Source organism: Eufriesea mexicana, unplaced genomic scaffold (genome assembly GCF_001483705.2).
Source record: "Eufriesea mexicana isolate 0111107269 unplaced genomic scaffold, ASM148370v2 scaffold2888, whole genome shotgun sequence".
Taxonomy (NCBI): domain Eukaryota; kingdom Metazoa; phylum Arthropoda; class Insecta; order Hymenoptera; family Apidae; genus Eufriesea; species Eufriesea mexicana.
In genome coordinates, this window is record NW_016910972.1 from 71,914 (window position 1) to 141,969 (window position 70,056).

Consider the following 70,056-nt stretch of genomic DNA (forward strand, 5'->3'; position numbering starts at 1 on the left):
CTCTTGGCTATAATTGAAAACGATGATAAATCCAATATACAAAATAATATAACATAATATATAAACTAATGTAACAAAATATAAAATAATATAACATAATATATAAACTAATGTAACAAAATATAAAATAATATAACATAATATATAAACTAATGTAACAAAATATAAAATAATATAACATAATATATAAACTAATGTAACAAAATATAAAATAATATAACATAATATATAAACTAATGTAACAAAATATAAAATAATATAACATAATATATAAACTAATGTAACAAAATATAAAATAATATAACATAATATATAAACTAATGTAACAAAATATAAAATAATATAACATAATATATAAACTAATGTAACAAAATATAAAATAATATAACATAATATATAAACTAATGTAACAAAATATAAAATAATATAACATAATATATAAACTAATGTAACAAAATATTCTTACCCCCCTGCGGGGAATCGAACTGCGATTTCTCGCTCGGTTGGGGGATGCTCGCTAACTGATTCTGGGATGGGCTTAGGTTAACATTGTTTAAATTGGTTATCTATATAAGACTATATATGGTGGCTTATACTTATTCGAGCCACCAGTATTTTTTTATGTTGTCTTTGGGGTTGTCTCTTATATCTAGGTGGGTTAATTTGTATGTATATTTTAATTGGTGGTCGTTAGGTGCGATGTTTGGGCTGTATTCTATTTTGTTGTCAGTCGCTTTTCTATTGAAATGGTATATTAGTGGGATATTGTTTCCATTTTGAATAAAACCCTCTTTATCCAGGTAGGTAAACGACTCGGGTGGTGTGTAGCCTGTGTGTCTGGTGGAGTCGAAGTAGAGCAGATTGGGATATATGGAGTGAGCCACTAGTGGGTTTGTTGTACTTCTGTCAAGTTTGTGCCAATGGTTTCTGATTAGTTTAAGTATGAAGAGGTCTATTCTGGTTATTTGCGCTTCTCTGTATAGGTTGTGGTTGCTGATGAATTTGGTGAAGTTTGGCAATTCTCGACCATCCCCATTACGCCAAGACGCCACTTGTGAACTGATGGAAATAAATCTGTAATTAAATAAGTAATAAAACTTTAATCGTAAATATCTCACAAATTATTGAATAGTTTCCGCTATAGTGGTATATATTCTTAAAGTGCATGACGATATCTACAAACCTTCAAAGTTTCAACTAAATCGGTGTCCCGAGGCACTCGCACTCTCCTTGCAAGACGATGACGTAGCACACGGAATTTTCAACCAGAGTTTTACGGTGATTTAGGCCTTAACTTTAACAAACAGTAAATGATCTTTCAGACAATAGGAAATCACGAGTTCGATAACAAGGTCGAAGGTGTGGTACCGTTTTTGAAGATGGTCAAGGCGCCGGTGGTAGTGACGAACATCGACTCCAGCGAGGAGCCCACGATGCAGGTCGGTACGCTAATTTTCCACGCTATTATCGGGGCTTTCATTATCCCGTCGATGTCCAGGGTCTCTACAAGAACAGCACGGTACTGGAGAGGAATGGCACGAAGATCGGAGTGATAGGCGTTATTCTATCAACCACGAATGTTCGTATCCATCGTAGAATTTTAACACTAGATTTACGGAACCTATCAATTTGACGGAAGGGTTGCTTCAATTATACGATGGTAACAGATTCAGTCAACTTATATTAACCCTTTGCACTCGACGAATTTTTCGTTACAGAAAAATAGTAATTCGAAGACTTTCTGTCATAGAGTCGATGATATTTTTAAAATGGTAAATGAGGAATCACATGCAAATTAAGACGTAAAATTATTTTTCTTCGACATTCCACACATCGTTAGGTAATTTTAAATTTGATATATTAATTAACGTCGATCTTTAGAATCTGATTAAATGGTGACTGAGAGTCACCTCTCGAGTGCAAAGGGTTAAGACTGTTAATATAATATATAATTGTTTTTAAATTAAACTAATCGTTAAAGAAAAAGCATGTGGATTCCTTTACCTGTCAATTTGACAGGTGTTCTCAGAAATAGGTATGCAGATAGCGTCCGTAAACCTAGTGTTAAATTCCACTTTCTAAACCTTCGTTGACGCAATCGATAGAATCCCATACTCTCATCCTCTGCTAATATCAATTAGTCAGGTCAAGGTACCCGGCTTCTGGTTCTCGTCTCGTTCTCTCCTCCAAGAGCAGACGAAAGCAGTGGTAAAGGTCGCGATTAAATTATATTTTAATCGTCGATACGATTAAACCGATTCGAAGAATCCGCAAGAAGAATAATCGAAAGAGGCAGACAATGGGAGACGATCATCGCGACGAAGGTTTAACCGGAAGAGCGATTCGACGTTGCTCTGGTGCTTGATTGAAATTTACAAATTGCCAGAGAATTTCCATTACCGGGAAATTAAAGTTCCTGGACGAGGTGGAATCGGTGAATGACGAGGCACGGAGATTGAAGTCCCAGGGGATCGACGTTATTATCGTTTTAAGCCATTGCGGACTGCACGTGGACAGAATAATGGCAGCCAAGTGTCCCTTAGTCGACGTGATTGTCGGTGGACACTCTCACACGTTCCTTTACTCGGGTATTTGCAAACTCCTATCAATTTGCTACACGTCTGTTCCTTGGAAGAAGGGAAAAATTAGAGATGGCAGGGGAAGAAACGAGCTCAACGCTGAACCTACCACGAACGATAGATGGAGAAATGAAAGAAGGGAGAGTTCAAAGAAAATAGAACAAACCGAGATATCGGGAAATTTATGATACAGGTAACCCTCCTATAACACGGTAGATAGGTTCCTAAAAAATTCCGTGTTTTGTAAAACCATGTATGAGACCCAGAGCCAGTACAAAAAGGAGGGTTACGTTCCGAAAACTTACTAAAAACAAATTTCTTTTCTAATTCTACACAGACAACTTAATTTTTATTAAAAATATAAATGTATGTGCAACACGAAACAAATAAGAAACAGAAATATTATTTTAATTTAACGCAACTTTAATTTAATAAATTTCTTCATCGTCACTGCTTATGTAGAAGTACAGTGTTGTACAAAGGTTTTTGCAATTTTCTTATCGTATTTTCTTAGAGCGAAACCTTGTTGTAGGAGGGTTCTCACAATTTACGAATCGTGTTATAGTGAAACCGTGTTATAGGATGCCGCGTTGAAGAAGGGCTACCTGTACTTATATTCGAGGAAAAATCGAGAATTCGAATGACGAAAGTCATAATGTTAAGAATTTTTAATCAAATTAATTATGTGGGCTGTGGTAGGTTTTGTGTTAAGGGGATGTTCCGGTCTAGAGGATTAAAAGAATCCACCCTATTTTTTATTTTTTTAACACTTAGGTGAATTAATTTCACGAAATTCGGAAAATTGGAATAGAAGTCATATAGCTGCTGTTTTGTTATCAGGTTTCTAGATTTACCGCGATCTTTGTGCTTATGGTGGTCTATAAAGGAAGGACTGATCTATTAGAAGTTGGTTGTTCACCCTACACACGAAACATGAATCAATCAGAGCTCGAATATTTAATCAGAAAACTATAATCGCGTCTTTTTCGAAACTGTACTTTTGAAAAGTGTTCACGCGATAACTCGATTTTTAATTAATCAATCGACTTGAAATTAGGAAGGTACCTTCAGAGGATGTCCCTTCATCGTCGAGACCAAAATAATTAAAATCCAACGTGACTTGCTATTTTTTTTAAAGATTCAAGTGACAAGGAACGATAGAAAATCGGTCTTCCAAATTTAAAATACCGCCATTTCTTAAAATCAGGAGATTTTTTATATTCCTTAATTCCAACCATAACTGCTACCTTACTAAACAGTATGCTTCCAAATTTGTTTGTTTCGAATGAATAGGAGAGCCGCAATCGTGTCAAAATGCTAGACGTGTTTTCTCAATTATCCTGTACATATGTTTCAATAACTTTTACAACAGTGGTTATTTCTCGTTAGAAAATATTTGGAATGCTCTCGAAACACGTATCAATGGATGCCAAAGAAACTGTATTAATAGCTCTCGTGGATTCTTCTGGGAAAATTAGCGAAGAAGTGCTTTCTTTAGAAGCCTCCAGACCGGAAGATCCCCTTAAAAAGGGAAACTTGGAAAGATTGACTCGTGAATTCCTTAAACACGATGACACAGTGGTCGTCAAGTAATCGATTTCCAGGGCCACCTCCTTTCATCGACCAACCAGAAGATGAATACCCTGTGGTGGTGGTCCAAGAGAAGACGAACAGAACGGTGCTGATCGTTCAAGCGGCGGCTTTCACAAAGTTTGTAATTTGTTCCCGATAAGAAACTGCTTGTTTCGTCTGTTTTCCTTCGCGAGAATGAAGAAGTGGTTCCCTGTTTGCGTCAGGTATCTGGGCAACTTGACGGTGTGGTTCGACCAGCAGGGCGAGGTGGTTGATTGGGACGGAAATCCGATTCTCCTCGATTACTCCGTCGAGGAAGGTAGGAGTTACACAAATCTCTTCCATTATTATGCTCCTCCTCGAACCGGTCGATTCTTCAGCTTTCGCGATTCTTCCTCGACTCGAGGAAATCGGGTATACACGGTGAAATCACACGGTAACGAAAAATCGCACATTAATTTCAATAGAGCTCTCGAAAATTGAAGACTCGAGTGGTTCGATTGGTGTTAATTCAGACGTCGAAGAAAATTCTTTAATTCTTAAGAGAAGCACGAACGAGTGAATTTTTGCAATTTACGAGTTTCTTCGAGAGAAAACCAGTCTCTGTTTTTCACCGTAAAATCATCCGAGTAAAAATTCAATCCAGAAATATGAAAGTACAGGCTTTGTCGTTTATATCGACTCCATAAATGCTATCGTACGATCTGTCCTCGCGAAATTACAGCTGTTTGTAGTATAGATTGAGCTTGGCTCTTGGGTGAAATTGAAAAAATCAGCGAGCTGTAATGTAATTCGAAAAATCTTCCAGATCCCGAGATGCTGAAGGCGTTGGAGCCATGGAAGGCGAGCGTGGACGAGTTCGCTGGGACCAAGATCGCTCGATCGAGGGTTTATCTGGACGATCGATGTCACCAAAAGGAGTGCAACTTGGGCAATTTGATCACAGACGCGATGGTCGACGCTGTAAGCGAAGTCTATTACCGAATTATTTCGAGATGAATTGAATTACCGATTCGTTAACGATCTTCGCTGTTATTTGGTCGCAGTACGTAGAGAAAGCGGAGGACAAAACCGCATGGACGTATGCTGCAGTTGGCGTCCTGAATCCCGGAGGAGTACGGGCTTCCATCGACTCCATGACTGAAGACATCACTCTAGCCGATTTGATGATGGCTCAACCTTTCGAGAACACGTGGGACGTACTCGAATTAAATGGCAGCTGCATCCTACAGGTCTCCTCGCTGCTGTACACTGAAAAAAAATTCGAAAAAAACTCGATACAGATCTCGTAGAGAGATAGGGAATTAAGGAAGGACGTGAATTTACTTGCCGAGAAAAATGAAATCGGTTTTTGTCCAGACTATATACCACTCGGCCCCTGTCAACGGGAGTCGTTATTACCGGCGTGTAACAGGTGTTGCCATGCGTCAGGCGCCCATCTTTTTCCCTTCTCGTTCTACCTGCCTGTTCAAAAATTAACAGCTTATGGACATATTTGTACACTGTTTTCACAGTTTGGTTATTTCAGATCTTGCAAATGGAGGATGTATTGCTGTGGTCGGGATTGAAGGTGATTTACAAACTCGATGGGGCTTCCAGGAAGGTAGTCGACGTTAAAATAAGGTGACGCGATTTTTGTGATTTTCTAGATCACGAATAGATTATAAATGAAACATAATTCATAGAAAAGTTTTAAACGTCTCTTTCTGATTATGCTATACGTTTAATTTAATTTAATCCAATTTTAATTTCATCGTACTTACTTAACGGAGATTCCACCGCGATTACGAGCAATTCCTTTTCCCCAGGTGTCGAGTCTGCGAGGTGCCAAGGTTCGAGGAATTGAAGTTAGACGAATGGTACAGAATCGTTGTGCCTACCTTCCTCGTCCACGCCGGGGACGGATTCACAGTCTTCGAAACCTGCGGCAGAAATCATCAGCTGGGAGTAATAGACTGGAAGCAATTAATCAAGTACATGAAGAAGATCAGCCCTATATTAGTCGGCGAGGATCGTCGAGTGATCTTCCTTAGCGATTCCCAACGATGATCTTCCCTCTGAAGCAACGCAGGAGGAACTAGTCCCGAGAGACTTTATGCAAAATCTTGTCAACAGTATATTCTACTATCCCAGTGCTCCTCTCGCGAACACCAAAGCTTGTACTCAGAAATTTTAATAAACGCGTGTTTTCCTAACTCTTTCTCTTCGTTTGATGTCAGGCCTATCGAGACAGATCGAATGAAAGAGAAAATCAAACCTCGATTCGCGTCGAGTTAGGCTCGTTAATATAGTGCAGAGGCTTACACGACTATTTCCAAAAATTTCATCTAAAATTCCACATTCGGTGTCATGTATTTGGTCACTCGTATAGGTGCAATCGATTTGTGAATATTTTATCTCTCGAGATTCTTCTGTTTTCCTTTCCTCGTCCATCGGTTAATTTGCCTGGTCGTGGTAGGTTCGGCGTTGATCCTCGATCACGTCGATCGAATCGCTCGCGTTCGCAAGGAGCGTGTGGCGAAAAGCTTGCTGCAAGGAGCCCCGAAGAGGACCCCGCGATATCGCGATATCGTCGTGAAAGCAGGAAACGTTTGCCGGCTTATCTCGCGGTATCTGGACATCGCGGCAGGTGGAGCATTTAAATAATATATCGAACAGGTGAAATAGCAGCTGTTCGTCTGCCCGTTGCCCTGCGCAGGACGCGTGAACAGCTTTGTAGTGCTGCGAGAGCACTCCTCTGGGAGCCCGAAATTTGCGGCATGCTCTCTGTCGTGACACAGTTTTGTCCTTGCCACGATACCTAGTCTCTCCCGATCCTGATCCTGGCTGGGCCTCGCACTGACCCCGCGACCTATAAATCGGCCTGGAACACCGAGAACTCGAAACCGCCTTGGGAGTCTTGAGGAATCTCTCTCTCTCTCTCATGCGATGCTTCGAAATCCGCGCTCGGATCCGCGAGGTTCGAGGTCTACGGGAAACTCCTAGATTCTGGAGAGCTTCGCCGGGATGAGAGAGAGAGAGAGTGAGAGAGGGGTTGTTCGCGGAGGAAGAAGAACAGGAATCGGATAGATATATGAATAGGAGGAGAGACGAAGGGAGAGACAGAACTGCATGTAAGTAGTGAGAGAAAAGATGGAGAAAGAGAGAGAGAGAGAGTGTGATATAGAGAGAAAAGCTAGGGAAAGGGAGAGAAGTACAGTAAGGGAAAAGACAAAAGGAGACAGGAGATTTACAAGGAGAGAGAGATACATAGATAGATATTCACAGAGAGATATACAGAGGGAGATTCATAGAGAGCGAAGACAGAGAATAAGAGAGAGATTCACAGAGAGCGAAGACGAAAAAGGAGGGAGAAATATACAGAGAGAGATTCACAGAGAGCGAAGACAGGAAAAGAAGGAGATACAGTGAGAGAGAGATTTACAGAGAAAGACAAGACGGTGAAAGAGAGCGAGATATATACTGGCAGAGGGCCCAGAGAGAGACAGAGACACGCGCGGATGGAAGAGAGAGAAAGGAAGCTAAGACGGAGAAAGAGGGATAGCAAAGGCAGAAGAGGGGAAGCGGTAGGAAAATGCAGGCCGCGGCAGGAGTGGGGAGGCCTCGGCTCTCCGCGGTTCCAGCGGAGTGGGGATCGACGCGGCGCGGTAGGGGAGGCTCGGCAGCTGCAAGCGGTAGTAGGTGCGAGGGAGAGAGCGCGCTTGGGTGGAGGGAGACGGACCCAGTGTCATGGAGGCAGGTCTGCTTGCTGGCTGTCCGTCGACCTGCTCCCTCGCGTTACCTGACAGCGCTCGCCAGTGTTTCCAAAGCCGCGTCCACCGATGGGTCGGCTCGCGATTCGCTCCTGAGCTCGTCAAGCTCGCCACGCTCGAATGCCATCGCGTAGTCGCCGTCGTCGTCGTCGCCGACCCCTCTCGATACCTGCTCTACGGGACCGTCTGTACGTCGGACCATCCTCCTCTTCGTTGTCCTCTTCGTCGTCCTCTTCGTCGTCCTCTTCGTCGTCCTCTTCGTCGTCCTCCTCGACATCGTCGGCAGGTCGGAAACGGAAGCTGCGTGTGTCGCGAGTACACGCTCGCGAAGGGAGACGGGTGAACGGCGGAGGATATAGAGGGCAATAGAGAGAGACGGGAGAGGGTACAGAGAGAGGTACCGAGCGGAGAGAGAGGGAGGAAAGTGACACGTTGCGATACGATCGATCCAACGACCAAGTTGTACGTGCGTTTTAAACGAACACGCTCCGAAAACACGGTCCGCGCAATGTGCTCGTGACAAGAGTAGCCTGTTCCTCGAATCGCTCGTTGCTCACCGATACGCCAGCCTTCAGCCGAACATTCATCCGTTGATCGGCCAAGGAAACCCGAAGAAGAAGAAGAACACGACCAAGAAGAAGAAGAAGAAGAAGAAGAAGAAGAAGAAGAAGAGGAAGAGGAAGAGGAAGGCGAGAGACAGTGAAACGTAGACCGGACTAGCGAGAGACCGAGGAGGAAACGGATAAAACGTGGGCGTTGAGTGATTGTTGTCGGTGCTAGTTTCCATTGGGAGTCATGAGAGATACCACGGATATGATGGAGGACTCCTTGTCCGAGGTACGTAATAGCTGATAAATCCGCCTCGTCTCGTGTCCCTCGACCAGGCTGCCGGTCTATCCGCACTCCATATTTTCTCGATTTTCCCTCATTTTTCTCGGATTTTTCGACCTATACTCCGGTCGAAAGCGTCGGGACCGACCCAGGGAATAAAACAGGGGACAAAATGATGCAAGATCGCGGACGCCGCGATTTAGAAACACCTTGTAGCGCTGCGTGCAGCGGCCCGTTTATGGGGTCCCGGAAAGGAAACGCGCTCCAGCCTCGGAATTTCGTTTGCACCGGTGCTTGTACTTTATCCGGGGTTTAATGCCGCGTCGTCGGAAACGTTCAGAAGGCTAATTTGCATTTTACACGAAAATTCGGGGCCCTTTTCAACGCCCTCCTCCTGCCCCGTTCTCGATCCTTCGCGCGAAGTTTCCTCGATAGCCCCGATATTTCGCGCTTCCAGCACGTTTCCTCGTTCGTTTTCGTTTCACGACGAATTCGTAATATATATATACAGAGAAAGGCTTTCTTCTCGGGAACAGGTACACCTGTCGGTCTTGACGAGTTACCGCGTTTCTACGCGATCTCGCTCAGCCAGATCGCGTTATTTTCGAATTCGATGCACTCTCGCGTGCTATAGGTATTAAATTCCGCGCGTAGCACGCGCCCGGGATCATGAATCCCGTGCCATTATCGGATATGTTCTCCCGTGTCTTCCTCACCGCGCGTATGTAAATTTGCATTCGTTTTACGTCCAGACACACTTGTCCCGGTTTTCTATAGCTTCCCTTATACGTGCATTTTATTGCGCTCCCTCTCGTCCCCGTCCTTTCGCTCAGGGGAATAGAATTTGCTCTCAATTTTCTCCACTCCGCTTTATCGACGATGGAACAAATTTTCCCTTGCCCAGATTCCCGTGATACCCGCGATCTCGTCGGGAATGCCGGATCAAAGGTGCTCCTTTCGCGAGAAAGGAAAGAAGAAAATGTATACGCGCTGTAATTAAAATTTCTCCCCGTGAGATCCCATTTAAGCGAAGAAAAAGTCGTCGAAACTTTAATCCTTCATTTTCACTCGATATCCACTCCGAGTGATTTTCTGCGCGTAACTCGTTATGCTTTGCGTACACGCGAACTTTCATTAACGAGTCTAGCTCATCGTCGGTTTTCATACCGATATATAGAACATGAAGATGAGTTACTTTCGTCGAGCGAGTAAAATTATTCTTAACAATCCTTGACACGAATGAAATTCGCAGAAATTCTGAACGTTTGCGTAATTTTGCGAAATTACATGCTTTCCCAATAGATCGATCCTCGGGATCATTGAATCATAGCGCGAGGGGTTGCAGAGGTTCCAGGGGCGTGGGAATAAAAATTGTGAACGTATACAGACCTCGCGAGATGTGACGTTCACTGATTTATAGTTAATTACAAGTAGAGTACTTGGGGAATATTTAAAGATTTCCTCGAAAACGCGGTCTCGTTCTATATATTTGACTTATATTTTAACGTAGATTCGCACTCTGGCCAATTGTACCATCCTTTACATACGGACTAGAAAGGAAAATCGGGTGTCGTTAATTCGCTTCAAGTTCTCACGTCGTACAGAAAAAAGTTCGAGGAGAGTTCGACTAATTAAAAAGTTCAACTCACTTCTCTCCGACGAAGCAGCGTCGCACTGAAAGCGCTGGATCAATTAAAAAACTTCTTACGTCGAGGTAAACAGCTTTCCTTTCCGAGAAAGATCCGCATCGCTGGAAAAAAGAAGAAAACGTGGGAAGAAAATTACGACACGATAACTTTCTTCACTTCCCTCTCTTCGCGAGGAACCACAATTTTTTTCAAACGGTTCGTGAAAAGCGTCCAAATCGAATTGTCCGCTTCTGGATCCCGGACGAAATCACAGGAAATCACTAGAGGCTGGTTAAAAAGCTGCGACGTGTCTGTCTAGCCGGCTGCAAAGTGAAACGTTGTTTCGCTCTCGTATCTCGTATGGCCGAAAGTGATTTGTCAATGCTCGAGTTGCTTGCTTCTCGACGACACGAGGAATAATTCCTTCCCTCCACCGTTTCGCGCGTGTCATTATTCACCAGCACTCCATTCCCCGCGAGTAATGCAGCGCCATGAGAGCAGAAAAAGTGCGAGTCGCTTTGGCCTAGACGGCAAGTATTCCGGTGAATAAGCTGCAGATCGAGGAATCGTCCACTTTGTAGTACTTCGTGTAATTCGCAGCATTTCGCGAAGTGGAGGAAATCGAGCGGTGGTCAAAAGAATTCCGATCTAGTAAAAAGGTGGTCGAAAAAATCGCGATCTAGGACCGAAGTGGTGTAAAGAATCACGGTTCAAGACTAAAGCGGTCAAAGAAATCGCGATCCAGGACCAAAGTGGTCAAAGAAATCGCGATCCGGGACCCACGTGGTCGAAAGAATCGCGATCGAGGACCGAGGTGGTCGAAGAAATCGCGATTCAGGACAGAATTGGTCGAAGAAATCTCGATCCAGGACGGAGGTGGTCGAAGAAATCGCGATCGAGGACCGCGTTGGTCAAAAGAATCGCGAACCAGAACCGAGGTGGTCGAAGAAATCGCAATCCAGGACAGAACTGTTCGAAAAAATCGCGAATGAATCCCAAAATTGGCCCACGTCCCTCAATTACACAAGGAGAGCCTGTATTTTTCGTGTAATTGGAGTCCCTAATCAAGTCAATTCGATGGTAATCTCCGAATATATTTTAACATCAGCAACGCTAAGCCAAAAATAAATATTCATGACTTTAAAAAGTATTGGTCTCTTCGCACCATTAAAATTGCATATGGAACATCTTATGTGTCCTTACAATTGTACGAGATGTTTACTCTGATAAGATATGCACCCTGTATATCGATCCTCTGTCGACACGTAAATTTATCACGCAACATCTATGTTAATTTTATTGAAAAATGTTAAAATAAAGTCATACCGTAATTGCTAACTCAAGTTTCGTCGCTATATACCCGGACTAAAAATGGCGGAAAATATATTGGTCCCTCCTGAACGACGAACACGCGAGGAGATTCTGGATCACGATTTTATTACTCTTGACAGATCGGAGATACCCGTGACAGCACGAAATCGTGTACCTACTTATTTCGAAAGCAATTTCCAACGCACAGGGGTGTACAAACGCAATCGTGTCACGGCTCGTAAAATCGGGGAACAATGAACGAGCAATATGCTCTCGAATTATGTGACACGTGTTCACTATGTTAATCCATTAATTGGAAACGCACTCTCATTCGACGCACGCAAATAAAGCTAAATAAGCGGAGGAAGGTTCGAAAGAAAAGTGATTCGGCGAATTTAAATTGGACAAAAATTGGCTTGCAAATATCCGTGACAATTTAATTACTATAGCAGCAAGGTATAACAATTTTGTACGCTCTTATTCGTCAACTCGTCATACCGGTGTTGATGTATCGTATCATCGAGATACGAAATTCGGCTCTGGTTTGACAATCTCGAATCCGTAGACAGTGATTCTTAGCTTCTACTGTAAACAGTTTATCGCCAACTTATTACCATAATCGCACGTAGGATCGAACGACCAAGAAGCTGATACGGCAAATACGCCTAAGTATTATACCTCGGATAATTATACCCTGCCATACCGATCTGCTACCTATCATCATCGATCTGTATAATTTACAATTACCCTTTCCCCATATATTTCTTTCGCAAGCTATACGCGTGACATTGAACACGCGTGGAGAAACCATAAGTTATCAATGCAGTTTTCTTGTCTTGCTATTGACACATATTTCCAGAGTATTCCAAATTTTCTCAATTTTTCGAAAATAATAACAGTCGTAAAAGGAGGGACACCACCCTGGTGGATTTTTTGGAATTTTGAAAAAATTTGTTTCTTTTTTTTTTAAGTTTGAAACTACGTTACGTTTACGTTTTAAACTTACGTCAAAGCGAACATTTAAAGTCAAAATCTTCGCAATTGTACGTCCAATTTACTTCAAATTTTACACAGATATTGTGCATAGAATATTCTACAATACAGCTAAAAATTTTTCTGATATATGGATTATTTAATTTTTTACTGACGTTCAAAGTGGCAGTAGTTTCTTGGGGGGCAAAAATGATTATTTTCTATTAAAGCTGCGACCATTTCTAGGATTATTAAAATTTTCAAAAACCCGTGGGTTACGTTTTAGATAATAGTTCCTAGTTCATGAATCAATAAAATTTTTTCATTTTGGACGTCTCGATTCCCGACAATTGCGACGACCAATATCCAATGTCCTGTCAATAGGGGTTTCGGGGAGCAGCGAATAACTTCGCCATTTTGTACGATTCTTACTCAGGAAAAACTGCGAAAGAGAGCTGAAACTTACATTTATATTCGTCGATGACAATTACATTTTTCATTTACAATAAATAGCTAGAAAAAAAATTTCAAATCTCATCGGGGTAGTGTCCCCCTGAAGAGGTTAATCGAATTTGGAGAGGCATATTTGCCACAGAACTCGCGTTAGGGGAGCAAAATGCGTCTGTTCGGCGAACAGAATGTTGACGTTTGAGCAGGTAATGGCGAAGGCATCGAAAGGAAATGTCGGTCGACGTGGATCGGGCTTGCTTGCCGCTAATTAAAACGTTAATGGTACTCGGCGCATACCAATTAAAGTCGATGCATTCGCGTCGACTGTATTAACGGTAATTTCGTGCGTTTAATAATCGCAACCGCGCACTCTCTCCGCGGAGAACTCGCAGTTTCCCTCGAGTCCGCGTTCGGTCCTCTGGCAAAACGTTCAACTTCCGGCCGAAACTCGCCCCGGTGCGAGTCGGAGCTCGTTACCCTGGCACGAAATTTTAATTAAAACCGATGGCAATCACGCGGAGCTGTTAGAGTACTTGCAGTTGCCGAATAATTCCCTGTCAGCTATTCGGATGATCTTGTTGTTACCGTGTTTCTCTTAGAAATATCCACCCTTACGCCAGATATCCGTGGGAAATATTTTATTTATCTATTTACCTGTTTGATAATCGGGCAAACCCTTATAACTGGCACGTGTGAGTTCGACTAAACGCTTTTTTTATTTAGTTATATATATAATTAACGGGTAGCCCCATTATCGTACATTTGTAGATTTAACAAGTTCTACTCGGAGGACATTACATACAAAGAACGTTGTGAATTTGATTTTATTAGTGCGAATGCGAGTGGGTGAAGTCGAATGATGGCACGAGTGTTGCGAGGAGAGTTAGTTTGTTATGAAAAGCGTGAGAGTGAACAATGACGAGATAATAATAGTATTAAGAGAAATTTCACCACACATACCTAATCGTAATCTTTTTGTGACGTGTGTATATTATAATTTGTAATAAATATATAATTATGAAACAGCAAATTCACAAACGTTACATATCAAATACGAATGAAGAAGTAACAGTATAAATTAGACATATTTAGATAATAGTTTATGGAAAGAATTGACGAATTCGGTTTGCAGGGTCGGTATTGGCGTATCTGGAAATATATTTGCAAGGCAAGAATGATCGCAATAACGTCGGTGATCTAGCAGGCAAATAAAAGTTGATAGATGAAAGTAATGCGAAACAGTTACTGAAGCTATTAATTAATTTCAATAAGAATAGTAGATCGAAAATCGTCCTACGAGCTTCAAGAGATTTCAGTTCTTTTTGCTTGTATAGTATATCACTCGACGAGAGATTAACTCCGCTTTTGAATTTTTCCAAATTTCAACATCGAGAAATTCAATCGTTATTTAATTCTCTATATTCGTAAAAGAAATTTCCTTTTAATTATCCGTAGTTAATCGATTTCGCGAGCAATTAAATACGTCGCTAGCAGAAGCAAGAAGAATCCTATTCTCGAGTCTACCTCGTTCCACTTTGCCTTCGATCATCGAATTCCTCGATCTCGCAGAAGAAAATCCCGATCCCGTGATCAGCCGCGTGAAAATTTCGAAGATTCCGCAGAACTGACCTTTCGATTTTCCCTCATTCCCGGGAAAATACGTGGCTTATACACACCCGGCAACTTGCCAGCCCTTGTTCGTGCAAGAGAAGACGTCTCCGCGGAATTAACGGCGGGATTATCCTATCTCGCTTAATGCTCGTTTTGCACGAAACAATTGCGCTCGGTTAAATTACACGGGACAAAATGGCGGGAGGAAATTTAAATCCCAGAGCGAGCGATGATATTCTTTTCTGCCTGCCTCTGGCTCACGATCTTTGGATTACCTCGAGCAACATCGCGATACCGGGTCGCGCTAATTAAAACCTCATTTCGCCTGGAAACATTCAGCGCTTCCAATCTCCTCGAAACCACCCCTCCGTCGAAGGGTGAAAAAAGGAGCGAGCACGGGGGGAGGGGGGACGAGAAAAATAAAGAGAAAAGAGCACAGACGACGCGTATTTCCTTCTCGATCCAACGTCCTCGACGTCGTAGTCGTCGCTTCTCCATTCTGCAATTTCCAGCGGGAACTTTTCATCCGCAATTTTTCTATACGAAGCCGCGAGCGGAGCGTCAAAGAGGGAAAAACATTTTCTTCTCCCGGCCGTTTGCAGCGTTCCAAAGGGCTGCTTCCGGGGCTGGCGCCGGAAGGGGAAAAGCGCGTTGCAATTACATAATTCACCGTCGCATCGGGATCTTGATAAGATATAAAGCGCGATTACACGCCGGCTGCCGCATAAGTTCCTCCTGGCAGATATTACTTTCCACCAGCGTATTCTCCGCTTTGAACTTCCCCCTTCCGGCCAGATATACGTATATACGCGACGTCGATCTCCGGTTAGATTGCGGTTTTCCACGTAGTTGAAAGTTTAACCGTAGTCACAATGCCTCTGCCCTCCGATCGATTCGAATTTTCCCGCCCTTCCCGCCGGTTCCTTTGTCAGTCACCAGCCACCCCCTACCGATATCGAAGCTCGAGATTGTCTAAATGGCACCAGACTCGGACCAATCGTCTTTCTTTGCGCGAATTTTCGTTTAATCCCACTGCGAACGCAATCCTTCTACGAATTTTCAACGTTGCTGGAAATTTAACCGTAGTCGATACGCCTTTGCTTTCGGATCGATTCGAATTTTCCCGCCGATTCTTCTGCCAGTCAGAAGTCAGCCTCTGTCGATATCGACGCTGAAAATTCTCTCAATGGCACGATTAGACCGATCTTTTTACGAATTCGTCTTCTCTCAGAACTCTTCGTGCGATTGTCATCGTATTCGAATTTTCCCGGGCTTCTTGCCGTTTCCTTTGCAGATTAGGAACCACCCTCTGCCGATATCGACGCTCGAAATTGGCTAAATAGCACCAGTCTCGGGCCAAGAATTTTCCTTTGGACCCAATGAATGTTTATTGGGTGCGTTCCTTACCTTTTTCGCATTTCAATTCTTCTTTTCCTATTCTTCAGTATTCGAAGGAGAAATCGGTACTCGTGGCGTGGCTTAAAGATTTATTAAGGTACACTTTTACCTATACGTAATGTCGGAACGTAGATAAATTCGTAGACAATTTTATTGGTTCCTGAAAAGTTCAATCCTTCCCACTACGATGATGCTTTTCCAGACAAATCTTATGGTTACGAGCTCACTGATCATGCGTCTCGACATGCACGAAATTCGGGGACTTTCACAAAATTTTACCCAATTTTATCACGGATGGATACACGTCCATGCGTAATTTTTGGTAATTAAGCACTAGGGCTCGAGACAAACGTCGACCAGGTCCGATTTTTCCTTAAATATCTGTCGTTCGACAGACGCGTGAACATCCTGTGCTATAACGCGTGAAAAATTCGTAAAACATCCGGCACTGTTATTAAATTACGCAAGGAAGTTGGTAGATTGCAGGTGACCCGGCTCGAAACAGTGCTCGTATTTAAAGAACGGCAAATGGAATTAAAAGTAGCGAAAGCCGGATTGAATTCACAGAACAATTCGTGACAGAGAGGAGCAAAGTTCAAAGGTCTCCGTATAAAAAGACGAAAAGTTTTCTCTGGGGACCTAAGATTTCATTTAAAATTTAGATTCCGCGCCGACGAATCGTGCAAATCGTTAACGATCCCGCAATTTCGCCGGAATTCTTCCAACTCTTACCAATTGCAACGAGCCTAACCATTCACCCTATAATATCTTCATTTCCGCCAACCATCGTCACGAATCGTTAATAAATATTCCAAAAGCACGAGCAACTATAATATCCTTGCAAATTTCCATTCGAAATTGAAACCTGTCGTCTTATTTCGATTTCCAACAAATATAAATACACTCTATATAATCGCACTGATTTTTTTCATGGGTCCTTACAAATTTTCAAAAGACAATTACGGATGATTATTGATCGAAGCTATTCCTCTTGAACAATGCGTTTATAAGCACGTGTTACATTATGTATAATCTGTTTGCTTTCCTTTTATATGTTAAATGTTATGTTGATGAATTACGGTCCGTTTATAAATAAAATAATAATAATAATAAATGAATATCCGAGATGCTTTTCCACGTTTCGCAAAAATTCGCAACATGTCGGAATTTTTATGCGTGTACATTCAATCTTCCACTCTTCCAGAAAATCTGAATAAAAAAAAAAATGGTGTCCTGTCTGGAGCACGGAGGGTACATTATTCGGAATACAAGGACGATTCTGTTAAGCGTGCGGTTTTATCGGTGCTCGGTGTAAAATCGATTTATAACATGCAAAACGTGGACGGCCCGTACCGGTATCGTATTTACGATCCACCGATATATCGTTTACGAGGCGAACCTGCGCGTTTTGTTCACCTTTTTACGGCCACCTTGCACATCCGCGGCCCGCAAGAGTATCGATATTCGATATCGCTACCTGCCGATAACTGCGTTTCGATGAAACGAGCGGCGCATAAAAATCCTGCAAGCGAATTATACGACTATATGGAAGCTCGTTCCGTGCCTTTATTTCCATCGATTAGTCGATTATCAGTCTCACCCTCTCCCTCCGTCGCGTGTACACCTTCTGCTCGATTTTACAGGTACCGTTCGGTTAACGAGACGCGGAGAGGGAGGGATGCTTTCCTCTCCCTGTAAGGAAATTTATTAAAATTCTTTTACAATAAGAATGTATTTATCAATAATAAATCTGCCATTCGAGCGAGCATTTTCGAAATTATTACAGGAAATTACGTATTCGACGTTATCTTTTTGATATTTTTATATCACGTGTAATTAATTTGTCAACGTTTTCCTCTTCGCGTTTCTTTTTTTAGGGACTTTTTATTTTTTTAGATACCGGTGATTTGACCGGTCGTGGTAGGTTTAGCGTTAATAATAGGATTAACACAGGGGGTACTCGCGCATACGGTGAAGTAACGATATAAAACAACTAAGAAGAGAGGTTTTTGTTTGGGTAAATGTAAGGGCTAGGAAAATGTGGAGAGAAAAGCCTGGGTATATGTTATAAATCTTGGAACACGTAGAGGCATTAAATTTCGTTAGTTTCGGTGATCTAAAGAGTGTCTTAAAATTCTCGTAAGAGGTAATTTTGATAGAAGGCAAACAAATCTTGATTAGCTTTAAAATATTGCTCGACAATGAAAATAATGCAGCGTTTGATGCATAGAAATATATATAACGAATGTACGATACTAGCAAAACGGAGTTGTACGCTGGAAAAATTGAAAATTTCGGTGAAATTTCCCACTGTGCATCGCAGGAACCATGGACGAGTCTGCTTCTCATCTGGTCTTCGTTGCCCTCGAACGTTATTTCTACAGGAAATCCTCCGCAATATCGCTGTAATTTCTGTTTCTCGCCCCTTCCTCCCCCCGTTCCCCGTGAGTACCGCGTGAATTTATATTTTCACCGGTCATCCGACGATTAATTCAGCAGCGGCGTCTATCGCTCGCGAGTATCTTCCTGGTCTTCTTTAATTAGCTTGGCAAACTCCGTGATCCGCGCGAATTTCTATTTTTTCCCCTCTTTTTCTCATCCTCGTGGAACGCGTTTCTTCCTCCTTCGGCTTCCTTTGAATTTAATTACCGGGCCGCGCGCGTGTGCGTGCACGCGAAATGAACGGAATTCGCGAATGGGATTGATATTCGGAGCGAAATCGGATAATTCGAGGGGAGGAAACACAAGGGTGGTGAACGGGATCCGTTTATTGTATCGTGTCGATATTTTACCACCCCTTTTCCGGCTTGTCGTGCCGCCACCTTCGCGGCAAAAATATCGGTTTTCGATAGCAGACAGTGGACCTGGCGGCATTGTAGTTAGAAGAATTAAACGATGCATCGGGGATAAAAGTGGAAACGGGGAGGGCTCATTAACCGATCAGGTCGAGCGGGAATTTCGCGAGGAATTATTTATCCAGGATTTTCTGCTCCCAGGCTGAGCAGGGTCACCGGATTTCGGGACAAATTGCGCGTCGTAGGGCTAATTCGCCTGATTTGTATTAATTCCGAGCCGAGTGAACGACCCTGCCGTTATTAAAATTCCTTTGTATCTGCAATTTAGATCGATGGCTGTCGGAGAGAATGCCGGAAGTAATTTGCGCGAGCATTTTACGAACAAATTAGCCGCGTTTATCGGGCATTTATGCGCGTTTAAAATTGATAAGCCCGTTGAGGGGTTGCCAGCCATAACGAGGCTAATTTCTGATTAACGTTTTACGGCCAAATTAGCCCTGAGCTGCGCGGGGACAGCGTCGAATGAAAGCGGAAATCGAACGCATTAGGCGTCTTCGACGAGAGCACAGCGAGTGACAAAATGACAGCTCGGCCGTGTCTGCATTTCGCCGGTCATCCAGCGATTTTAACGCTTCGAACGGTCATTTTGGAAAATGATTGTGCTTTTAATAACAGGTTTCATCGCCAGTAGTTAATTAAGACTATGGAGCATGATTTAGTATCTTCTTCTTTTCACGTTTGTCCGGTTTGAACTGTATTACACGGCTTTAAACGAGCCGAGTTTAAAATTACGCGAAATTATCTTCCTCTTTGATAAATGCTACGTTTGTTATAATTGGATGACGGACGATAGAATGGGGTCTACCTAGTACGCTCTTAAATTAACCAAAATTCCATTTTACAGTAGTCGAGTTCTTGAACGATGGTAAAAGATACGTAAAACGAGAAACGCTCACGTAATAATAAGCACGCAGAAATTAAAAGAGAAACAAACAGGTAATAGAGTGTTGACACGAAATGAGTTATAATTAAAGTAAAAAAATGAGCGAAATTCCAAGTTTAATTTTTCGATATTTTTCTAACACGTTGACTGCCACGCAACTTTTAACGATTCCGGTCTAAAGCCAATTTGATTTAATCATGCTATAATGCTATATTATTAAAAACATTATTTATAGTACATAGTAATAATCAAAAAGCTTAAAAAATGTTTTTCTTTTTTAAAAAAACATGTTACGAATTATCTCGTAGTTGGAGTGCAAGATTGTTTTAAAAATAATCACAAACCATAAAAGTGTTATTCTGAATGAATAAACTTGTATAAACTTTTTCCTTTTGAATTATACTACAGTTATATTAAGGGTTTTCTCGTAGCTGTACAAATATGGCAATTAACTAAGGGACGAGATAACTCGTAGCAGGCATCCTGGGCAAGTAAACAACCTGCGAGATAGCTCGTAGTTGGCAGTGAACGTGTTAATTGTATTTTAATTCTGGAACTCTCTGTACTAATCTTCCTCGGTAAAATCAAGATTGATTTTTCCCGCCCGCCATTTCGCAATTTGCTTTGCAAGCTCGGTGAAATTCCGATTACGATTAAAAAAGAGCTTCCCTCGCAGGGGAGATTAATCGATGCTGATAATTAATCGTGCATCGTAAAAAGGAGAAACTGTCATAGCTAGTTAGCGCATTAGCTTTTCTACCAGGCTGATCCATCTGCCCCCTCGTTCGTTTTCCACCTCGTTACCGACTTTTATTTAACGAGCCACCGTTTGTTACGCTTCCGCCCCGTTGTCTCGCATTTTCATCGCGAAAACGCGCCGCTTTACCGCGAGATGTGCCGCGATTTTCAACGCGTGCTGGAAAGAATCGCGTCTTCCCTCGCGTGCGCCTCTTATCGCCGATCTTCCACTTTGCTCCAGCCACGATTTCCATTTATCTTCCGCGCGATCGTCCCGTTAATCGATGAAAGTTTTCCGCGCGATCGCGACACCGCCAATTACTTAACTCCAACTTGCTATTTAAATCTAACCCGACTTTCGCGTGATTCGCCTTTCCATCCAGCAACACGCGTCTCCACCGTGTAAATACCTACACACCGGCGTATATTTCCGTGTTTCTTCGAGCGAGACGTCCCTTCGAATTTCCTCCCGCGGCGGAACGTCCGAGGGAAAATTACTTTCTTTCCCATCGTAAAAACACCTAACGAGGGTATGACAAGGAGAGTGCAAGTCTTTCGAGTCATAGATTTAGCTGAAACTTTGCAGGTTTGTAGATTTAGTTATCCGGTTGAAGAAAATATATCATTACAAGGATAACTACTCTGTGATTAAAGTTTTATTATTCTTAACTAGAGATTTCTTCCGAATAGTTATCGATAGCATTGTGGCCTAATGGCAACATCCGAAAATTGCCTCCAGCGTGGGAATTGATAAATATTCATGGCACTTGGTAATCATAAATATTGATATACATGATAAATATTCGAAATAAATCTGTAATTAAGGCAATAATAAAACTCTAATCCAGTTAATGATGCCATTAAGTACCTTATGTGTAAACATAAGATCGTACATAAGTCGGCGATCCTCAAGAGACAAAAGACCTTGTTGAAACTAAAGCGTAGTCATGATAAAATCGAGATATGGGAGAGCCAAGTTTGCGAGCGGCTAACCGAAGAAACGTGTATTGAACATTCTCAAGATTGTGACAAAGATTAAATATTTATTTAGCAATATTATTATTAGAGTGAAAATTGTCGATGAAAAATATCTAATTACGTTCACTCTTTCTCGAGATACTCGTTCACACGTTGACTCTCCATGAAGTCTGAATTGTAACTGACCTATACAACTATATACTCTCACATTTGTGCCAATAAATATGAAAGTGGTTTAAGTCATCTACTTAAGAGGAACGATTTTATTATTTATTTCGTGTTGCATTAATTTATATTACGATGAAATATATTTATTTTCTACAAAACAGTGAAGAATTGAATCGTTAGATTGAGTTTGTAGCTTTATCGCAATTAATTTTATAATTTATGACGTATTTAAAGGCCGAAGCTTTTAATATTTCAGAAGCAAATATAAGTGACATAGACCACTTTCATAATCACAGGCACATTTGTTTTTCCCTCTTTTGTATATTACGTAAATGTACATAGTGCATACCACGATTTATGTAAAATCCTGCACTAAATAACTTCGAATGTCACAGCTAATTCGACAACTCCATTTCAATTTTAGAATAACGTAAATACCCTCTTGCGGTCTGCTGTGCAATATGCAAATATAGCGCGGCAGTGAACGCGTTAATATCCCTGTGTGTCATCAAGTACCGGACGCGTTACACCAGTACGCGTGTAACATACGCACACGTGGCATTTGTTTCCAGAAACAGCGAAGACTACAGGGTGTGCTATTATTCCGTCGCGTGCTGTATATACAACCCTCTGTTCCATAAACACCGTCGCTTTGTTTCCGCGAAACTGCATTTCTGATAGTCGCATCCCTCGTGTCAAGGCCTCGATTAACTCCGAAGTGAAAACCGGGTCAGTTTGCGGAGGAGCTTTATTTACTCGCCGAATCGATATTGCGGATGTGCTATTAATCTCCTAACACGCTCTCGCCGCAAAGCTGTTCTTAAACTGGGTTGAAATCGAACGAATCGCGTTCTCCGCGAAGACGACCCTCGCGATGAGTTTCCACGACGATGGGAACCGTCTCGTCGTCCCGGAAGAGGCGAATTTCCGCCACCAACGAAAGTTTTTCGCTTTTTAAACGCCCCCCTTAAACAGCACCCCACCATTTTGTATTTCATCCTCGGCCTGCTTTATCGGCGTTTATTACCCTCGTTCCGCGAATAATCTCCCCTCGTTCGAGGCTCGTGGAAATATTCCTCCGCCGTGCAGCCTTTTCTTTTTTCCCTATTTTCCCCGTCCTTTCCCGCCCTTTTTCTCCCTTTTTCGCCTTACTTCCCTCGCCAGGCCCGGACATTCTCAAAGAGCCTGTTCTTTTTTCGAATTATAATACAACCGAGCAGTCCCGGCTACCTGTGCGTGTCGGTGTGCTCGTCTACGTGTTGCGGATCGATCCGATTCCCGTCCGCGTTTAATCGCGCATAAATTCAGCAATCCTCTTTAATTGCAGCCCGAACGGCCCGTGCAAGTTGTTCCCCCGTCGCCATGGATTTACATATTCCAGGCCACTTCGCAGCGACCGAAATCGCGTTTCCTGCATGAGCAACGCGTACTTCTCTTACCGATCTCCTCTCTTCCTCTCTCTCGCGCCAAGAATCCTTTTCATTTTCACTCGATTCGGTTGCGCGCCATTCCGATTAAAAATTCGCGCATTTGCATACCGCGATTTGCATACCTCGGGCTACTTCGTACCCCCGAAATCACGTCGGCCGATCGATTAAAACGCACGCGAACGCTCCGTGCGAAGTTCGCCAAGTTTCGCGATTTCGGATCGGCTGAGAACGATCCCTCCATCCTTTCGGTTACAGAATTACCGGTTTTCTCATAGGCAGGATGATTATCCGGGGTGCTAAAGTGGTCGGTAATAATTTTGACGAAATTCCCTGGGTGACGGTAGTTTTTCCGTCGGAGAAAGTGGGAAAATCGGCCAGGGCGATCGGCACGGAAAAAAGAACGACGAGACACGGCACAATAACCCACAACCACCGGTGCTTTTCGCGTTTATTGCCCTGTGTCTCTGGGTCACTGGGTGCACGCACCCTCGGCGCTCGCAATAAATTTCCCGAATTTACGGGCGACCAAGGTCGGCCATAAACCGGCCACTCGGTAGCGAAATGGTCGCCGAAAAGCACGAGCTTTGCGAGCTTTCGAGTCAGGAAACGGAACTCGAGGTGTTCGATTTTGCTAGAACTTTGTTCGAATCTAGAGTGTTTAATTCACCGGTGGAAATATAGTTTATCCACGAGACAAACAATTTTGCTGACGCTTAAAAATTTCAAATTTCGTCAAAATCTACGAGTATGGTCCCGATTTATGCATCATCTCCATTTTTTTTGTTTTCATTTTAATTTCCTTCGCATGTCGAATCATCCTCGTAGCGACTATTATATAAGGTGTCCCGAAATTTAGGCAATATTTGAATTCTGCGTCATTTACACGGTTGCCAAGGAAAAGAAACAACAGGGTGACAGCTGACAGTTTAGGATTATTAAAAATGGAACGTTTCACGAGAGAACAACGCGTGTATGATACGAAAAAATTGTAAAAAGTGTGCAAGATGCACGACAAAGGGAGACCTTACTTTTTTCCGACTCTTTCCAACGCGAACCCTTTAATTTCTCACGGTTTCCGCAGCCGGTTGGAGGTCCTTACAGGCATATATTCGTTCGCCGCCATTTCCTCCTCTCCCCTCGTGCCCTTTTCATCATCGTCGATGAGCTTAAGAGATTCCACGAGCGTTAACGAACAGCGAGTGAGGATTTTATGGGAAATCGGGGGTAATTAAACGTTTGCCGCGGGAGCGTGTCATGCAATTTTGTTGCAAATAAGCGTTATTCCCGCGGAGAAAGTCGTAATGAACGTCCAACGATTACAAAGTGGCACGTTAACGAGACCGCCGCGCTGGCGGACCGGTTCGCGAGTTTTTCTACGTTTCAATTTTTGGAAATTATCGGAACCGGCAGGTAGGCATCACCGACGAGCTCGTGGAACCTCGTTAACCCTTTTTGATGCACTCTTCGCCCCCCTTCTTCTCCTCCTACTCCCAACCAAACTGCATTTTTTGTCCACGCGTAGCCAATTTTCGTCTTCTTGCCGGTTTTCTTGCATTCCTGAGTCGGTTCGATGCACCGATGCGCCTCTGCGAGCTAGTTCGACGAGGATACCTGCGCTGAATTTTCCCTTTTCCGCTTGCAATCTCCCTATTTACACGGAGGGTGCAACCGGTATTTACTCGCCTCGCTGGCACCAAGGAGCTGTACGAAGAATCGTCTGATTTCAGGACACGATGATGGACTGCGCAGGCCTGGAAGACCTCGTGGATCTCTCCAGCGACGTCGCAGATTCATCCCCTACGATTCGAGGTAATTAAACTTTCGTTCATCCCTCTTCGTCAGCCTGCGACCGGTCGCGGGATGTTTTCTTTGCAACGGGCAAGCTTCCCAAGGGGTCGCGATTAGGGGTGCGATCGTGCGAGATGCGCCGTTCCTCCAACAATCGGAATATCGACAATCGGGTTAATTAACGAGGGCTGGAAGCAACGATCACCGAGGAAAACGGAGCTTTTTTCCTCGCGAGTCACGCCGTTATTCCTCGGGGCATTCATAAAGCGCGCGAACAAGTTGCTCGCAATTCAAACGCCTCCTTGGAATATCCCCGTTTCCGTTCCTATTCCGAACCACCCTCTTGTTTTACACCCCCGTGCAACCAGTGCATTCGCGGACTTTATTTGCTCGTTAATTAGATCGTCGGGAGGGGTGGGAAACGGCATTAAGAGAGTAGGTTTGCGCGTAACGAAGCGGAATAACGGAGCCGGCGGGCGCGGGGTGGCGCTGGAAAATTGTTCAGCTAAATAAACGTTCAGCTGCGGGGAAAATTGGCAGAAATGCGATTACTGTCTTCCCTAATGTCCCCGAGACGGAATAATTATTTACTGCTGCGAGAAGACTCTTTGTCACGCTTTCTCAGACCGCTCGCAGGTAGCGCGTTATAAACGTATCGTTCAAAGCTTTCCCGTCGGCCCCTCGAATAGAGGATGGCCGGGAAAGAGGAAAAGTCTCTTTCCTAGCCACGTTCCAGGGAAACGGTTATGAAATTACGTCTCGTCGCGTTGATCTTGGGACAAACACGCAATTGGCAGAATCGCGAAGATTCGCAGTAATTGTCCGAATTAGGGACACCTCGTCGATCTTCATCCCGGCGCTATACGTCCCCGGAGACTCTGATTCGCATAATTTTTTACTGTATTAGAAGCTTTTAGAATTACGAAGATTCGAATCGTCTCGATTGTGATTCGAAGCTTCCGAAAGTCCTGTCAGATTTTAGAGTGTCGAGCATTTATGCGAGTGTATTAAATAAGGGTAGGTCTGCCTAGGTACCCGAAATTCAGAATCATTGAAATTACAGCGAGTCGTCGATTATCCGAATTACTTGAGAGACAAATCTGTCAAAAATTAGATCTATATATTTTCGTATTAAATGCACAAGTTCGATATTCTACCTATCCTAGTTAATACACGCGGATAATTCGGATGATTCCTCTGTACAATCAAAATTCGCGCAATCGACGTTCCATTGCAATTCACGATCATTTATTTACGAATACAGCAGGTATTTTCCATCACTCAATGGTTCATAGACTACCGCAAATACATAGACGTAGAGAGAAATCAGTGTAGCGAAATTCACAATTTTTTGGTCGCACGCTCGACGATAAAAATCGCGGAACTTTCGTGTATTCTTTATCTCCCGAGATACTCGTACCAAAATAAAAACCTGGACCAAGTATGGACATCCTATACATCAATATAAACGATAATAAATTACGCACACCCTGCTATCTTATCTCGGTGGACAAAAAGTATACAAAAATTCGCAACTGGTTTCTCGGTTTCTGTCTTCGATACGTATCTGGATACCGTGAAAATCGGCGAAGCATCCCCTAATTTGGACAATTACCGATTTCGCCGAGCCGGGGAATAACCGAGATTAAACGAGCGTGTACTAGGTACGTATCTCTGGGATTGAAAAAGGAGGAAAAAATCGAAGAGCGATCGGTTTCCGCGATCCAGTGGGAACAAAAGGGGTGCGGAGCAATAACAACGAGGTTGCGAGGAGACGAGCAAGCTTCCGTGTTCTCGGCTGGGCTGAAAGGGGTGAGGAAAAGGGACGAGGCAATTTCTTCTGGCAGAGAACAGATTTTCTCGCGCGATTATTTCGGCCTGGACGAAATCGTCGGGATTCGCGTAATTGCGGGATCGCGCGATGTCTTCGCGACAAAGTATACCCTCGGTTTACCACTTTATAATCAACGCACTCGCCTTCCCCTCGGAGCTGTCCTCTCGAACGCGTCCGGTAATCGCTCCTAATTACCCGGTCCTCCTGCTCGGCCTGTCTTTCGCTTTCCAATGGTAGCTTCCTCGGGGCGACCTGCAACTTTCGGTCACGCGATCCTCCCCGAACGATGTATCGATCTCTTCCACTTCGATTTCTCCACGAGACCGCGGTCTCTCTGCTTCTTTTACATTCTTACGAGCTGCTTTTAATTGCTTCCACCGTTCCGCTTGCCGATCCTCTTCCATCGATAATTCCCCGGGTCCGCCAGGGTCGCCAGCTTTCTTCCTTGCCGCCATTTTTTCCCGCCAGTTTTAATTCGCCCGGTTGTTTCCCCGGTTCTCGAGAAAATTCGTGTCACGATTTAAATCATCCTAATTTGCCCCATAATCGACGAAATACACGCCTAATCGCGTAACTCGATCGCAAATATATTTTTCACCTCTTATGTCATCCTCGTGCTGTCCCATCAGGACTGAGATTATGGTCAACGTATCTCAACTCGTGCATAATTTGTGGAGATTGTAAAAATTTGCAGAATTTTATCGATGCGAGTGAAATAGATAGTGGATAATTAAATTAAATAAATAATATTTCGACGTCTCGTAAATAAATTCATCGAATTGTCTTCGGTATAATCCGGTTTTCGAGACCAAGTTCGAGACCAGTTAGGTGATTCATCCTGTACGTGATTAGTAAGTCTCGCATCTTCGAAGAAATTATGCAACTCGGATGCTCGATGTTCAGAATTCCTCTTCTCGGAAAGTAACAGCTCCTGCATTATTTAACAACGTAAACCTATAATTGGTCACACAACAGAGCTTCTGTTAGAAAAGTTTTTGTGCAACACATATGTAATACTTCGGCAATTGTTCCTTCTGTCAGATTATGCGATTCATCCTTACATGACTCGCGTATTTGCCACAAAAAATCCTTCATATTCGGAATTCCTCTTCTCAGGAAGCAACAGCTCAGTTATTATTTAACAACCTATACCTATGTACCGTTGGTTGTGCATCGGTCAAATTTCGAGAATTATTCTGCACCTTAATCGAATAAAGAAATAAAAATAAACGAGCTGAAAGATATGCATTTTTCCCAGCAGCCTCGGATTTCGTGACTCATGGTTCCTCGAGATTCGTATTCGTTGAAAAATCCGGCGAATTTTCCTGTTTAGCCTGAAACGAAAAATCGAAGCGCGTATTTGAATGCGATTTTCCCTGGTATGCTCGTTAAATTGCATTTCTAACAGAGAGATTTACCAGGTGGATGAGGCCACTTGCTGCTATTTCTGCGCCTCTCCATCGACATTGGACGATTATTAGTAAGCTCCTCCTCGTTCGTAATCGAATTTATTTATACGATCCTCGATCCTCTGCCAAGTTATAAGCGTCCACGCGATTTCGTTCCCACCGTGTCGCGTAAATAACCACGTCGAGCTTGCAGGTCGCGAGCTTGCGCTCGAAGATCGGCCCTTCGCCGCAGGACCGATCGAGTTTCCTCGGGAATCCGTTGCTTTCCGTGCCTCGTCCATCCCTCCTCGAGGTATACCTGCAGAAATCCCAAATTTTTATTTGCCTGCCCGCGGAGAGGGGTTCTACCTTCTCTGCCAACCTTTTCTTTCCTTTTCACGTGCCTGGGAATCTCGATCATCCTCGCCGCTCCATGGGCGACCTAATTTCCTCGTACACTTCCCAGCAAGTTTTCGACGATAATAAAAATTTATGGGAATTTGTGTCCTTTACCTTAACTCATCGATTACTGTGTCCACGATGACACGGTTATCGTGTATTTACGGTAGTATTGTTTTTTAAATCTATTTCTTTATTTTAGAAATTTTTGTCACTCGATAGTCAGTCAAGGGTCGCGAATTTACTTCTCAACCCCTTGTGTTAAAACGGCGAGTCTACCACCTCACGTGCCGAATTATGCAGCGTGTGCTAATATTATACCCATTGCATTTTAACGTGCAAGAAATTTGTACGAATCCCGAAGTTTTCGTATGATTTTATCAGCAATGAAATATTTCTGTAATCCACGATTTTTCGCGATTATGTCCTAGCACAAGGGGGTAATACGATCAATGTAGAAGCTCTAGTTACGTTACTGTCACGATACGTTATCGAATATTTCACTAGTTAGACGATGAAAGAAATTCGCGAATTTCCAGAATAATTCAGTCCTTGACGCTAATCCTATCATAGCCTAAGTCACCGTTTTTAAAATTTTCATTTAAAATTCCGCATTCAACTTTACCGTCTATATTCAATCCTCTCTGTGATTTTAGGTATAGTCATTTTCTCCATGTCCCCCGTTATTCTATTTTTGTAAAGGTTCTGCTTCTTCTTCGCTTACCAGTCACTTGACCGTGATGTCAAGTTCAGTGTCAAGGGGTTGATTATCGGGACCCGGTGATCGATCTCTGCGCACCGAGGTCGGCGATTTTAATTTGTCAAAATTCCGATACAGATCCTAAAGGGGATCGAGCACCTCGTTCTAACAGGTTCCCCAGCTTTTTCCCATTAATCCTGCTCGGCTAACCAGCGAAATAAATCTCGAGCAGGCTCGATCGCGCTTCCCCGGCTCGTTAAAAGCTCGGTGGCGAGGATTAAAGCGGCTCCCGTTCCCGGGACAACATCGGGACACCAGATAACGACACCCTCTCTTTCTCTCCTTCTCCTCCGCTCGCGGGACTGTTTCAAAGTCCATTTATAAGATTCATTAAAGTTTTGTCGGTCGTTACCATTAATCACGAAGCGGCGGGACGCCTGGTAGAGTAGGCCGCTACACACCGGGAAAATAACTTTCCGCTTACGGCTCTGCGGATCCACTGACCCCTTTTTGAAATATGAATTTTATATGCTAATAGCGGCCGCTTATAGCGTTGCCCGGGCCGCTTACGACCGTAGGCATTTCAATCTTCCGACGAAAATTCCAGCAGCCGAGCAATTTCTGCGCCACCGAGGCCCGGCTGAATAATAGAAAGAGCGTACCGATCGAATTCCGCGCGATTTACGATCTATAAATTTTATTTCGCCCAAACGCCACCCCCTCTTGCCTGGCGGCCAACCGAGTCTTCGTCGACTAGCTGATCTTCCGTCGCAAACGCTTTTTCCAACCCCATCCAGGCTTTCTCTCGACAACCCTGATCCTCGATGGACGCTGAACGGGGTGCCGTAAGTTGACAGAAGGCGCGGGGGTTGCTTCTTCTTCCTGTCATCCGTCTTTTCCACTCCATAACGACGCGATGGAGGCATCTTCTACAGCTTCTTCAATTTTTTCCTTTTCGTCGACACCATCTGCGAAAGAGAATTCGTATGTGAGAGACGGGAACAAATTTTTCTTTCGTTATTTATTTATTGCAGGTATAACAGACTCGTTCCAGTCTACTCGTAGAATAGAAACACAGCATTGCTTTGGGGAAAAGATAACTTTATCTCGATATCTCTATTTGTACCACAAATTTGTACCGAATTATGACTCCTTTCGAGGTGAAATAAATTACCCTATGTACTCAGAGTTTTCACCCTCCGGGCTGCGATAACGAGTTAAATTACTCGCAAGTACTTCGTGCCGAGCCACGCGAGTACGACGAGCAGAAGATTCGAAGAATTTCTAAAATTTGTATCTAATTTCATCTACGCAGGACCATAGTTTCCCTTGTGATCTATTCTTCTGTCTCGGTGGTAGGATAAATTGATCGATCGACATCGATCTTTTATTCGTACCATCGCTCTATCCAATTCGGAAGATTCGCATGATCGTATTAGGAAAGCCATTAGGCCACGAGTCCTGCACGCCACGCATAAATCGCGGGTTCCCGCTTTCGAGGAGCGTTTGTTTCCATTATAGATCGTATCCGTGGGACATGGACACGTTCACCCTTCGAGCCCTTTAAATCGCTGACTAACCTAACTCAATCCACGCAGCCTCTGCTCGGAGAGGCCATAGAAAGGAGACATTTAAATCTGGCTATCCCTGTGGGAACGTCCGGCGTCCACATCCTAGGGGGTTGTCCTCCGGAGGGAAAAAACAATGAACTCGTTTCTCACTGGTCCAGACTCCGTTCTGGTGTCGATGAAAGGGAAAAAAGCGAGCGACTCTATGAGGCTCTTTTTTCTCGGGGAAAAAAGAGGGGTCCAGGGAGAAAAAATCGTCTGGCGGAGAGATGGACGCGGTCCGGTTCCTCGCCGATTTTCTTTTCAATCCTCGCGAGTGCAGATTTTAATCGGAACCCGTTCTGCTTCTGTCCACGAAACGTCGCGGGAAACGGATGATCGAGATCGGATCAGATACGACGCCGATCCTCTTCGAGTTTTGCTCCGCATTCTGACGAACCCGCTGTCGCATTTATCAAAAGCAACATCCTCCTGTGCTGAGGAAAACACGATACATCCGCGCAAACACCATTTCCCTAAACGGACGGGAATTCTGCCTCGCAACTGTACTCCCAGTCCCGACACGTTGTTACATAATTCATAACAAGAACAGACTTTCCTCGCCCCGCGCCTCCTCTCCCCGGAAAGTAACAGTTCCGAAGTTATTTAATCTCCCTCACCCAACTATATTACACTTCCTACCGATCTTCTTAATTCAAACGCTTCCTATGCTTATACTATCTATAGCAACGGCTAAACCTCTTCCTCCATTCTCCCATCATCCGCCAGTTATCTAAATATCAGGGATCCCAGCGCTAAACTTCGCTTTGCTAATTCTTGCCTGCAACTTATCAACAGAGAACTGTTCGTTATTATCGTCAACGTGGTAGTTCGGTATACGGGTATTTTGTTACGGATAAATAATCATTATAATTAATATACGCGCGTACTACCCTAACAACGACTGAATACAAGAATCAGGCGATTTTTCATTTCTTATCGCGACGGTAAATTTTTAATTTCTCTTTATTATCTTCTATTCCTCATTCTGTTCGAAGAACCGGTGTAATGCGGTAATACAGACTCGGAAAGGGGTACGGTTAAGTACACGAGATTGAAATACACGCAAAGCGTATTCTCTGTTCTCTAGTCCTATTTCAAAATATGCCGAAATATCGTGAAACACGGTGAGGCATGGTTGAAGGAAACACCCCCTGGTGGACGGGAGCTGCGTGGTTCCCAGGAACAGGCGAGCAGCGAACTGGCCCTTACCTGACGTCTCTTGCACGAGGGTTCTCAGAAGGGTGAGAAGGGTGTGCGTGTGCGTGGACACGGTGGTTCCACAGCGCGAGGAACGCGAGCAGACGGGAAAGGAGAGAGAAGGCTCGTGCGAAATTCGATGATTCGCAGGAGCGGATGACGGGGTGGGTAGCGACAGGTAGTTCCCATGGGAGGCTCATGGTGCAGGATTCCCACAGGAGCGAGCGCGAAACCGGGCCACGGATTCGAGGCGAATTCCGGTCGGCGGTCCTCTTTCATTCTCTCGCTATTATCGGTCGACCGTCCGATCGAGTTCTCCGGCTTTCCTCGCGAAAATTCGCCGCGACTTCGACGGGGGAAAGTCTGTGCACGAGTTTCGCACAGATCTCCCTAGACTCTGCCTCTTACTCGCTCTTTTGTTCCCTCGCTTTCGTAAATTCGAGGTTCGTTAACGGGGGAAAATTTCGCTGGCGTAACTCGCGGCACCGTGGATCGTGGTCGTGACGCGTATAGGGAGGGCTAACTCGATTAGCGACTTTAGAAATTCCGGTGCTTGGCGGAAATTCGAGGTACGTACACGCATACACACAAATCCATTGCTCCATCTGCGCAGATGCCGCGGAGAGGTTACTGACGTTGTTGGGCGTGGACGAGGAGAACGAGGACCTGGTGTCCTCCTCCGAGGACGAGGGCGTGGAGCTGGACGTGGACGAGCTGGAGGACGAGGAGGAGGAACAGGAGAACACCAGGCTGCTGCATCAGCTGGCCGCCTCTCTGGCCAAGGAGCTGAAGCAGTCGCAGCAGAGGCAGAGCTCGAGTAGAACGATGACGAGAGATCCGTTCGACATGGATCGGATGGAGCTGATAGGGACGAGTTACCTGGAACACAGTTGCCTTCAGCAGCAAAATCCGAAAGGGACGAGCTGTTATCGCGACAGCGGGTCCGATAAGTGCCAGAGACAGGAGGCGTCCCGTTCGTTCGGCAAGCAACGCACGATTTCCGAGTCGTATCAGTGTCTGGACGGTCGTCTGAGGATGGACCAGGAGCCAGAGGATGGCGGCAGCAGCGTCGAACAGGTTCCAGCGTCCTGGAACGCCGGCTGGGACGCCTGCGCCACGGAAGCCCTGAGATATCTCGTGGAGGACGAAGGACTGCCGCCTCATCATCCCACGGTCCTGGCCATGAAGGACCATCTGGAGCTGCAGAGGGAACGGACCTTCGCTCGGTACACCACGTAAACGAGTCGCTCCGATTTTATCGGACCAGCTACTTTTTTTTCCCCAACGGAAGCCTGGTTGGCTTTCACCGATAGCGATGCTTCTCGCGAGCGAGAGCAATCGGATGGGAACGAGAGGGTGTTTCCTGTTCGCTCTCAGGGGTTCACGAGCGAATCTCGAAGCGGTGGTACGAGTGTCGCGAACCGAGAGGTCTCGAGGAAGTCTTGGGCCACTCTTTGCGACGTCCTCGTAGTTTTCAGGCAAGGCGTGCAACCATTCACGAACGGAGTAATTGCTGGGAATATCGGCTCTTCGAGGATTCCGAATGGGCGATGAATCGTTCACCTCTGACATTGCACTCTCGGGAATCCACGAATGGCTCCTGGTTCCTTCGAAACCCGCGTTCGCTTTCCGATCGCCTGCGCCTTTCGCGATCTTCCCGCCGTGCAGAGATCCCTCGAGAGACGAGACGCGGGAAATCCCTGGAAATCTCTTGCCATTCGGATTAAAATGCATTCACCGTGTGTTTGTAAAGTAAAACGACGCGCTTTCGTGCTCGCCAAGTGGATTCCAACTTCTCCGTAGATCTTCCGGAGGATGTGGCTGTGGCTTCGTTCCGGGCGAGTCTTTTCAGCGCGAGTTTCCTCGCCGAGCAATTACCGTGAGAACGTCGCGCGACTCGCTTCCTCGTCGTTCCGTTTCGTCGTCGCGCGTCCGAAGCGAACGTCCGATCCTCTTCGCGCGCGTTTGTCCATCATCGCGACGAACGAAGATCTCCATCGGCTCCGCGAAGAGCGGAGATTGGCTTTCGATCGGATCCCAAGACGGCGAAACGATTGCATTTTTTACTAGCTATTGTACAGTCACCGATACTTTCCGTTTCTGGCTGGGAGAAAAGGAGGTGAAACAAAATTGATCGCGGATCTATCGATCCGCGTGGTTCTTCAGGTTCCTACATTGATGATACGCGGCAAAGGGAGGACGAACTTAACATCCAATGGCGCGTACAGATTCACGTGTTTGCGTTCCATCACCAAATTAGCATGCTCGTTTCTCCTTTATTTTCCGCAAATAGACGAGCCGATTTTTCTTATTTTTTTATCTCTCCTTTTTCGTAGTAGCACGATTTTGTACTCGTTTTCATGTATCGTCGTTAGTACTATTGTAATCGTACCTTTTCTTTTTTTTTTTTTTGCTACTCATTATTTATTGTATCCCTTATCGTGTTAGGCTAAGGACAAATTCTCTCTTCTCGCGCGCTTTCGATCCATTGGACGTTAGATTCACTCCGCGGGAAACGAATGTCAATAAACGATGTCAATACGAGGGGTTCATACGCTGGATCGATATGAACGAGAAGAACGGGGGTCGAACACCCCGGCAGAGGGTTTCTTAATCGATGACGAGACGTTGCGAGGCGACAGAGAGAGAAAGCTGTAGATTTTTATCGCGCATCATCCTCCACTGCTCGACCCTCCGGCCTCGAGATTATTTTTTCAGATTTTAACGAGACCGATTCGATCGATCTCTGCTAGAAGTGAACGAGTTCCACGGGGTTTGCCGGGAAATCGTTTCCTCGGAGTCGGTCAGAGGGTTGACGAGCGAGGAGAGACGTCCGTTGAAATCGGGACTAGATCCTAGGACGATCGCGTAGGTTATTTTATCGTAAGCGCGTGATAATTCCGAGCTGTCGAACCTTATCGTCCTTATCGTTCGAACGCTGCGCTGCATTTGGACATCGTCCTGTCGACACTTTTCACGTTTACCAAGTGCCTCCGTTTGAATCGTACTCGCAAGCCTCACCTATACTCTCAACCCTGTCCACCTTGCACAAAGACGCATACTCTAGAAGAATGGGAAACGCGAGGATGCAGCACAGCGTTCGACCAGTTCGAGGAAATCGTATACGAAAATCTGGATCCGGCGTGCTAGCTAATACCGATTCTAAATGGCGGTTCACCGATTAAAAATTGGCTCACCGAGTATCTCCGTGTCACGAGGTCGACGATATCGTTCCTGGTATACGAGAGCAAGTGTTCAACGTCGACGTCGGATCGATGGAAGACGAGGTCCTGACGGATGACGGATCGTCGCGAGTGATTTTCGATCGACGTTGCGCCTCGATCGCGAATCACTCGATCGGACAATCGGAGAGAATCTTCCGCCGCGACTGGCGATCCCGTGGGAACATGGATTCTTCGCTTCCGCCCGGAGGATGGACGTGTTGCCACGGGATCGGGTCAGGATCGACTCATCGTTTGTACATATGTATGATATATCGTTTTAACTTATACACGACTATTGTTACTTTTACAATAAATCATTGTAGATAACATTGACCAGTAAATAAACGAACGCTAAGTTAATTAAACCTCTCTATTCGCTTTCCGTTCAACCGTATCACGCATGTCTGTTCGCTAGAAGAATTCGCGTTGCTGGGAAACAATTTTCTAGGCTATCCGTCGTTCCAGCTGCCAGAGCTACGCAGCCTTGACCGCAACGAAGAAGCGGAGGACCCTGTGTGACCCATCGAGATTCGAATCCGGAGGACACAGCATCCAGGAAGCGTCCCGGTGGCTGTAGAAGAGCCCATAGGAAGCTCTATCTGGCACGCGACCAGGCTGAAAAGAATCCCATGGGCAGCTTTATCGTGGCAGCTTGCCTCGGGGATCTCTACGCCAATGGGGCATCTGGTGTCGGTTCGTAGCACATGCCATGCATCTGCTCCGTCGAGGTACTTTTGTTGTCTTCGTTCGGCGAAAATAAGTCGGGGCTGCTGTTACCAAGGGAATCTATGCGCTTTCTTACCGTCACCGAATCGTCTCCTCGCGCCGATCTCTCGCCGATCGTGGATTATCCTCGCCGCGGCTAATTACCCATCGGAACAGCCTCGCCGACTCTCCTCTGATCCAGATTCTAATCAAGTACCGTCCGGATTTTCACTTGGAAATGAAACGCGTAGACGAACCAGGTCGATTTCCTATATAGACAAGATCGAATCTCCAGCGATCTGTTTAAACATTATCTAATTAGACGTGACTCTTCCTTCGTTCTAGAGCCATTATGGTAGTACAAATTTCCCATTCCGAATTTTTAAATTTCCAAAGGACAATTCCAAGTGCACCTTTCAGCGAGTGCTATTAAAATCTTTGGATTCTCGATCGAAAATCTTCGACTACTCTCCTCGGCAACTTTCCACCGTCTCTCTCGATGGACGTTGCAGACGCGAACGACACCTTGCCCGATGACCTGGCCGTGAAAAAGGTTAAACTGCCGTAAATTCTGCTCGCAGCAGCGAGTTCGCACGCGGCTGGCCGTTGATCCACGCTTCCCGCGGGCTTAATTCGCTCCCGGTTAACTCTGACGATCTCTAATCATCCCCGGGAACATCCTGCCGGCTGTTCAGCCCGGTCCACCTTCGTTTTTTTATTTTCTTCCAGACGAAATCGTTTCGATTTTTTCGACTGGCTGCGGTGCAGGCCTGGTCGGCAGGCAGGGGTGGCCGGAAGGGGAGGGAACAGCTGTTCCTGGCCGAACCGTCAGGTGGTATCCCCGTGGTAGCCCCGTGCTCGTCAGCTGCGGGGGTGAGAACTCGGGAAAGGGTTGAGCAGACCCGTTTCTGCCGATCCGCGACCGAATTCCCCGGGCTAGGTCGATCGGAAAATTCGAGACAGGAATATTCGTGCGACCAAGATTCCTTCGTTTGTTTTCTCCCAACATCGCGTTTCTCCTCTCTCTCTCTCTCTCTCTCTCTCGACGGTGTAGAGTAGCCGATGGCGGATGCCCGGAACGTGGAAATATAAAGTTCCACGATGCTCGTAGGCGAAATGGAACGCGCGTGCCTGGATTCCTCGGATACTTCTGGATATACACTGTCTCTGGTACGAGCTGGCAAAGGTTTCACGGATGAGTCGTTTAACGATCGAGTGTGTACATTACAGTATACACGTTGTACAGTGGTATGAAATTTATGTGTCACGACTATTAGTCGTGATTCCACGTCGTCATATCGGCGAAGATCAGTTAAAAAAGGAGTCGTAAAATTCTCCTCTTTTATCGTATCGTGCTCCACGTCACGAAGAGAAAACGTCCGAAGGGAACAGTACATATATACTCGTTCAGGAAAGTATTCGAAACGATATATCGATATATCCGCGTTACACGCACACGAGATATTTTGGAACGATAATGATTGGAAATTAATCCAACCGTATGTACAGTATTTACGATACATTTATCGCAAGTATGCAGCGACGTATGACTTATATGCCTTAGGACGATCTTCCATTTAACTCACTAGCGCCACCGCGGTCCACATCTCCGATAATTGCATCGCAAATAGGTTATACGTCGTTGAACAAATTTCTAATTTCACCGATACAATCTTGGGCGTCAGATTTATTCTCCCTATCGCGTTTGTTTATCGAATACTTTCGTGTACGAGTATACGTTGACCGATCGCGCGGAAATATATCGGGTGGCCGATATTTCGCTCGATACATGCATCGAGTTGGTCTACGAAATTCAAACAACGCCGAATTCGACGAAGACACGAGACTTCGCAACGAGGAAATACTTTCAACCATAGTCTCCTATTCGTCGTTTAAGCTACATTGGAAAGAAAATGGCGACCCTCGAGTGCAGAGAGTTTCCAACGGATATTCGCGCCGCGGAGGTGACGACGTGATTTCCGCACACCCTGTACGTACCGTTTCACAGGTGGAGCTCATGGAAGTCCTCCTCGCGTGGACGAGAGCTGTCTGTTTAGGATGCACCCCGTTCCTCGCCTCGAAATGGACAATTGCGTTCATTTATCTCGCGCGGTGCGACGAGGATGCTCCCTTCGGCGGCTGCAGCCCTGCAACAAGGTAAACACGGTGAGTACGAAATGGAGTATATAAGCTCGGCGCAGTTAGCCGGAGATAAATCTTTATTCCGTCAGGCCTGAGTAAGGAAGTTTGCTCGAAGATCGAAGGCTGATCGGCCGATGCGACTACCCCTGTAATGCGCTAATTAAACTCGGGAACCGGTTACGGACACTCTCGTCAGGATCAATTCGAGAGCAACTTTGTCGATATCGGGCTGCATCCATTACCAGCTCGGTACCCGCGAGTACATGAAGCTAATTATCGCGGTTTTGCGTCGAGTCTCGTCCACGACGCGTGTAATCGCGATGATGATCTATCTTCGGGACTTTTCCTTCCTTTTCGCGTAAGTTAGGTGTCGTGGAACTCGAGGGACCCTTTGTCTGGAAATATCGTTCCCTTTCACCGTTCAAAACTCCACGGGCCAACGATCGAGCAGCCAAGGTGTTCGGCACGAGCCCGGCCCTAATCAAAGATCACCGTTTCCTGGCAGATGTTTCTGATTTTCCCAAACGAGTTCCTCCTCCTTCCTTCCTTCCTCCTTTCGCGTTTCGACGCCGACGGGTTGAAATATCGCGATTGTTCCACGATACGGAGACAGTAGCAAAGTAGACGCTCGTGATAGCAATAGCAGAACGAATTAATCGAGAAATAATGGTGGAAAAGGCGCGTTGCGGTGGAAAGGTGGGCCAAGCTTCACGGCGCGGTTAGGAGCCGGCAGATGTATACTTCCGGCAGCTGGAAGAGTGGTGTCGTGTGCCTTTATGCTGCACGCGCCGATTGGCCATTAAAGAATAGGCGCAGCTGGGGATTCGATGATTTCCAGCGAAATCAATTTTCTGCCCCTGCCCGATTATCCTACCATCGCTCCTCGCGACGTTAAATAAATAAACGTGGAAATAAACCTCTCTTGCGCGAATTAGTTCAACTCATCACGGGGAAATTGTGCGAATAGAGGTAGACCTACAGGAATTTATCGTGACCGCTGGTTAATTCGATTTTTCGGCGTTACGCGTAAATTTATGCCGAGGTTTCCATCACACCGATGGGAATGTTCACCTTTTTTTAATATCTCGCGACTCGTTGCACATGCTGCAACCATCTGTCGTACGAAACTTTTCACTTGCATAGTCTCAGCCGCGAGACTTTTATTGCCGACATACACATCGCGTTTTGTGTCCCGACGCCTTCCAACTTGTCCTCTTTCCTCGAGCTGCCGAGGAAATCGGCCTCGCGTTCGATGCAAAGCGAAACGAGGGTACGTACTCCGACTATTAGCCTCGGAAAAGGGATCTGAAAATCGAATCGGGAGATTTCGAGCGTGCAACAGTCGCCTGCGTTCACTTCCTATAAAGTCGGATCGATATCGGACACGTCGTAAAAGACTCCGTTGTAAATTCTCGTCGATCTCTGTCACCTGGATTCGGTTTAAAGAAGTCGAGGCAATTAATTGCCGTCGAAACACGCTGAGAAACAGGGCTGCCGGAAGATCCGGGCATATTGTGCATGGAAACGACCAGTCGTCCCTGTCCAAACTATTCTATGCTGTAATTCGAGTGATTCTATCTCGCGTCTGCATCGACGTGCTACGATTCTCGGACGTGGCAATTCAGCCAATTTACTCGATTCCCCCGGCGTTCCACAATGGTCTGTCAGGAGTCCCCATGACAATATCGTGGACAACGTGGAATGCAGACGGATCGCGCTAAACGGACCCGGCCTCGACGCAGTCTCCGCTCGCTCTTGCCACAACGCGAAGCTAGAACGAAAAGCTAGAAGGCGAAATGGAAAAATTTCCGTTACCTTCGAGCAACCACCTCGAGACTACCTTTAATCACCTATTCGATTTTCTCGATTTTCGGTGGTTAATCGAGATTCGATTAAGAGCCAGGCCACCGAATATCCACGAGATGATCTTGACATTTGGAACGGGGGAAAGACGTAAACGGAGTAACGGCACTCGCAGTTCCAAGTATTGCTCGCCTCGTTACTAGGTTAAACCAGATGGCAATTAACGTCGATTTGCCGATAACTCGCTTGCATAACTACGCGAACGCGCGTCCACGATGCAGACGCAGGAACAACGAGGTCTACAGACAGTTTAATTAGAGGATATTCGCCGTAACGATACTAACCAAGCAGCACAGTGGACGCGAGGTTTAAGCAAACAGGAGCCACCTGTGCGAGAGGTTGCTCTCTCGCGGACCCCCCCGAAACCAGCGTTTGCCTCGTTGCGTAACGACCGGGCGCCGATCCGAGTGAAAAATTACCATCAATCATCGGGCCGGGATCGATCAGTCGGCGCTGGAACTTCGCGGCCTCGCTCCAGCATGCCATAATCGTCGGGTGATTCCGCGACTGTGATGCAAACGGGTTAAATTCGGGACACGTTCGGGAATTAATCACGCGCGACAAGCGTCGGGGGATTGGATTCGGCGGAATTAATCGCGTTTGATCGAATTCCAAGGACAGGAACGGCGACGTGTTCGGCGTGTCGGACGGAAAGGTGACATCAGCGAGTGAGCAGGGGTCCTTGGGACAGGGGAGAGAGCGAACGGTGGCGTCGGAGGTTTAAAAATCGTTGGCACGCGAGCAAAGACCGGAAGCTAACCCTCGACTCGAGGGAGAGCCGAGGGTGCAAACGAAAGAGGTGGGCTCCACGGTTGTCTCCCGAGCCCACCACTAACTTTTCCCCCCCATATGGCCGGCACATGTGGGTTCCCCATGGCCGAGGAGGGGGCAGAGTAATCGGGAAACCAGCTGATGGTCGCCGTTTGTTGGCCTTCTTCAGTTACTCTTGGACCGTGCTGTGCTCCGAATCCGCTTTCGCGGCGCTCCGTCGTGCCATCTCCGGTTTCCATCAGAAATTCCACCAGAAATTCCGCCACGGAGCACCGTGAGAAGCGGCCTTAACCCGTTCCACCGCTGGATCCACGAGAACAAGGGACGGAGAGCCGAGGGACGCTTGTAATCGAGGTGGGTTCCACGAGTGTAGCCTTTGATCGCAGATTTACGAGTCCAACTTGGCGATTTAATTAACGTTAGCACGGATTTTCGCGCCAAGTTCAGAAATTGCTCCGCTGTATTAGGCTCTCGATTAAATCCGGCCGACCAATTTCCGTTCCCAAAGTTTCCACTGTCGTTATTAAAGATAAGGATGCTTCCGACGCGGTCGGCACAGTTCAAAGCTCAATTGCCAGTCGTTAGTCGGTTTAGCCAGGTCTTTCACTCTCGACAGCGCGATTAGAAGTGTCTTGGACGATCTTGGAACCTCGAGCAATTTAAAACGTCCGTGTTTAATTTCTTTATAAATTCGTCCACGTTCCCGGATACCTCGTGGCAGTCTGGAATACGAGTTTCCTGGCTGGCCAACTTGGTACGTCCGTGTTGGCGAATTTTCGAAGAAGATAAATGTTTATCGCGGCTCGGAACGGAAGCGGAAAAAGTCCAAGTACCTGCCAGAGTCTTTCAAAACTTCGCATAGCCGTGCTTAAAACTTCTCCGAGGAAAATAGAAGAGAGGATAGTTTAACTTCTTCGCGGCCATAAAAGTAGCAATTCCCCGGCTACGAGCTCATCGGAATTATTGTTCCCTCTTATTGACGAGCGGGTAGAAACTCCGACAATATTTCCAGCATAAAATCGCGACTTCCAGGCTATCAAACTATTCCCATTTCCTCCCACCATTCGATCTCGCGGAGACAAAGTCGCGGAGGAAAATTCAGGGAAAACGGATACCACCGTGGCCCTGGTCGTTTCCACGGTCCAGCGTCGCGCGCGAGACGAACGATCGCAGGCATCGTCGGGAGGCGTCGGGACGCTTTTGAAAAGTCGCGATCCTCGGTAACAACCGGGATAAAGCGATTCGCTTTCGCGGCGCTTTTCCGCGCGATCGAGTCGAGCCGTTTGGAAAGCTTTGAATGGCGAAAAAGGGAAAAAGACGTGACGAGAGGTGGAGAGCGGGGAGAGGGGAAGACAATGGAAAGCCAATGTGTGCGGCTCGTTTCCAAAGTGTAACGCTCTGCTCCAAGGCCCGTATTTTGGCCATTGAACCTCGCCAGTGGCTGGCACACGGGGGTGAATCTGGCGATGGGGATGGGGATGGGAATCCTTAGTAACAGTGTAATGCCGAGTATTGATTTCGAGGGGCTGGCTTTAGGCTTGTGTTACATGTGTATACACGGCGTCCTACAAACATCGGTCAACCCGAGCAAACGACGAGAGATCCAGGGCCGTGATTAAACCGACCGCTTTTCCACCGTGTCGGGCAAATTACAGCAGCCGGGAAAATTGCCGATAATTAGGCGAACGATCGGGATAACAGCGTGGGCATTTGTTGGGATTAATTCGCTGGCAGAGAAAGTCGCGTGTTTCCGAGAAACTCGTCCCTCGTAAAGATGGCACGGAGGGGAAAAGCTGTCGGAGAAAATAGCACGGATTTTTCCTTAAGCCTGTTCTCGATTAGCGACGATGCGATTGGATCGCGTTTGAAGGGTGAAAGCGAATTTTAATCGGAGCAGAGGCTGGTGATTTATATTCCCTTTCTGGCAACGGGACAATGTCCGCGAAGCTCGAGAGCTTGCGCGATTTAGCAAATGAAAGCAACGAGCTTTTAAAATGGTTCGAGAGAAGGGACTCTTTGAAAGACGAAACCTTAAGCGAGGACAAAAGACCAGGCGAGGGAACGGTGTACTTTCAGAGCAGAGTAATCACGGGATATACTTCTTTATATGCTTCTTTCTCGTTAGCGCTCGGGACGCTTTTCAGAGACGTCCTTTCCACGATTCCCCGGCCGACGCAGCGTTTCGCTTGAAAAATATTTCACGTGAAATTTCAGATGATACCGGATTCGGAAAGCGTTTGTCAGACTTCCGAGGCTGCGGTCAGGAGCACGGACGTGTATCGCAAGATTAAGAATATACCGGAAGGGGAAGCGGCCTCGGTGACCGCGTGGAAGCGATATCAGCAACTGGTGGCGATCGTCGAGTCCAGGGGAGGAAAGTTCAACCGGAAGTCGATGATCGAGGCAATCTTTCGCGGAAATGATCTCGTCTACGCGAGCCACTGATCTCGGGATCAACGGCGTGGATCAACGTTGCAATTGTTTCTACCAAAGCGAGCGGATTTCTATTTATACAGTGGCGTAGAACCGTCCAAACCTCTGGAGCCCCTCGACTCGTTGCCACAGTGCCATTCAATCGCGTTCGCCGTGCAGATAGTAAATTTCCGTCTTCTTCGTCATAGCGTACGAGCAATTACGAGTCACGAGGCAACGAGTTGATCGATTACCCGCCGCGAGAATTATTTTTAACGCCTCGTTAATTAAGATTCGAGAACCGGAGAGGAGAGGAGAGTCCGTGGTCTCTCCGCGACGAATTCGTATATGCCCGAGTTTTTCTCGTCCCATTCGACGTCGAAACGAGGAGAATCGATTAATCCCTCTCTGCTCGAACGTGATCTCAGCTCGAATCGATACCCGTGCATTTTTTCCTCCTCCAATCGAATGGACAACCAGTTTCTACGCCACTGAGCAGCATAATTAGAGATACGATTAACGATGCCAAACCCTGTATTGCTAGTCAACGTGAGCGTAATAAAACGCAGTATACACTTTAATTAGATAATTAAGCGACGATTAGGGCCTGTCGGAGGGCGTGTAATCTCTGCAACAAGCTCGCGTTCGATAATGCGCGAGCCCCTGTTCGCTGGAGAAAAACAACGAAAATATACCTATACTCGATACACGTGATACAGTCATAATTGCAGTCAGGTAGCCGAGAGAGAATTTTACGATCATCTTCGACCGCGATCTTCAGTCGAAGCCGCAAAAAATATTTATCTTCTCGAAGATTAAGATTTTATCGCGTCTCTACACACTTTTCCAAGTACCTTCGCCAATTATAGAGAAGCTCTATTTCTATTTCTTCTTTCTATCGAGAGAAGAGAAATCGTAGCGTAGACACGAATTTTTTCCTTTACACGGAACTAGATGAATAAATTATAGAAATTTTCGTCCCACGTGTGATTTATTATCTCTCCTCTGTCCTCGCTGATTATTCTCTGTATCGACCGCCAGGGAATTGAACAGGATGGACGCACCTGCGATCACACGTGTTGCCACGCACGCATGTATATTTAATGAATTAAATAGTACCGTACAAATGTACAAGATATATACAAAACGATCTCCATACAATAATCGGAGGCGTGAATAGATTCTCCAAAATGTCTCACTTGCATAACGAACAGCCAATACGGGATTGTGAAAACAATGGGAGCACATATTTTACACATACTCTACACCATTCGCATTCCTGTTTAGACCTCGTCTCGTACCTACGCGGATCATAACTCAGCCTCGTTGCAATTTCGATTCCAGACCCATAACTTATTACGTCAACCGATCGTGATTTATAGGCAGATGACATAACGCGATGTATCGTTCGATTAAAAACGCAGAATCACCGTTTCCAACCAGTTTTTCCCTTTTCTGAATTTTATTATCCGCCCGTTTTCTCGTATCCTACGTTTCCATGCATTTCTTAATCGAATTCTAACTCGCCATAGTTAAGCTGTCGGCGATTATGAGAGCACTTAGCACCTTGATCGAGTTACCCCGATAAACCGATCGCTATCAAATGAGAAAACGAAAAGCCGACAATTGAATTAATTAACTTCTTTAACCGGATTGGCTGCATTCTTACGAACTTTCCAATCCGTCTGCTTCCGCGTAGCTGTTATATAATTTTCTAGATCTCAGACATAGAGGAACTGCAGCAGATTACCTCGCGATTTCTCCACGAGGATCGATCCGTGCTTTCTTCGAAGAAGAAACGTTTCGCACAGTCTTAACGAGTCGCTCGTACGAGAAAATCTTGCGCCTACGTTTTACAAAATCGATTCGTCCACGCGTAAGCTGAAACGCGTCTAATGCAACATCGGTCCTAATTTTTCTACGAGCAATTACGTTTTATTTCGAAAGAACACTTCGTACAGTCTTTTCATTGCTTTCGTAAACTCCTGTCTGTCGCCTCAGAATTGACTCGCTCTCTACCTATACAAGATACACCCTAGTTTCTTAAGAGAAAATATTTGCTTATATTACAATGAACACTTTGTACAATCCTCCCATACCAGTCTCCACACCCCATTGTCTTCCCGTCCTAATTTCTCCTCTCGTCGGAGATCACTCTCGACGTTAAAACGACTATCTTTTCCAGAGAACTTTCAAAAGAATTCTACTCCCGAGGACATCATATAAATTCGGTAACGAAAATCTTTTTAAAATCGGGCGCGGAGCCGCCAATGTCGTGCCTGCAGATGTCCCCGTTGTCCAGGTAACTGACGTCCGAGTTCTTCAGGGTGCTCTTCAGGCTCTCGATCGACAGATTTGGCAGTTTCCGATCCATGGTCAGCTTGTCGAGATCGTTCATCGAGTAACCGGGCCCTATTCTCGTCTTCTTCAAATGGTACGACTGTATACTCGGCTTCGTGTCTACCAGATTGCTCCTCCTCTCTTCTGTCCCGTTCTCGATGATCCTCGGCGTGAAAGATCGCATGTTGACCTTTACCTCGCCAGCTCTCTTCGAGGGCAGCAGCTCCACCTGTAAAACAGCACGTTCTCACGATCCTCGGTTACGCAATTGCTCGCCGACGAAAGGCCAATCATGTGCTGGATGAAGTAATTCCAATGGTCTTCGCGCCTTTCTTGATCAGCGTGTATAGGTAAGACGGAGATTGTTGCGGGCTGTGATTGCGAAGTACGTATCAGCTAGGTCTGTTGCGGAGTTTCGTGCGAGGAATGGGAGGCTGTGGCGATGGTGTACGACGAGGAAGGCAATGGGAATTTGGTGCAAGTTCAAACAGACTTGGACGATTAGTATTCCGAGTTTAAATCGCTCGAGGCTCTCTACGCGGCAGTATATGAACTATGAAAGGGTGCTGGGAATGTTACCTTAGTTCCCTTACGTTGGAAGTATTCGAAATCATCGTTAGCCACGGTGGTAACCGAGCAGCAGCTCCTGCTTCGACTCCTGCAGGAGCTCATAGTATCGAAATCTCCGTTCTCGAGGTCGCAGCTCTCGTCGTCGGACGTTTCATAACCATCGACTTCCTCTTGGCTCTCCTGTCTTTGCGTGTTCTCTTGCTCCTTCCTCTGATCCTGCTTCTTCGAGTCGTACGTCCTAGAGTCGAGCCCTGGTCGATGGTACCTGAGACGTTTCGCACCAAACATATTCGTCACATTCTTACTTAACAATCTCCTAACAAATAGATAGACCATGCTTACGATTGGCATCTAGCATGATCGAAGCTCTGGTTTCTCCGGAGAGCGATCCTGGGATATCGTGGTTCCTCCTGGAGACTGTTATCCAAGCCAATGATCAAATTCTCCAAGCCAAGTGCGCTCCTCGCGTGCCTCCTCGGTGGTTCCTCTCGAATCTCGTCCAGGCTCTTGGTGAATTTCCGTTTGCTGCAGGGGTCATCCAGCTGGACCAGGTTTTCCATGTTCTGACCAAACACGTCGGTACTGCCGATCTTCCGACGACTGCCCGGTAGTTCCTGAAAATTCTCGTTCGGCCTCGGACGCTTGTTCTGCTGCTCCGCGATGTTCTTCTTCGTGGCTTCGACTACGTTCGCATCTTGTCGCGGCTCGAAAGTCGAGCTGGTGAAGGAAGACAGCTCCGCGGGGAGAGAAGCGTAATTATTATCCTCGTTAACGGACTGCGGTCTGGGATAGTGCTGTATTCCCATCGTGATAGTGCCAGTCTTGCCTGCAACGTGATTATTTTCGTTATTACAGCGATCGTGATTAAGGCTATCGTAGATGCGAAATTGGAGAATGGTGGCGGAGAAAACGCGAAGGGGTGGATTTTCAAGGGCAGGAGGAAGGCGTAGTCAGAAATTCCGCGGAACGTGACCGAGAGTATCGATTGCCAGTTGCACAGTGGCCCATAATTCGAGGTATTTGTGCTATCGTTGGCGAGGAAACGGTACATTCCGGCACTTTCTATCGGCGGAAGATTATCGTCCCACGAAATTCCTAACGCGTGTTAACCGGGTCGCGCGATGGCTCGCGATCAAAAATTCAGAGCGTGTTCGAGTCGAGAGATAGTTGCCCGAGCCGACCGCCAGCTACTTGTCCGAGTAGCAAATAAAACGGCCCCTCTAGAAATCCGTGCATAAGAAGCTCCCGACAGAGGTGGCGTGGATCATTCGAACTTTAGAGGATGAAGCCTTGCACAAGAAACATCGGCAGAGGATTCAGGAATTTTCAATAAATATTCAGCGTTGCAACAGCATCGTCATTGTTCGCAAGATCAATATGCTTGTGAAACCTTCGCACATTTCTATAAATAGGAGTGGAGGTACGTTAGACAGAGTACATATCTCGAATGAAATTACAAGCTCTCGATACAATTAAAATTTTTCAGGATAATTTCAACGATTACTCAACGCGTACGTACGCCCATCGTTAATAGGTAATCGGTATACTTTAACACAGATGCATTTCCATCATAAGAGAAACTTATACCGTAGCAAATTATTTTTGTTATGGTTTATACAAAATACGAGAATCATTAAATTTACCGTTAATAAAAGTTCATAAATCGTTGAAGTAGAATCGTTGAATTAGAGAGGTAATTAGCGGAGTTGCATCTCGAGATCATTTGGATGGACATTATCCTGTGCCATTATCCACTCCGCTCAAACCTTTCCATATTATACAATTTCAAATACGATTCGCCGTTCATTTACTTAACAGTAATTCGGTAATAGTTAGTTATTCGAAACGAAGATTTTTAATCGTTCACTAGATCGCCAGTTTGGTCACAGTTCCATTCGCGCGAACGACTCTCTCGCGTGGATCCTTTGCAGAGATTTCGTGGTTCATCTGTCCCGACGTGGGTCCACGGGCCAAGTTGATTCGGTACTCTGTATTCTCGTTGGCAACAGCTCGAGCAGCTCGACATATGCAAAGGAAGATGGTCGATTTTGGGCCCACGGGCCAGGGTCTCGGTGCGTAGCCACCTCCACGTGGCGAGACTTGGTAATTGGCATCGTTTTGCGAAGATTTATGCTTGGAAAAGCATGCCAGGCCAAGACTTACACGCTCGTTAAGATATTTACAATTCAAAACTCCTTTTAAACCTTAAAAACCTGAAATGATTAGTACCGAGATGTAAACGAAGATAAATTAAACTACAAGTTACCGCAACTGGGAATTAGATTCCATATCCATTTCGCTTCCTATTAAAAATATTTTTCCTTAATAGACGCGCGGAACAGAAATTGCATCGTTCGTGAAATTAGCAACGACATTAATCCGCTTTGACAACGCTTGACTTTGCCGCTGTCCCTCGTGATGAATATACTTTTGTTGCCATATGACCTTACTTTTACGTAACAGCTATTCCTGGAAACGTTTTATCTGCCGGTAAACACATCGCGAATCTAAAGAACTGGAAATGTAAATAAATAATCGGAGAAGTCAAACGAGTCGAAAGTGATCAGCGGATCAAGCCTATCTTACGTATGAAACTCGTCATTTAAAAATCACACGTCGATACGTAATGTACACACTGCGTCGATTGCCAATCGAGATAACATCGAGTGTCGAAGAGATTTGGAGAAGCGAGAACGGAAGGAGCAAAGGAAGCGTGGAAACATGGAAAAATTAGTATACTCGCCTCTGTTCTGATGATTGTGCAACCGGCCGTAGAGGCTTCCGTTAGTCAAGGGGAACTTCAGACCGTGGTTCAGGTTCAACTGCAGCTTATACTCGGCGTCCTGCTCGAAGTGACGAAACTTGCCGTCGATGCCGCCTGAAATGGAAGCGCAGCGGCAATTTTTTCGTGAAATCGCGTAGAAACGGGCCGCAATTTCTCTCGCGTTGCGAAAATTCCCCGATCTATTAGCACGGCAAAATGGAGCACGCCAGTGAAACTAGCTGCGTGCATCTAATAAATCATTCGTGGCTGAAACATCGGTGCCGAACGATCGATGATCGAAACGTTACTTTCTAGCAACACCAGGGTGGAACAAAAGGGAAACGGATAAATGGCGCGAGTAAAAGAGAAATTAACCGCGCGGTATGCGGTTACCGCGATTGCGAGATTGTCGCGTAACTGATATTTCTCCTTGGCTATTACGCGTTGCACGTGCCATCCCATTAACGGTCCACGTTGCACGTTTTCACCCCGAAGTACGATGATAACGTTGTAAAAATAATTTACGGTTCGTTACGAGCGGATAAACGCTCGTTCGTTCGCGAAATCGGGAACGATCGGTAAGGGTGCGATTCCGGGGTACAAAACCGAGTCGAAAATGTGGAATAAAGATTTTTATCGAGATAGGTGCCTTCCTGGTCGAAGAAACGTCGAGAAAGAACGAAATGAAACAGGAATCCTAGATCCACCTACCGTGAGACAATCTCCTCGCGTGATCCTGCTTCGTGTACACCTTCGCCACGTAGCGGCAGAACATTTTGTCGAAGAGCGCGAGGAACACCGGCAAGAGGGTGTCCTTTACCAGAGGTAGCCAAGTCGCCAGATTCTGGGGCGTACAGAAGTCCCTCAGGAGACCCGGCTTGATGGATATGACCTGCGAGGGAAAAAGAAGATTGTTCTCCGCTATTACCACGCTCCATTGTTCCCTCTGCTCCATTCCTCCTCACAGTCATCCCTCTATTCGCCATTTCTCGTTTATCCGTTTTTCGCCCTGCTCACCCTCCTCGCCCTCCCGGCAAATAGATACAAATATTCAAACTTCCCAACATCTCGATTCACCCCCCGAATTTCATCCCCTGTCTCTCCATTTCCGCGCTTCCATTACCCTCGACTCCGCGCCCTTTACACCCCCATATATCTCGGCAGTCCTCGAGTCCCTTGGAGGAAACTCGAATCTCCGGAGACTGTACTACTCGCACGTGCGATCGCGCGGAATTTTTCGCAGCAGGCTGGAGGGGGTGGGTGGCAGCCTCGATCGATGATTTCCACGCGAAATCGTGTCAGGAACGAGTGGCGGCTTTCGCCGAGCGGAATGCAGCGGAATGCAGGCCGCCTAGCACGCGGCTAATCGCGTCTGCCCTGGACGCGTCGATAAACAAGCGACGCGTGCGCTTCTGTAATTCCGCGGCGAAAAGAGCGAGCTGGAGGCGGCGGAAGGAAGATGGAACGAGGGAAACGAGGGAAACGTCGAAACGCGACGTCTTACGTGGCGTACTTTCGATTTTAGCCAGCTAGCCGAGCTAGGAAGGGAAATTCGCAGTGAAAACTGCGTTCGGTCGCGCTTTCAAAAGCAGGGCGCGCGTATATTTTAGCATTTTTCCCCTGCCTGAATCGTGTAACCCTCGCGCGATTAAGTTTTGTCCTGTCTCTCGAGGCCGTTCGAAGAAATCGATCATTCCCCGACCTTCCGTTAAGGCTGTTTCCGAGGCAGGGAACAGGTGTAACGAGACTCCTTTGGAAAAATCCCAACACGCCACACGGTGAATATTCGCGCGGGCCTCAGTCCGGTTAGCATTTCAGCGGATAAAACGAGATATACGAGAATATTCCCGCAGACAGGTTGGAAAAAGCGCCAAGAAATCGGCTGGCCGATTACGCAACAATGAAAGTTCATAGTCGTATTTCGTATCTCTCGGCCAGTGCAGAAGTTAATGACAGGATCGACGCAAGAAAAGGTTTCTAGCCGCTTGGGAAATCGGCCTGGACTCGGCTGGATTTACATGGAATTACGCGCGAAATGAATTACGCGTGGTCACCGGCGAGAGAGCGGCCCGCGGTGATTACCGTGATTTTAATTCTGCGCGGCGATTACGCGCGCAATGGCTGATATGAAATCGAAACTAGGATACCTTAATTGGCGGATAGACGGGGCGAGCGCGTGTTGCGTGCCCGAGCTCGCGTTGGGTGCACCGAAAGTGGCTCTTCGATGGAAAGGGAAACCTCGAAATATCGTTCTATTAACACAGTGAAACCGTTTCTCGGACGTCGCAATGGAAATTTCGAATTTCTCTCCTGCTCCGAGATTCCCGTCGCGTGATCCGACGTGAACGAGAGAAGCAGAGCTCTTCACGGGTGCTATCCTCTGTTCAGAGGATCGCTTTGCTCTTTGGCTATGTAGATCCTGCGTTTCCATAACGGGCACCGTGTCGTCCGCGTATATGGCCGACCACGGGCAAATCTGGCCATATACGGGTACGGCGGCGTCCGCGTATATGGCCCGGAACACCAGCCGAATCTGGTCATATACGCAGGTGACGCGGTTCCACTAATCGGATAAAATCGCGTTAATATAATTGCAGATACTGGATAATTTACACTCGAAGATCTCGATAAACTCGCGGATACCTTTTGCGCTAAAATATATGAAGAAAAGCAGATGGTTGCGCGAGAAATGAACGGATAGAATTATTTTATTCCAACGCTTCGCGTGATTTTTAACAGCGTTATCGAATCTTATTCGTTATTCGAGTTACAGCGTTGAAACAAATGGTTGAGGAAGGATTAAAATTCGCCGTGCTAATAATCGTACAAGCAGAAGATCTGCGAGTAAATATGTATAACGGCGTTGACCTCAAAATTGGCACGAAGTTGGAAATTTTATAGAATCGCGGTGCTCGATTTTACCGAAATTCGTTGCACGATAGCAAGAAAAGAGCCCAATTTTCAAATGACTTTTTCCCTCGCTCGCCAACATTTGTTTCGACGATTGTCCGTGTTTGTGGCTCTCAGAGTCGCTAAAACTGGCGATATTCCAGCGCGAGTTTGACAAAACTGGTCTACATGGACCGCAGATAACATCGAGCCTACCCTCGACGAGAATAACTCGTGGTGCGTGACACACGCGGACAGATTCGTGGCCATATTCGCGGCACCGTGACCACCGAAAGGCAATCTAGAGTCAAAACCGACAGCCAGATTCCTCCCGATTTCCACGAGTTTTCGTTACGAAACACAGAGGAAAGTCTCCGCGAAGATTAGAGGCTCGTTTCTCGATCACGCCCACAGTGCTGGTGATTACCCCGGCAATTACTGCCGCGCAATCTCGTGCAACAGATTTTCTGCTCCGAATCGTTCGAAGAATACTCCTCGCGTATTCAACGCGTAATCACCGTTGTCCACGCGCGTGCAGCGCGCTCTGTCTCGCTTTTTCCTTCCACTTTCCGCCGCGCTACCATCACAGGCCTATTCTGCGAGTTTCTCCGATCAATTTCAGCCACGACTCGCGCGGAATCCCTCGCGGGTCCCCCTGCGAGGATCTGGCCTCGGCTTTTAATTGTCCGATGGAGAACGCGGGATCGTCACGGTGCTCGCGTCGCCTAGAATTCGAGCGAGTTCGAGCGAGTTCGAGCGAGTTCGAGCGACGCCGGCGTGCTGTATCTCTGGCTTTCACGCTGATCGAGGTCGACTCGGTTGACAGCGATTTGCTCGCGCGATCGTACGGGGTGTCGAAAGGAAAGTGCAGCGCGAGCAAAAAGCGATCGAAGGTCTGAAAGTTGGAGTTTATTCTGTGCCAGTGTCGCCGCTGGTAATCGCTTACGCTTCCGAGTCATCGTGAAAACGAGCATTTCCTCGTGCCGGCGAGACTCGCCGTCGTTTCACGTTCGTTTCGGAGAGCGCGAGCTTCGAGAGATCGAAACACGCTTGTAACGCTTCTTTTACGCGCGGACGATGACGGGGCCTCGATTTATGCTTTGCCGATTTCTAATTTACATCGTCCACGTGTTTACATAACGCGCGCGGGATGCGAACGCAGGAGTTAATGGGAAAAGTAAAATCGGCACGCCGCGAATATTCCTACGGCAATGGCGGCGAATTAACATATTAATATCATCGGTAGCTGGCGAACGTCGGAAAGGAGGTCGTTGAATGGTCTCAGCTGGATGTACCGGTGGAACGAAATTCCGTTTTTCAGGCTTTCAGGCGCGTTTCGAGGATCGTTTTCGTGAATGAAGATGGCTTTTTATGGGCCGAGGATGAAGCGGAAGCGAGAAGATGGATGCGCTTGTCGAGTTGCTGCTCGCAGGAATGACGGGGAGCGGCATGAATGAAGGAGATTTCGATGCCTGCATCGGAGCAACCTAATTCAGCGTTGGTCGCGGCGATAATGAACGGGATACGTCACACGGGCGATTATAAATATTAATGAGGAAGGTCAGGGGGAAGTTTCTCCGACGATGAGCTGCCATCAGACGAATCTTAATCGAGTCTGATATCGAGGTCGTCTTCCATATTAAGCTCACACTTTCGAATACACGCGCTATCGGTCGTCTATGATGTTGCTGCTCGTTCTCTCAGCTATAGTTCATCGCGTAGCCACGTTTCTACCGCTGCCATTTTTTTTAACGTCCATCCTGTCTCTCTCATAGTTCTACATTCCCCTGTTTCGCCTGTGCTACTTTTTCCATCCGTGAAATTTTCCTTCTTGCCACGCTTTTTCTATTCTCTTTTTAGATTTCCGTTACTTCTTTAATCGATGGAACTACCGCTTGCTTTCCTCTGTTAAAAAGTTACTAGAATGCACGGTAATAGGATCCATAGGGATCCCTAGAATCAGTTCGCTAGGATCAAAATGACAACGCGCTCACTAGAGATAGGTGTGACCCTGTCTATGAAAGGATCCTTCAGACACGTCCCTGGAAGAACTCTCCAAGTGGTCGGAAATGAATTTGGAGGAAGTCGACCGCCGATAGTAACCACCACTCATCACTCGTGACTAACCACAGGACACCAGGTACTTGTCCGAAAGATAAAATGGGCCACACAGCTTGGGACAAGCTGGTGTGGATGAAAAATCGAAGGTAAACGATAATTGGATTTCTAACCACCTCGTGAAAAATTCACCGTAGTCACCTACCCTTCCCAAATCTCGAGAACAGTTGCTTAATCTCTTACCTTACGATTCAAGTTCCGAAGGCGCGTGCCATAATCGAACAGCAAAGTCACACAATCACACGTCGAGTTACATCGTCCGAACGCGGCAAAGAATAACAGGCAACTGACAAGTTTCAACTCGTATCGACAGGAAAACATTGACAGAGATTAACGATCACACGTCGAATTTTGTCCGAACGTGACGAAGAATAACGCGTCGACGAAAATTAACCTCGAGCCCGTATTGTTTACGTTCAACTCTACCTACAGACTACGCATCTCACTCGTGATACTCGAGTTTGGCCCGATTTCCTTACCACGTATCTTACTCGTGATATTCGTGTTTGTCCCGATTTCCTTACCACGAGTCTCACACGATATCGTAAGCGAAGGGGTTAAATTTGCGAGGTTACTCTGCTACTCTAATCGATTGTCCTTCGATAAGCTATACAAAGATGAATCGGACTTTTAGCGACAGTAAATTTTCTACAGGCTGCATTGGCGTGAAATTCGACACAACTTTCGCGCTTTCTTCTATCGAACGTGTTCGTATGACATTGGATAAAGCATTACGCATGCTTCGATATGAAAGAAAAGTATCAGTTGTTCGTTTGTCTTCCTCTTTCGGCGTGCCGACTTTCTCGTTGATGAACGGAATTCCGGTGCAGGAGAAAGAATAAAACCGGTGATTCGTTCACTTCCGGAGGACGCGAACTCGAGCTGGGTTCCTGTTTTCAAGGGTAACCCTTGCTATCCACGCGATCGAATAATACAAAAGGAGACATATCTTTTCAAACGTTTCCGATATCTAGAGCTAGCCAGTGGTACTATCGACTAGATCGCTTTTTAATATCGAGGAAAGCAAACGGTTGCAATTGCGTGACTCGTGTGTCACGCGACGAGGTATATCTTTATAAAACAATCGCTATAATCGCATAGCGATTTATCGTGCTAATTTAACGAATGAACTAAGTTAGTAAGCAGGCCCGTGTAATTGTTGCTTTTTAATCGCGCGTGAAAGATAATCGGAAATAAATTAGACCCGAGGGTTTTAGTCCTGTAACACTGCTGCGGTTCGCTGATCAGCTGCAATTTCGTGCTTATTACGAAATCCGTCTCTTATGGTCGATAGCCCAACTCTCGTTATTCTCATCGATCAATGAAATAGAGACCATTCATTAAACGTTCACCGCTTCCACGAGAAATACCCTAATAATTAAATCAAAAAAGGAAAAACGAAAAGACTTTCCACATTCCTCGATAGAAACTCGCAGAAAGAGTTTAAAATTACATTAAAATTCCAAAAGAAGAACGGAGAAATATTCACCAGAATCGGTAGGTACTGGAAAACGTAGCAGGCGAAGAGAATACTGTAGATGGTCGATTTTCCACTGGCTTCGTCGATCTGGACCCTCTTCTTCCTCAGACAAGCTCTGCTATTGGTGGATCCACTGGTGCAGGATCCACTGGAGGGATCCCAGTGCTGAGGGTGACACTCGAACGCCCCGGAAGAGTTTTTCGAGCTGGTCTCCGACAGATCCGACACCGACTTCAAGAGCTCGGCCTTTGGCGTGCGACAGATGGTCCTGATCAAAGCTGTCAGCACACTGATCACGGACGTCGCTACCAAGAGACATCGCAGAGAGTTGACAAAGACTCCATATTTCAGGGAGATCTCTTGAGCCAGAAAGACGCAGTGATCCGGCTCGAAATTGAGGACGCCAGTGACACCAACGCAGGCGCTGATCACGCTCAGACTGACCAGGTGATACTTCAGGTGATTCTTCGTGAGATTCGCAGCCTCGTCCCCGATGCTGATCGCGGTGAAGATCGCGATCGAAGTCAGGGTGAGCTCCTGCAGGATGCTGGACGAGTTTAGTATCCAAACCAGGGTCGAGCAGAATTCTGTGAACCGACAAAGCTTCGATTGGTCTCCGATCACAGCAGATCACTTGCTCCGCAGCCAGACCCATGTCTTTCTGCCTCTAACTCAGCGATAGAGCCGCAGATAAGATACTATGGTTCGTTGTTTCGTTACCTCCGAAGTGATTACTTGGTCGAATGAGCGTAAGAATGGCGTAGAACAGCAGTCCCAGCTGGTGGACCAAACTCTGCGAGAGGATGGCTACCGTGAACACGTCGACCTTCCTCTTCGCCGACGATGGCTGGTTCTGATAGATCAGAAGCGACCAGGATAGCAGCAGGATGCATATCGGAGAACCTACGCAGGTGGGCAGCCATTCTCCTACCTCGCTTCGCATCTCTGAAACGAAACCACGCCGCTTTGTCAGCGATTATAGCAAACCAGTCGCGAGGAAGGATGTACGTTCTAATAGGCGGAAGAACACCCACGCTTCAAAGATTAACAGTCCTTTCGGTTGATCCGCGGGGAAAGTACAGAATTTCCTGCGAGACTCGGAGGATCGAGGCAGACGAAATGGAATCACTTCGATTCGACCAATTACGTTCTTCACGCGAAGTAATTTCGCGCTAATCGTCCGTCTCGATCTCCTCTGCCAGCAGTAGTTCGCTAGGAAACGGAACGAAGTTTACGAGCGATAAAACGAACCGGGCAAACTATTCGTTAAGATACCCTCGATCTGTCCCAGTTTGGAAAGAAAACGAGATCTCGAGAGATCACGGCTTAGCTGGCCGAAAAGCGACACACAGCGATCGACGAATCGAGAGGAAAGCAGGGGCCAGAAGAGAAGAGAGGAGAGGAGAGAAGAGAAGAAAACGCGAGGGAAATTACGTAGACTGAAGGGAATCGCTGGTTTCCTCGGCGATTCAGAGAGCAAGGTTCCCGTCAGTGAGAGTGGCAATGCCTTAATCTCGATGAAAGCTCTCGCAATTAGCGTCGTACGCGTCGAATTATTACATCCTCGTGCTCGAGGAAGAATGGCGGGAATGATTGCTAATCAACGAAGTTATTACCGCGGGAAGGAGGAAGTACACGGCTGGTTTCACGTACAAAATGTCAACGACGAGAGAGAGAGAAGAAGGTAAACCGAGGAGAAGATGCATCGAGGGGAGACCCGTGTATCGCGATTTTTCTTCCTCCTTCTGGGTATTCAGCCACGGGCTCTGCCTCTGGTCGCTTCTTTCGCCTGCACCGGCCGCTCTGCAACTTTCTATTCCGCGTGCGAACCGTGGTCTAATTTATTATTGGAACCGAGTCGACTCGGCGAATTCCGAAAGATCGCACGTTTCCACTCCAATTTTCATCGGGATGAACCGGTCTCCGCTACTTCGCTCGCCGATATTCTCGTTGGAAAAACGGATATCCCTAGCTACGTACGTGGCTCTGGAAAAATAAGAACAGTTTTACAGCTGAAGGATTGAAAATTGCCAGGATGAAGGCGAGAAGTATCGCTCGGTTGCGCAAATTCTCGTGGACTTTATCACAAGTCGATTGAACTTTTTCACCGCAATATCGCGCGCGAGCTTGATCGTTTTACCTCGGCGAGACATTTGCAGCGATTGTTACGCGACGAGGAAATTTCTCTCCGGGGCTGTCAGTCAACCGAAGGCTCTTCGGAGGCAATTTCTTTCCGGCCGGGCAAAGAATTTACCAGGGTCGTGGAGGTTTCTAAAAAAAGAAAGATCCGGCGGGCAGCCGGGAACGAATGGAAACACGCGAATAACAGGCGAATGGCTCGTGAAATCTTTGCCCGGCCTGTTACTTTCTCGTGGTCCTTATCTCGAACGCATTATCGATCGAAAATTATAAATATGTATCTTTGATCTTCTGTACTTCCGAGCGGCCAAACGCCTCTTTCCTCGTTCCGAAACTGTGCACTTTCACGGGGAGCTAACGAGCACAGGCAACTGGGAACTGAATTTTCAAAGCTTCTCGATTAGAACGATCGGAATGAATAAGAAGTCTTCCGTTTCCGTCGCGGAAATATATTCGAATGTTCGCGTCGAGATACGGTCCGATTACAGGCAGGCGGAAGATCTCGATCCCTCGTGCAGGAAGTGGTCCAAGAGAGTGGATGGAGAGACCTCGCGAAGGTATTTCGGTTGCTGTAACACCTCGGGTGACGTTTGGACGGAGTGAAATTAGATTCGAAGTAGAAAAGTCACGGAAACCAGGTTAATTTTCCTTCCACTGATAACAATGTCGTTCGAAGAAACCAGTCTGAAGATCTTGTCTCTATTATACTCGGCTCTTTTGCCCGATGTGAACGTCATTCTTCCTGCTGTTTCTGCCGGAAGTAGGTTACGGCGAAGAAAGTCCACAGAAACGTGCGCGGCTGTATGGTAATGTCATAAAAAGGATTTACTTTCGCAGGAATTTCGGCAGGTGACTCGACATTTTCGTTTACTTTCCGCACAAAACGTCCCTGTCCTCGTGTCGTCCCTCGAATCTCCGTTTCCTCGGAAAATGAACAAACTCTCGAAAAGTTATCCAAGACACGATCCAAAGGTAGCCAGGGGCTGCTAAAAGGACTCGAATTCCTTTTCTTCTTACGATAAGATTCCTACGGAATTCCTCGGACATCCGTCCAGGTTGAAAAAATGAAGAAGGAGAAATAAAAGAAGAAAGAAGAGGGAGGAAAAAGAGAAAACCAGTTTACGGAACAAGCAATTTATATAGCCTGACGTTCCTGCTGACCATCGCTTCCTAATCACGAGGATCGCGGCGCACACAGATAGAGGAACACGTTTCTAACCGGTGTGCTGGTCCACGGATTACGAGACGTTGTGGTGAGAGGTGTGTCGTTCGATTAGGCTGGAATGCTGGGAGGTGTAGCATCGGGCAAGGTCAGAAAAAAGCTCTCGTCGCAGCGAAGCCACATGAGATCATCGAGGAAGACGCTAATATCTGCCAGGCTTGACCCTATTCTGACCAAGGTGGAACCAGTTCTAACAAAACAAAATTCCTCTCTCGAATCTGTCCACGTTCTCGCAGCTAGGAACTAAATCGACAAACCGGGAAATCGAGCAAAGTGCAAACACGTTAGACTCGTTGCTGTTATCTCGAAGTTCAGGCATAAGAGGCGTAGCAAATCCGAATCACGTGATAGTCAGTCGAAGACGCCTATCAATTTCTCCGGATCGTGAAAGGCGTCGTGCTAAAATACCTCGTACGGCAAGTAGCCAGGCGTTTAAACACCGTAAACACGCATTAAGTGACCTGGTCTGAGCCAGACGATCAAAAATAATTCCCTCGTTTTCGTTTCAGCTATCCTGCTCCATCTACACTATCCTCGAGGAACTTTGCCCGGTAGATTTAACTTCCTGAAACTCCTTTGCGCTGCAATTTATCGGTAGCCGTTCGAGATTCAATTTCGAGTATCACAGGCGGTATTCGCGAAGCCCAGGGAACGGCAATTCCCGCAATTACCTCTAGTAGGATGAAATTACGTTTCATGATTGTGACCTCTGGCCAATTAGGGCTTCTCTGTCGAGCAATCAGCCGGCCTACGTGAAAACGATATTTAGTGTCACGAGTAACGTGCCCCCGGCAAAACTGGATGCTCTAACTCGGTCATGTGAAACTCTGTCGCCCACTCTTGCACTGTGTCTCCCGTTCCTCTATGCTTCTTTATCTCGCGGAAGGAATGCCTCTGTCTCCTCTTGGGCTTGGAAAGGACTCGTGGCCTCCACCTTGAAACCAATTCACACGATGGTTATGCACGATCCTTCGAGCAGGAATTCCGTTTGTCGGAGTAAAACGAGAAGAGGCCGAGGTGTACGGCTTGATCGACGTACGCGAGGCACGCATACGTTTCTGAATTCGGCCGTTCGGGCGAAAACTGGTTTCCAAAGAATTTCTCTGTCCATCGAACGAATCGAAGTACAGGTGAGGAGAGAACCGAGCAATCGGTCAAGACGAACGTTCGAAGAAATTAAAGCGCGGGTGAATCAGAGGATCGGATATCAGCATCCATAGTTGAGGCAGACGAATCGCACGGTAGCTGCGACTCGATCCGAGATAATTCTAGCGAATTAGACCCTTCTAATTCGAGTCGTTGGCACAGGCACACGGGGTGACTGCATCGTGGGACAAAAGTGGGTTACGAATACCGGCGAGAAAGTAACCGAGAGTCGATCTGTCGTGTCGTCGAGAAAGATTAGGCGCGGCCGGTTTGCATCAACGATCACATTATCGGCGCGACGTGCCTTCGCCGCTTCGTCCACCGTCTCCGAAGATTCAGGACGGCCTCTGTACGGCTTCGAGTGCTCGATGCATCGATACTTTTTGCAGCTCGAGCCACTGTCGGGTACGTGCGTGCCAAATTCCTCGGCCAAACGTAACCGCGCTGTCTATGTTCCGTGTGGTTTCGAGGTCAGGGAAGAACGGCTATTTCGCCAACTAGGAATCTCTTCTTCGTCCACAGAATCTTCGCTTTCCTCCATGCCGATGTAGAACGATCGATGATTTTCACGGGACTACGTAACACCTACTCGCAAGTCTTTAGGTCAAAACCATGGGATATTAGTAGAAAAATAGGATAAGAATATAATTTACCGGAATAATTCGCTGTCTCGCGTGGGACAGTACCGTAAGAAAGAACTTGTCTCTCCTACGTAACGAGAGCCAGCAGAAACGTTTGATTACTTCCTCGTACTCTTGGCGAAATGCACGCTGTTATTCTTGAGGAATCCGAATTCGAAGCGTGCCTCGTTAGACCCTAATCGGGGTCTAATCAGAGAGGAATTAGATTGTAGCAGAAGCTAAAAGAGTAACATCCTGCGAATCAGAATCTCGGAATAAGAGCAAATTAGCATTTCTCCGTGAAACGAGCATAATTTCGAAATTATAGTGCCGGGGTCGCCGTATCCGATTGAGAACTGCATTTACATTGTTATGCTCATTGAGCGAATTAATGCACCGTCCATAAGCTGACGCAAGGACGCGAGGCGGAGATGTCCTTGATATTCTGCGAATCATTTCCGTCGTTGGCTTGCGATGATCGGAAAAAAAGGGAAAAAGATAAAAAAGATGGGGACGAAAAGTGGGAAGTGGGAAGAAAAGTTGTAAGAAAAGTAGCAAGAAATGTAGCAAGAAAAGTAGCAAGAAAAGGAAAAAAAAATATAATTTGGTACTCACTGCAGAGTGTCAGTGATTATGCGGAACTATCGTTGCCGTGGAATGCAACCGCATCGCTATTCAGAGCCTGCGGATGCGCGCGATCTCGATCAATCGGATCCTCGTAGCCGGTGCGACGCGATTTCTACGTTTTTGCTTCCGCCTCTGGCATCCTCAGCCTCCTCTGTTCTGCTCCAAGTATCGCGTCAACGATTATTCTAAAGATCGCTCGACGTGTCTAGCTACCGATGATCACTTCTAATCCAGGAAATGATTTTCTGTTACACTTTCCGTTATAACTTACACTAGAACAAAAATACTCTGGTACCCGATTAAAAAGAGAGGAAGAAAGAAGTGAAAAGGGTGAGAAAAAAATAATTCCCGCCAAAAAAAAAAAAAAAGGTACGCAAACTAATCGCCGCACCGGTTATCGATTCTTCGTGGTATACGGAGACCAAACACTGTGGACCATTTTTTCCCCTTTTTTCGAAAATGGACCGCGCAGGACAATCCTCGTGTTTGCTTCGGATATATCGATCGATTCGAAACTTTCACTGTTTAGGGTACCCTTAAAATTTCACTGGACCATCGGGTTTCCGCTGCAATATGGGCGCCGATGTTTTCCAATTAAATCGCGAATTTCTGTCACGAGATCCACGATCGACAGTCGACACATACGAATGATCAATGAGCGGAATTTTTGCAGCTGTCGTTCAACCTGCAACGAAAAGGACGAACACGTTTACACGGTACCAGCTGTGATCGAGCGAGCAATATTGCCGCGAAGAAGCCCGGACCGGGACTGACTGGCCATAGGATTCATTTGGGTCAGCAGCACAACGTAGTATAGCGAAGGCAGGGCTCCGACTATACTATCTGTTACACGGCGAAGTGAAGGTGCAGTGCCGTGTGTTTCTATAACGGAGCTATCTTCGTGGCGCGGTTCGATTCTTCTTGCGATCCCGCGATTCGACGCTCGGCCGTTTCTCGCGCTAATAACTATCTCGTGAAATTCGACCAACTTTCATTAAAAGAAAAAGAAAGAGAAAAATTCTGCCGCGTTTTAGATGATTTTATCATGCCACGAGAAACGCCGCGTTTTTGCCGCGCCTCTATATTTGTTTAAATAAAAGTTGGACAAAAACGAGCAGTCTTGTTTTACTTATAGGTAAGACTTTGACGTTGATTTATAATGCTCTTGAGTGAAACGTACGACGATGCAGGAAAACAGAGGAACGTAGGAAAACGAAGCTCTGGACTCCACAGGAACGTAGTTAACACTTTATTCGCATTTTAGATCTAACTCTTTAACAAAATTGCTTTGGCTCACTTTTACGAGTCGTCGTTTCTTTTTAAAAAGAAAATATATATGTATCATACATAACTGCCTCTCTTTTGGGAAAAATATTCTCTGCAATCTCACGAGGTATCTTCGATTTGTCACGTTTGAACGGTCGCTTGATTAACCTAAACACTCTCAAGATTGATACTCGACGAAATTCTTCGGTTTCAACTCTACGTAATAAGAATTGTCGAGCTGTAGAACGACGTAACGAATATTTACAAAAGTCCTCTTAAAGGGATAAACGTTCCCTCGAAACAGTATTGGACACAAGGGTCGTTTTCCAGCTGCCTTTGCGGTCCCATTGTCTATCAAATCCCACAGGTCGAGCATCTGGCAGTCTTCTGGTCTGAAATACAAAATCCTCGTTTGTTCGACAATCAAGAAACTTGCTCGTTAATTCCATCGACTTCCAAAATTATTTCACATTACAGATTTGCATAGCCGAAGCACAGTGTTGCATCCAGCACAACGTATCCAACGTTTAAGTTCCTCAGGGTGATGTACACCGATGTGACGTCTTTTCTGCTGAAGATCTCATAAACTTTCATCGTTCGATCTCTGGAACGGAAACCGGATGATAACAAATACCAAGAGAGATATTTATACGCTTTACAACCCAGGGAATAGCAAGCTTATGCACCTCATCTCTTTGCTCTCGTAGTAAGGGTTATTGACGATCGGCCTACCCGTAGAGAGCATCAAGTTTGCCATTAAAGACATTTTTCCAGCAAACACGGCGTCTTCAGGCGTGTTCTCCTTGATCCACTCGAATAGTTCCTCTTGTTCGATATTACTGTACTCGCCTTATTACCGAGATGAAAAGTCATATAACGAAGAAGCTTATTTACTATTGAATTTTTCTCTAGCGTGGTAATTACCTATAACGCTTCGTTCTTCCTGTAGTACCTTTAATCCGTGGTAAGATATCGCGGATATCAATACAAGAGTAACGGCAGTCTTGGTCATCTCGCTTTTTAAACCGAATTTTTCCAGATATCTGTTCGCGCAAACCGTGCCGGCTATTATACAGAGATGGGGATTCATGAACAGCTTCAGTCTCATGATAAAAACCGCCATGATGATGAAAGCACCGGTCTGCAGGCCGTTGTAAGCCAGATCCGCTTCTATGCATCTAGGGTATCCTTTGATTTTGTAATTCCTATACCAGAAATAGACCGCTAATATCCCAGCGAGTATGGCAGTCGGTAGAAGAGACGTTTTTATAATCAACTCGTAATTTCTGTACTGGAGAAAATCGAATTCGGGGGAACAGGTGTACAGCATCGTGTGAAAGTCTTTGTAATTGGTTAATTTTGCTTTAAGTAAATTGAACACATGTGCGTTGTCTTCGGACAAGGTGCTGCAGAACGACTTTAAATCCACTGTCCACGCGATTGTGAGAGCAATTTCGGTAATCGTTTGGAATGTTTTACCAATGACAGGAGACATTTTCTCTGTTAAGCTCAAAGCCTTGCTAGTAAGTAGAAGACACAGGTACAGGGAGTCGAATAAGGTGTAAAAGTCCGTGATACACATTGCTATCACGATGGACCAACAGTGTACTATAAAAATAGAGCTATACAGACTGTTTGGAATTATTCTTATCCATTTTAATATCAACAGTGCAATGATTTGAGTCGTGAACACGAAATGGGAAAATTGCCAACAACATAAACTAATTACCGTTGCAAAACCCATATTCTGAAAGAATGAAATTGCTTGTTATTTTACGACAAAGACATCCAGGTTCCATGGAACGTTATTTGATCGTATAACTCAACACACCTGAAGTAAATTTCTGGGCACATTCTGTGGATCACGTACAGTACCCTCTCTAAGAATCACAGTCAACATGTACATTTGTCCAAGCAATACAGGGTATGCAAAACTTTCTCTCAAGGGTGGCGACCATTGGACACGAGTGCATTCATTGTGATTGTAAAAGAAGAAAAGTATCGTAACGATTCCACTCTTTATACCATTGCCAAGGTGCACAGCATAATAGAACAATATAGCTGCTGTAAATATAGTTGAAATCCAAACAATTTCTAAGTAAAAATAAACTGGAACACTCAGACCCTCGCAACTGGTCACCGGTGGTAAGCCTTCTCCTTTATCTACCTGAAAGTGATTCTTTTCTAGATCTCCCATAGAAAATGAAGCTCACATTTAATGCATACAGAGTCTGTATCGTTTACAAAGATCCACAAATAAATATCATTCAGATAGCGTATCGTTTGTTCTCAACTCTGTATACAAATCCAACAAAATCGAGTCTCACTTGCCAACACTGCTCTACAGGCATTATCCCCAGATTCTTGGCACAATGATAAAGATGTCCAATTACTAGCTGTAAATCATCAATTCTGGCTTATACACTTCAACCTTTGTTATCTAACCAAGATGAACATGCATCATCTGGTTGTACGATACCTCTGGTAGAATGCTATACTTTCTAGCCGCATTGATAACATTCCCGTATTCCGAAATATTATCGTGACTAATTTTTCTTATACCATCCATGAACGTTTTCGACTCTGCGATCGTCTTGTAATACGAATAGTACATTCCCTGAACAAAAGTAAACAAAACATACCTGTTACTCCGACGAATATTTGATCAATTTGTCGATATCGTATGAATCTCGTACCATTTCCGTGCGGAAGGACATTTCTCTCTCGATCTCGGATAGATGCGAAAAATGCCGGTCATTTTCGAACAGCGTAGACACATGCCACCGATGGACAAACCCAAATGCCAAACCTATCACGGGAGATTAGATGATTTTATGATAACGCTGACCAGGAAACCACACAACTAGCCTTCATCTTTCGCGAGGAGGCTTTTACCTATGATATCCACTGCTAATTTGTAAAAATTCACGGATATACGGCACAATTTTTCAGCACCTTTACGCTTCTTATCACTTTCCATCGCCATCTTTGGAAGGCGGTTGAATTCAATCACGTGACCGCGTGGAACATTTGCGCGCCATTATCCATGCGATTTTGAAACGCCTATCGATCGTTCGATAATCGGTTTGGCTTTAATCGATACTTGTGCAAAAAAGGTTACGACAAAAGTATGAAATTTCATCGTAATTCTCTCAAAAGAATTATATAGCGACAGTGGTAAGCGTACATACAACTGTAACACATTTATGAAATACAGAATATTTCCATAATCGTAAAAGAATTTTACGCATATAATGTGTCGCAATTTCTATGCGTAGGAAACAAGAGTCTTGACAGAAAAATGTGTCATACGTTTGCGTCGTTAAATCACCAAGCTGGAACATTAAGAAGATTTCAACAGCTGCTTAATTTTCGAAGGCGGAAATGAACTTCCCTCGCTTGAAACAGTTTCTACGGCCCTGGATGCGCGCGTACAGCCAAGCGTGCATTGGCACTCCCGTTATCGATCAGTCGCGTGTTAGTCCACCGTGACATGGAGGATCTCCTGCTGCAGATCGTCCGAGAATCGAGCAATGCGAAACTACAAAACTTGCGGAAGTCGGCGCAGGAAGCGTATGGTGAGTCAACCTAAATGATTCCATAATCTTAAAATATATTTCACAGCAAAGTAATGGCACTTGTTCCATCTACGCGATGCTGACTGACACCTGGAACAATTGCACTCACCCTACAGCATTTCAGTCACCACTGTAATATCAATTGTAATTCTCTATGTATCAACGAGATATTTCTCGTCGGTTTGCAACGAAAGTGTACAACATATTGAAAGAAAAAAGAATACTACCACGAAGATTAATTGGCTTAACACGTTTTCGCAGATTTCCTCGACAAGCAGCAAGGGTTGTTACGCGATCCACCCCACGAGTTGCGAGCAAAATGTCTACACACGTTTCAGCTAGCACTAGAAACGAAGAGGAGCAAATTCGTTGCCTTTGGTCTATCGGGATTACATGTGAGTGTTCCATTGATTTTTTCCTCTTTCTACCCATATTGCGGCACCATAGTATCGCGTACATGTAATTGACGCATCCGCTCGCGGGAAGGAACCTCGCGATAAAACGAAAGATATCGACGACCTGCTATAACACTTTCGAGCAGGTTTTAACGAGTTATTCTTCTGTTATCCTTCGTTTTAATTCGCAGTGCTCGTACATCATATACGTCGCAGTACATTCTTCTCGATGAAAGATTAATATAATTTCAAAGTTATTTCAAATATTTTTACCAAATCCTATGCAATAAATTATACGTAGTTGACAAGAATGTTTTGCATTTAGAGAATGTTAAGGGATGACAGATTCCAGTCACCCTACGAGCCAGAAGATGATTCCCTCTGGCTACCCGCGCAAATGTTGCACGCGATGAGTTCCATGTTATCACAATCGGACGATACGCAGACGGATATGCTGAAAGTAAGCTTGAGTTTAATCAAAATTCGTCAAAGTTCACTGAAAGATGTTCCATATTTTCATTTCATACTTCAATTTCCATAGGTTCTGTTACAAGTCGCCTGTTCTTCTTATTGGACAATGAACGGTCGTCTGATAATCGCCATTCTCACTACCTGCTGCGAGGCTTTCGAAAATGGGAACCAAGCGGTGAGGACCGCTGCTCAAGCGGCAACCAGTCAAACGTTGAGATCTTTCTGCCTCTTCCTAGGTAATTTCCTTCCTTATTAACATTCGCAGCGCGTGCCAAGATTTCGTGATTGCTCTCGCGAAATTTTTCACACGCTGGATCGTCGGGTTCAACGAAAGTTTGATCAATAAATGTTACGCTCGCGTGACCGGTGAAATGTTCTTCGCGAATTCCGTGATCATCGAACGATTTCCTCCGAAACACTTTCTCGAATATTTTTTCTCCCTTTACGCGGAAATGTAATGAAACGAAGAGTTTCTCGTGACAGACGAGGAATGCCAAGAAATGGACGAGAATGCAAAGAAGAACAAGAATTTATGGGAGAGAGGCGTATCTTGCTTCAACGAGGCCCTGCCGATACTTCAGTACATCTGCAGCAAGTTGGACGAAGCTCAAAAGTGAGAGATACAGAAATTAATTTTAACCGAAATGTACATGTAACTTTAGAAAATTCTATTCCAGTAATGGAAGAAACGGGAATACCGTGGTGTTTCTGCTGGAATGTCTGCACACTTTAATCTCCTCCCTGCCACAGAAAATCCATACGAACGCACACTTTACCACCTTCCTCTGGCAGAAATTCTGTCCAGCGTTGATAGCTTTTCTAGGCACTCCGCGGGTCGATAAGACCTTCAGCTCCAGGGAGGGAAAGGAGAACGAAATTGGACGAGGATCTGGATACTTGGCCACGTCGTTGAGTTTTGATAGTCACCAGGCGAAGACTGTCTACAAGTACGTAAACTTAGATATACATGTTGCAAGATGGAAAATAAATTTTTACCTGAAAATCAATTTTTATGTTCAAAGCATCGGAACGGAATTGGTTCGATTGGTAGGCTGCGTTGGTCCCCTTCGTTCAGTCCTGGAGTCAGTATTTCATAGAATGCTGCTATATCCTCCACTCCAGCAACGTTTAGAGCCTTTGAAAGCTTTGAAAGAGCTCCTGCGAAGTCCTAGTAGGATGGTCGACTTCACTGGTCCGTTGTTGGTGGAAGAAGATAAATGCAGTCACATTCAGAGTGATATGGCTTTGATGAGACTGTAAGTGATTATACTAAGCGAAAGGTTTAAGCCAGGCGAGGATAGCGAGGATAATTTACATTACAGAGCGATGGATTCCATCGAGGAGTCGACAACTGGTAATTTGAGTACGTTGCATGCCAGCGTGTCGTGTGTAGTTGCAATGCTGTCTGCTCTTCAGGAATTATGCGAGGGGAAGGCTATTAATCATACCTATACGTGTACGATCAATAGTTTGTACGAAGACCTGGAATCTTGCGATTACAAGGGTCCTTTGACTTATCAGAGCATGGCACGGTTGCCAAAAACCTACAGGTGAATCTTTAATTAATTCGGATAAGCCGTACATTGTCGAAGTTACTTCATAGATGAATAATGGCACTGTCGGCAGGATCGGTAACGAATATCCGTAAAAATCTCTGGTAATTTGTCTCTAGAGAACAGTTGGAGCTCATGAAGAAGGGAATAGGCTCTGACTCTGACTCTTCGGGACATGGTCCATCGGAGGATGGCGATTCAACGGACACGGAAGGGCCACAGAACGAATCCGACGAGGTCCAAGAGGAGAATAGCCTGGAAGACAACGACTATGCTATAGAGAACGAAAGAGAAAGGTTAAGACTAGAAAAATTACCAAAGTGTCTTCACGTGGGTCGTCAGGTGGCCGATGAATGCAACGTAGATATGGAAAGGCACAATGCCAGGAAATTCGTCAGGACTCTGAAGTGCGACTTGATCCCCATGATGTTGAGCCTCAGAAGCAATATAGAAGTCGACGAAGCTTTACAGAACTTTGCTTCGGAATACTGTCAAGGTACGGTAATCTTATACAAGGAATACAGAGATATCTTTGTTTAAAATATAAGGAAATACCCATTACCATTCGCAGGGGTCTTCACAGCTCAGCAAAAGATGCAGGAGCAAACGGACACCAGTACAGACTCGTGTGCCTTGATTACGATTATGAACGCTGATGGAATTTACTTGGCCACCTATGCAGCGTTGTTGTTGAACTTGAAGTTGATTAGGATTAATTACTACCACGAGGATAATCGACAGGTTCCCATCAGCGAGGTACCAACGACGTGCATGCTTGCTTGAACATTCCTATTGCGATCTTCGTGATTTGTGAAAAGATTTTGTCCGATTCTTCAGGAACAATTCGTGGAGGAAGTGCATGGATCTGGAGTTCTGGTTTACCTCTCAGCAACCTGGTTGTCCGAGCTGTATCAACAAGTGTTGGCCTGTAATCTGCTCGAGAAATGTGGTTACAATTCGCATTACACGGAGAACAATGCTTTGATAAACGTGTTAACTGGTAAATAAATTTTCTGCAATGCAAAGAAGAATGCTGTAAAGCCTGGCTGCCAATTGAAATTCATTTTTCTAAGATGTTGACGGGATTCCTGGAAGCCAAAGAGGTGGACAGCTCTTGTCCGATTATATCAGACTGGAGAAAGCTCAGCTGTCCCGAAGCGAGCCAACTCCCGAAGCAGAGGCTGGGGCGAAGCTTTCCAGAAGAGTGTTGACGTGTTGCTGGGGAAGTATGATGACTGTCTTGACGACAGGATTGAATCCTCCTAAGGAACAGAACAACAAAGGAATTTTAAACAGAGACGGTGGTAGACGAGGTATAAGAGACACCGTGATCTTATCGTTGGAAGGTCTTCACAAGGCTGCGATTCTGAGCAACATACTCGGTCGGTATATCACACCTCGATCAATTATTAGATCTTCAGCTTGTACTTTTCCTTTTAAACGAGTTCATTTTTCACAATTAGGTCTGCAGAATCGCTGTGGTTCCATCTTTGCTCTCCTAGTCAAAGCAGCCTGCACGGAACAGTCTATCTCGAAGATCACGAGGACGAAAGATGTTCTACGCTTAAAGTTGCAAAATAGGGCGACCAATATTCATACGTCACACGCCCTGAGCATGGATGTCCTCTTGGGCAGGGGTTTAGAACTTGGAAGTCATGGTAGCGATTGCTGGCCTCATGTTTTCACGTG

The 70,056-nt window shown here is 45.8% G+C and overlaps 5 protein-coding genes across 9 annotated transcripts in view; 3 read left to right on the forward strand and 2 right to left on the reverse strand.

Annotated features, from left to right (window-relative positions):
* The window catches only part of LOC108550649 (apyrase), an 11,100-nt gene extending 4,754 nt beyond the window's left edge, over positions 1-6,346 (forward strand). Inside the window, exons 3-11 of the mRNA XM_017904429.1 lie at positions 1,323-1,439; positions 1,499-1,579; positions 2,387-2,588; positions 4,184-4,289; positions 4,376-4,470; positions 4,960-5,114; positions 5,198-5,383; positions 5,680-5,774; positions 5,960-6,346. Coding sequence (XP_017759918.1) covers positions 1,323-1,439; positions 1,499-1,579; positions 2,387-2,588; positions 4,184-4,289; positions 4,376-4,470; positions 4,960-5,114; positions 5,198-5,383; positions 5,680-5,774; positions 5,960-6,200 — 1,278 coding nt within the window. The 3' untranslated portion in view covers positions 6,201-6,346. The remainder of the gene's footprint in view (positions 1-1,322; positions 1,440-1,498; positions 1,580-2,386; positions 2,589-4,183; positions 4,290-4,375; positions 4,471-4,959; positions 5,115-5,197; positions 5,384-5,679; positions 5,775-5,959) is intronic.
* A 1,506-nt stretch (positions 6,347-7,852) lies between these two features.
* Positions 7,853-34,492, forward strand: LOC108550614 (uncharacterized). The gene is made up of 3 exons (XM_017904379.1): positions 7,853-8,740; positions 24,884-24,965; positions 32,686-34,492. The coding sequence occupies exons 1-3, from the start codon at positions 8,699-8,701 to the stop codon at positions 33,309-33,311; spliced, it is 750 nt and encodes a 249-aa protein (XP_017759868.1). The 5' UTR covers positions 7,853-8,698; the 3' UTR covers positions 33,312-34,492.
* Positions 34,493-44,204: 9,712 nt separating this feature from the next.
* Positions 44,205-61,862, reverse strand: LOC108550671 (uncharacterized). 5 transcript variants are annotated; one of them, XM_017904468.1, is made up of 9 exons: positions 61,639-61,862; positions 61,093-61,329; positions 56,071-56,295; positions 55,360-55,937; positions 49,575-49,755; positions 48,843-48,977; positions 46,442-46,925; positions 46,109-46,364; positions 44,205-45,758 (listed from the first exon to the last, which is right to left on the reverse strand). In XM_017904468.1, exons 3-9 carry the CDS (start codon positions 56,291-56,293, stop codon positions 45,408-45,410), a joined length of 2,208 nt encoding a protein of 735 aa, XP_017759957.1. In that variant the 5' UTR covers positions 56,294-56,295; positions 61,093-61,329; positions 61,639-61,862; the 3' UTR covers positions 44,205-45,407. The 5 variants fall into 5 exon arrangements, with proteins under 5 accessions (XP_017759957.1, XP_017759962.1, XP_017759961.1 ...); XM_017904473.1 differs by lacking the exon at positions 61,639-61,862 and having other exon boundaries at positions 46,123-46,364; positions 61,093-61,439; XM_017904472.1 differs by lacking the exons at positions 61,093-61,329; positions 61,639-61,862 and adding an exon at positions 60,511-60,563.
* Positions 61,863-62,400: 538 nt separating this feature from the next.
* On the reverse strand, positions 62,401-65,356 carry LOC108550655 (C-mannosyltransferase dpy-19). The gene is made up of 9 exons (XM_017904437.1): positions 65,266-65,356; positions 65,067-65,179; positions 64,850-64,987; positions 64,698-64,766; positions 64,202-64,537; positions 63,295-64,117; positions 63,057-63,219; positions 62,846-62,974; positions 62,401-62,762 (listed from the first exon to the last, which is right to left on the reverse strand). The coding sequence occupies exons 1-9, from the start codon at positions 65,354-65,356 to the stop codon at positions 62,549-62,551; spliced, it is 2,076 nt and encodes a 691-aa protein (XP_017759926.1). The 3' UTR covers positions 62,401-62,548.
* A 340-nt stretch (positions 65,357-65,696) lies between these two features.
* Positions 65,697-70,056, forward strand: part of LOC108550654 (brefeldin A-inhibited guanine nucleotide-exchange protein 3) — a 14,270-nt gene continuing 9,910 nt past the window's right edge. The window contains exons 1-13 of the mRNA XM_017904435.1: positions 65,697-65,948; positions 66,210-66,343; positions 66,669-66,803; positions 66,885-67,050; positions 67,298-67,427; positions 67,492-67,761; positions 67,837-68,070; positions 68,137-68,364; positions 68,487-68,863; positions 68,939-69,123; positions 69,205-69,367; positions 69,441-69,749; positions 69,831-70,053. Coding sequence (XP_017759924.1) covers positions 65,864-65,948; positions 66,210-66,343; positions 66,669-66,803; positions 66,885-67,050; positions 67,298-67,427; positions 67,492-67,761; positions 67,837-68,070; positions 68,137-68,364; positions 68,487-68,863; positions 68,939-69,123; positions 69,205-69,367; positions 69,441-69,749; positions 69,831-70,053 — 2,639 coding nt within the window. The 5' untranslated portion in view covers positions 65,697-65,863. The remainder of the gene's footprint in view (positions 65,949-66,209; positions 66,344-66,668; positions 66,804-66,884; positions 67,051-67,297; positions 67,428-67,491; positions 67,762-67,836; positions 68,071-68,136; positions 68,365-68,486; positions 68,864-68,938; positions 69,124-69,204; positions 69,368-69,440; positions 69,750-69,830; positions 70,054-70,056) is intronic.

Bases quoted from the DNA above. Each gene is read 5' to 3' on its own strand.
- LOC108550655 (XM_017904437.1), bottom strand. From the start codon at position 65,356: ATGGCGATGGAAAGTGATAAGAAGCGTAAAGGTGCTGAAAAATTGTGC. The intron at 64,767-64,849 runs GTATCGTACAAC...GATGATTTACAG, and splicing joins AGTATAGCATTCTACCAGAG to CTAGTAATTGGACATCTTTA. The intron at 62,975-63,056 runs GTGCATAAGCTT...TTTCCGTTCCAG, and splicing joins TACGAGAGCAAAGAGATGAG to AGATCGAACGATGAAAGTTT.
- LOC108550671 (XM_017904468.1), bottom strand. From the start codon at position 56,293: ATGCGAAGCGAGGTAGGAGAATGGCTGCCCACCTGCGTAGGTTCTCCG. The intron at 55,938-56,070 runs GTAACGAAACAA...GTCGGTTCACAG, and splicing joins ACCAAGTAATCACTTCGGAG to AATTCTGCTCGACCCTGGTT. The intron at 48,978-49,574 runs GTAGGTGGATCT...CTTCCATTTCAG, and splicing joins CGCGAGGAGATTGTCTCACG to GCGGCATCGACGGCAAGTTT.
- LOC108550614 (XM_017904379.1), top strand. From the start codon at position 8,699: ATGAGAGATACCACGGATATGATGGAGGACTCCTTGTCCGAG. The intron at 8,741-24,883 runs GTACGTAATAGC...GTCTGATTTCAG, and splicing joins TGGAGGACTCCTTGTCCGAG to GACACGATGATGGACTGCGC. The intron at 24,966-32,685 runs GTAATTAAACTT...CCATCTGCGCAG, and splicing joins TTCATCCCCTACGATTCGAG to ATGCCGCGGAGAGGTTACTG.